The following is a 71377-nucleotide window of genomic DNA, read 5'->3' as shown; positions in this document are numbered from 1 at the left end:
GTATGCCATGTAAAGTGTCAGTGAAAATGTTATGATTTGCCAAGTATGATAATTTTGTTTCTATGTTTCTATCACCTTTGTATTGTGAGTTACAGATATGTAAGGTATATCTGTATTTCCAGACTTGTGCAGTTTTTTCTGGGTGACACCCCCAGACATATTGGCATCAACATTGCCTAGCATGTTTGATGGCCCATTGAGGGTCATCAGCTGTACAATGAACCTATGGACCAAGGGGATACACCTATTGAGTCAGCAAGACATGCCGGGGTTTGCCTGTGTAATGAAACCTCCAAAGCTTTTCCATGCCATGTGCTGTGAAGCTTGTGTTTGGGACACAGGAAGTACAAGCCACATGGCAAAAGGAATATAAAGCGCAGCTGCATCATCTCCATCTTGTCTTCAATCCCCCTTCCTACCTCTGGAGCAACTTCTCTACAAACTGAACCCTGGAACAAAGGACTGAATGACCATCCAAGCTGTGGATGCGTTCCAGACAGACTTTCAAGCCAGCAACTCACCAATACTGCTAAGAACCTGATATATCCATTTTGGAATGTATCTGACTGCTTTTCCATTTAAATTCTTTCTGTCTTTCTTTCTTTAAACCTTTAGTTTAGATGCTAAAGAATTGTCTGGAAGGATGGAATTTAACTTCATTCTTTCATTTGTTCTTTCTTCGTAAACATTTAGTTTTAACTGCTAAAGGATTGGCTGGCAGCATGGTATTTTGGATGAGATCCAAACCTGGGTAATGTGGCTAACCTTCTACCCACCCACTTCCTGGATCCAATTAGGATCACTCTCCTGCTGCCCTCTGGCCATGCTGTATCACAGTGAGCAGAGTTTTTAAATAACCTCTCACTGTACGGGATCTAGTTGCTGATTAGGAGTCAGAGAATTGTCATGCAATAAAGGGGGCCGTGTGATTTCTTTTTTCAGAGTCTCGTTAACCAGTGTGTGGGATCAGAAGCACAGTTTGTGACTGGTCAGTGAGTTTAACTTCAGTGTTAACCACCAGTATGGGGAGCATCTGCTCTCCCTTTTTCAGCCTGCTCTGACCTTGGCATTTTCAGTGAGGACTGCCCCAGGCACACTAGGTCACACTAAGCACTGAAGATAAATTAACAGAATGTTTTTGATGATCAAGTTGTATGAAATCAACTGAACTCCTTTGTTTTCTTTCATCTGAGCGGAATTTCTGGTTTTCCAACGTGATATGATCTCCCAGCTGGAACAAGGGGAAGAGCCATGGGTCCCAGAGCTCCAGGGTTCAGAGGAAAGAGAGATCCTGAGATCTCCCCGCACAGAAGAGGAAACATTAAACCAACTCAGAATCTGTAAATGCCTGAAGGAAACATCTAGGATGCCCTACAAATCTCTTGGGAAGTCTCTGAATTCATTATTGTCCATAGCAGGGGTCGCATCCGCAGGGTAAATATAGCTCAAGGCTTCCTATAGATGCTAGCAGACACCGGGCAGTAGCTTTCTCCCTTCCCCCTGTGAAGTTGGATGGGATGTGAAGGCTGAATTGATCCCCTCCTCTCTCCTGTTGGGGGGAGCTGAGTTCCTGATTTTTATTTGTCCTCTCTCCAGCACTTGTTTTGTTTTGGCCTTCCCCTTTCCATCCCTGTTTGAGGTTTCTGTCTCTATCACAGTAGGTGATGCAATGACGTGAGGTTCAGCACAGACCAGAAAAAGAGCAGGGAAACCAGCCAGGGGAGAAATGGATAAATTTATTTCCTGTCAGGGAACTCAGAAGGGCCTTAAGGAAACCAGAATACAGCAGGAAATCTGCAGGGAAAAGCAAAAAAAATACATGTGCTGTGTGTGGGAAAAACTTCACTTACAGATCAGGCATTTCTCAACATCAGAGAATCAACACAGGGGAGAGATCCTACGAATGCAGTGAGTGCGGGAAAACTTTCAGTTGCAGCTCACACCTTATTCGGCATCAGAGAATCCACACACAGGAGGGGTCCTATGAAAGCAGTGAGTCCGGGAAAACCTTCAATCGCAGCTCTCACCTTATTCAGCATCAGAGAATCCACACGAGCAAGAAGCCCCGCGAATGCCGTCAGCAGGCCTGCACAACTCGTAAAGTGGTGATGTAGAGAAATCTCCGTATTAACTATCTCTATAAATTTTTATAACGTTGCATTGTGTTATTTTGTATTAAGTATCTTTATCTTTATGACATTGCATCCGGCATGATGTTATTTTGTAATTCATATGACTTGGCATTGTGCCTCTCTATTTTCATACAACTTTGTATTAGATCTCTATATAGAAAATTGGTAGAAAACTTTGTATCAAATGTTATAGCCCCTAAGGATAGTATAGTTAAAGTAAAAGAAAACATGTGCCTTTTTGCTAGAAGTAGAATAAGATCTTCCCCCGCACTCTGTAATCAATTGCTCTATTGACTGAATGAGGTGTGAATGAGTGAGGCTTGGAAGACACCCACCTCCAGACAGCTACAACAGTTGAAGAGGGAATGGGAGCCAGAGCAAAGAACAATACAACTTGTCAAGTGGGCCCAATAAAGAGAAGCAGACATATTGATGGCCTCAGGGATTAGAAGCAAGCACCTTCTTTAGAAAACACCCTCTTTGAGCAGCATTGGGACAACACCCAGAGAAAAGCAGCACAAAGACCAACGGACGCAGACCCAGATTTTGAATCTGGTCTAGATTTGCATAAGAGGGAAGCTGCTATAAATGCGAGGTGTCTTGCAGAAGGACCCCGGATCTCGTCTTGTCACCATCGGACCATCGATTTGGATCGGTAGAAGCCTGGCTCCACCCCTCCCCCATCTAACTCACCTGGCCAGTGCAGTTAAGGGGAGCAACTAGTTGGTAACAACAGCAAGACAGAGTGTGTTTATGTCTGTGTGTGTGCGTGAATGCATGACTGTGATATATATCTCATGTGCATATCATAGAGTATTAATTGATATCTGTATTACGAATAAATGTGGCATTTTGCCTTAATCCCCCTGAAAAGTTCCTGTACAGTACTTTGAGTAAAACAGCGAGGGCCACAATACTCCAAAGAAAACAGCTGAGGACAGAAACCCCCCGGCCCTGCGGTAAAAACTCCCACTCAGGACCTCCCAGCCTGGCGGAAACACCCCGCCCAGCCCTGCAGAAACAAAACCTCCTTCCCCTGCGCCGCCCCACCAAAACAGCTGTGGGTCAAAAAGGAAGGTTGGTGGTGGGGAGGTGTTAACTGATGTTAAATCAACCAGGGACTCCCAGCCAAAAAGGTGGCTGGGAGCCCTCAGGGTCAAATTAAAGGGCCTGGGGCTCTGACGACTGGGGGAACCCGGAGCTTTTCAGGGCTGGGGCAGGGATTTAAAGGTCCCAGAGCTCCTGCTGCTGAGGGGAGCCTGAGCCCTTGAAATCCCAGCCTCACTCCATCCCCTGGAGCTGCCACCAGGATTCAAAGGGCTCTGTGCTGCCTGCAGCCACAGGGATCCCTGAGCCCTTTAAATCTCAGCTGCTGCCGGGATTCAAAGGGCTCTGGGTTGCTCGTGGTGGTGGGGAGCCCTGAGACCTTTAAACCTCAGCTGCGGCCGGGAATCTCTGCGAGCAGCCCAGAGCCCTTTGAATCCCGGCCATGGCAGGCAGGCCGGATTTAGGAAGTGCGGGACCCAATTTGAACATTTTTGGCGGGGCCCCGCAGGGATGATTGGGGAAAAAAAAGCCTTTCAGTTCTTAACAACCGGTTCCCTATAAAAAGTTCTGCCACAGTATGTATTTTTTGTACCAGTAGGGTTACCATACGTTCGTGTTTTCCTCCCAGATGGCGATTTAAGAACCAAAAAGCCTGACGTGTCCGGGAAAGTACAGATGTATGTGAACCCTACCTAAAAGTTCTTTTTTAAAAAGATGGGTCTGAACTAGAAATGAGCTCTGCCACTCCCTTAGGGTGTGCTAGGGTGCTCATGTGTGGGTCCCAGCTGCTCCCTGCCCATCTCATTGAAGCAGGTGTGCAGGGTTACTTCCCTCGGAACTGCAGGGCACCAGTGAACATGGGGCTGGCTGGAGGTGGGGGAGGGGGAGGATGCGAGAGGTAGGGTCTGGCTGCAGGCTGGGCAAGGGGTGTGGGGCAGGCTGGAGACAAGAGGTGTCGGGTGGGCTGGCTGGCTTCAGGCAGGGCCACAGGGAGGGTGCGGCATGGGTTGGCAGGGCTGGAGACAAAGGAGTGCGGGACTGGCTGGCTTCAGGCAGTGGGGTGTGGCAGGGGTTGGCTGGAGACGGGTTGGTGCAGGGCTGAAGGCAAGGCAGGGGGTACGGGGTTGGCTGGAGACAGGGCAGGGGGTGCAGGGCTGGTGCGGGCAGGGCAGGCAGTGTGGCAGGGACTGGCTGGAGACAGGGAAGGGGATGCAGGGCTGGCTGGAGACAGGGGTTGGTGCAGGGCTGAAGGCATGGCAGGGGGTGTGGGGCTGGCTGGAGATGGGCAGGCTGCAGGCAGGAACTGGTGCAAGCAGGGCAGGAGGTGCAGCAGGGGCTGGCAGGGGACGGGCTGGCTGCAGGCAGGGCAGGGGGTGCAGGTACAGGGGGTACAGCCCATCCTCTATGGTGAGTGCCTCCTTCTCCTCCTCCTCCTCCTCCTCCTCCTCCTCCTCTCCCCTCTCCCACTAGGGTAGCAGCAGCAGCCTGGGGCTTGGGGGCTATTTCAAGGGCCCGGGGCGCCCCTGCTTCCACTGCCCCAGCTCTGTAAATAGCCGCGGGAACCCTGGGGAAGCGGCGGGGCTCCAGTGGCAATTTAAGGGGCCGGGGTGGTAGAAGCAATGGGAGTCCTGGACTTTTTAAATAGCCCCCAGAGCCCCCCAGCCATACCCAAGGGCTCCAGCAGCAGGGCTCTAGTGGCAATTTAAAGGGCCTGGGGTTCCAGCCCCTGCTGGGAGCCCCAGGCCTTTTAAATTGCCCCCTGGGGAAACTGGGCCACCCTGGTACAGCACACAGGCTTTTGCTGGTACTGGGGCTTGGGTGCGGGGTCCTCTTAGGAGCGAGGCCGATTCAAGGGAATTGGTTAAATTGGCCTAAAGCCGGCCCTGGTGGCTGAGATTTAAAGAGCTCTGGGCTCCCTGCGGCTGCGGGCAGCTCAGAACCTTTTGAATCCCGGCCGCGGCTGAACTTTAAAGGGGACTGGATTCCCCGCGGCTACGGGCAGCCCAGAGCCCTTTGATTCCCGGCTGCGGGATGCACAGTGAGACTTCACGGGCCGCAAGTTGCCCGTGGGCCGTATGTTGTGCAGGCCAGGCATGGAGGGGCAAAATAGGTAAGAAATTTCCGTGGCTTGTCACTAGCAAATAGTAGCCACCATGGATCCTGCCAGAGGTGGCTACATCTTAGCACTGTGGGAAGCAACCCTTCACAGAGACCATTTGTCTTGTGGTTTGGGATACTTCTCAAGACATGCTGCACTCAGAGTGACCCCCTCATCCTGTGCCAGCTGGAGAAAAGAAAAGGGGCCAGCCAACTCTCCCACTACCAGCTGCGAACCACTGATCCCCAAACGGGGAGGCCTCTGGCTTTGATGTGTATTAAATATCAGGCTGGTCTCTTTCTTTGGCAAATATCTAACAGAGCTAAAAGAGGGAACAAATGATCCTCAAAGGAGAGGGGAAAGACAATCACTGGGAAATTTAATCCCCTGCAACATCCAGAATGGAGAGCGACTCAGGGCAACAGGTTCCCCCGAAGGAAGAAGTTTTTGGGATTTAGAAACATAAGGAACAGCACAAAACTTGAGAGGATTGTTAATTGACATTTGATAATGACACAGAGGGAAAACCTGAGCTTTCAGATCAGTGTTCAGAAATGAAAGACAAAGGGTGGAAATCAGAGATTTTGGATCCATTTTGCAAATTATAGAGAGAAAAGTGGAAAATCAGAAGGATTTTATATCAGTTGTTGACAGGAGGTAAAATCTGAGTGTTTCACATGAATACTTGATAAATGAATAAAGAGGAAATGGGCAACATTTGCAAACATTTTGTGTTCAATAATCTGAGAAAAGGTGTAAATCTGAGATTTTCTTATTATTTTATAATTAAATCTCAGGGCATATTCAATTAGAAATAGACAACTAGAGAGAAGTGGGGCAAATGTTTAGGTTATTTTATTTGAATCTTTGAGATTTGCAAAGAAATTGTGTCACAAACTGCATATTTGATAACATGACAGGAAAACACCAAGATCTGAGGAGAGAGAGTCACTTTCCTGTCAGGGCCCAGTGCTCCCTCCCCCTCCCCCTCCGGGGTCTCTCACTCACTGGGGGCTCCAGGCGGGGCTGGTGCGGTCAGAGCCTGGGGCTGCCTAGGGGGCAGGTCTCAGCTGGAGAAAGACCCCCTCCCCCCCCCGGCCAGGATAGGAATGTGCTACTGGTAGCAGCCTGAGGCTGGACCCTCTCTATGGGGGACACTTGCTCCCCCCTCCCCTTCTTGGCCCTTCCCACGCCCTGTTGCCAGCAGAGAGTGGCCCCCCCAGCCCAGCCCAGAGGTGTCCCTGTCTCAGGCCCCCCCCAGCCTCTGCCCAGTTCAGAAATCACTCGGGGGAACCATTTCCCACCTACACAAGGACTAATCACTGCAGGTGAAAATGGGGGGAAACACCCCAAACCTGAGATCTGAACTGGCCATTGGCAAAGGGGAGAGAAAATGGGGCACAATGGGGGGAGGGGAACAGGGAACTTCTCAGGGGTTTGAGGGAAGGGGGTGTCAGCCTGGATGTTGCTTGTTGCTCTCTAGAGAGAAAGGGAGTAGGACAGGAGAGGAGGGGGGTCTCCACGGAGGGGGCAGTGGTAATTCCGAGGGGATCTCAGCCCTCCCTTTTTCTCCCCGCTCCTCAGGGGTCACCTGCTTTTCTCCCCTCAACCCCTGGCCATGTCCCGGCTGCACAGACATTTTCCATCCATCCCTTTCCCAGGTCTCCCTAGGTGTAATGCATGTTCAGTAGGGATTTCTCCCCTACTAATGCTGGGGTGTCCTTCTCCTATAGGTTAGTCTACTAATGATCTCATCTTGGTGCCATGTGTGTCAGTTCATTGCCATGGCACTCGTGTGCTTAGACATCTGAGGATGCTCTATAGAAAAGCTCCTTGAGTGAGGTGATCCACAGGGAGTAGCTCAAAGCTCCAAAGTGCCTGGCCAGGGGCAGGACATTGGCACAGCAAGGGCGGGGTGTGGCAGTGACAATCACAAAGGCCTTTTGCAGGACCTCACACTATTGGTCAAAGACTATTGGTGAGCAGGTGGTGACCTCACAGAGAGATCCTGACATCAGTCAGGGCCAGGGGCTAGGGGAAACCTCAGAGACCCCTGTGGCTTTGCTTCAGCAAGTCTCCTTCTCCAGGTCCCTGTCTGAGGACTGAGAGAGTATCGGGTTCACGGACGTGAGCGCCAGGAGAAACCTCTTTCCAGTTTTCTCCTTCCCTTGTAGTGATTTTACTAGAAAACAGCCGTCCCTGTTTAGAAGGTAAGAGCCTCCTGGAGGTGTGAAACCTGTTCAGTCTGATCCATCTGGTGAGAGTTGAATTCTAGGCATGGAAACATGAGCTTAAGGAGGCAGAATTTTATTCCGCACCTGGGATTTTGTCCCTTAGAATCATGGGGACATTAGGGTTTGTCTTTTGTGTTTCACCTTTTCCTCCATCCACCTGTCCCTCCCTCCTTTCTCTTCATCTCTTCTTTTGTCCTTTCTCCTGTTCCCCTCCCAACACCAGGACGAGTGTGTGCGTGTGTGTTGCGGGGGAGTGCTCTGCAGCTCTCACTGTGGGAGTTCCACCCAAAAATGTGAGGCTGAAATAGTGCTCAGGCAGTCAGGGCTGGATTAACCTTTTGTTGGCCCTGGCACCAAACATATTTGTGGGCCCCAGTGTAGTCACTGTGGGCTCCGAGTGAGGGCCTGGTGGGGAAGTGCCATTGGTGCCTTCGTATACCCGGTACTGAACCTCAGAGACATTTTTCATTTTGATCACACACCTCTCCATTACTATATGCATTGCCATACACAGCTCCCTCAGCCCGCGGGTTTTCTTATTGAGCTGTACACCCATGTGGGTTTACCAGTGTCCACAGTGAGCAGAACTTTCATAGTGACCAAGGAAACTCCCCACAGATTTATCTCTTTCAACATTCAGACCTTCTCTAGCCATGTCTCCAGTATCCCCCCATGTCACCAGTCGCTGCATGTGGTCCTAGTCTCAGCTCAAAGTCCTAAAGCCAGCAGACACCTGATCAGTTCTGACAGAGCCCTCCCTCAGCCCCCATCCTGCCATGTGAGCAAGCCACCTGCAAACACCATTTCCCCAAAGTGAGGACTTAGCCCTTGGGAATCTGAAGACACCAGCGTCTCTCCCTCTGCTCCCATCTACATGCTAGTCTGCTACCTGGTCACCACCACCTCTCCCCATACTTGTTTCCTTTCTACTTTGGAGATGCTCCCAACCAGCTGGAAGCTCCCTCTGCAAGCCTGACCTGCTCCCGCCTTCCCTGCTCCCCCGACATTCCTTTCCTACTGGTGACCTCTGTTCCTTGAGGTTAACTCCAGTGTCTTTAGGTGCTCTAGCTTAATGGCCCCAGGAGTCATAGAGCCACTTGTAGTTTCTCTAGCTACAGCCATGGGGCAACTGCCAGAGGCCAGCCTTAGACAGCTGCAGCTACTAGCCGCAGGAGCGGAGGCAATGCCAAGGCTGAGCATGCTTGAACCTTGCAAGGGCAGCACTAGGGACTCTAAATCCTCAGCACTGGCCCTAGGCAGCTGCAGACTCTGGAGTTAGGCACTTTCCTCCTCTAGGTTCCTGCATGGTTACAGAACTGCAATAAAGTGGAACAATTATCAGCTTCTGTGATTGGACGATGTCTGGAACCATCTAATAAGACTGTCCTACATAAATGAGGAAAGTTGAGGTGCCTTTATTATTCTTTTGTTCCATTCTTTGTTTCTATGGGGAATTTGCCAGTGCAATATCACTATCTTCCTTTTAAACAAACAAAACTAAAAAAAAAAGTGTAATGGCTGTTGAAAATAGCAATTCCAGCCCTCGTTAGCACTGTGAAGACCCCAACGTTTGTTGCTCAATTTTCTCCTACTTTTTCTACAGTAAATGACAGTGGATCAGCATATTTGATTTGGGAGAAATGAAGTAACAGCTGCCCAAATTGAGCTTGAGCACTCCTGATTTTGAGGTGTTCAGATCTGGAAGGCAGGGGCTAGATTCCCTTTATGAATATTAGATACATCTGGAAAGGAAAAGTCAATTTCTATTTTCATGGCTCAGAAGTGGAAATGCTCCTGTCCTGTATCTGAAGCTGTCCAGGTCCAGTAGAGCCACCCTTCCTTACTTACCATTTTACCTTCTGGTGGGATCCACATACCTCCCTTGCCCAGCTTCAGATAGAGAGGGGCCCTGTCCAGTTAGTCCACCCAGTTCCATCTTTGGGAGCTGCCAGGCGAGGTCACACCAGCATCCCTAAGCCTGTCTGGGGAAGTCTTCTGAGGGTGCTACCTGGGCCAAAGCCTTCTACTCCTTGGTCACACCTCTTCCCTATTCACAGGTGGCACCCCCTTCTAGCAGCCAGCCCCCCAGCCACAGCAAGCTGCAGCCCATGGAATCTCACACCTTCCCCCTCCCTTTCCTGTGGATAGCAGCCAAGGGAATGCTGGGAAATGTTCCTTCTCTGCTCCAAGGCAGGGAGCTGGTTGAGGAACTACAGCTCCCAGGGCCCTATGGGGTCTCAGCTCCCCTACTGCATGCAGGCTGCTCTGAGGCTCCCTTTCTGCAGAGGGGAGGAAGTTACTGTTACAGGTCCCTTCAGAGCTTGGGCCTAGCACTATGGCACCAGGTCAAATCTGGTACTGCTCCCAACTCTATCCAGCTCTGCTGCTGGCAGGATCTCTTCCCATTCTTTTTGTTTCCTGTCTCCCCTCCAAGGAGAAGCTCTGCATTGTTCCTGTGTGGGGAATTGAATCCAGGCTGTCTGGGTGAAAGCCAAGAATCCTAACCACTAGACCACATGGGATTTCCCTGACACGTTTACATGTTCATATTCAATAACACAATTAAACGTAGCCATTCAAAGTAGCCATTTAAAAAAAGTCATTCAAAAAACTTCAAAAACAGACTTCAAAGAGAAATTGCAGAGTTACAACTGATCTGCAAACTTAACACCATTAATTTGAGCTTGAAGAGGGACTGGGGGTGACTGGCTCACTACAAAAGCAATTTTCCCTCTCTTGGTATTGACACCTCCCTGTCAATTACTTGGAGAGAGCCACATCCACCCTGACTGAATTAGCCTTCAACACTGGTTCTCCCCTTGTATGGTAACTCCCTTTACATCATGTTCCAATATATATTTATGCCTCTATCTGCAATTTTCACTCCATGCATCTGAAGAAGAGGGCTTTTTACCCAGGAATGCTTGTGTCCAAATAAATCTGTTAGTTCTTAAGGTGTCACCGGACTCCTCGTTGTTTTTGTGAAATAAAAGCAAAATGCACTCTAAGCTGATCTTAACCCTTTCAATGCCCTTACAAACTTAGATGCTTCTGACCACAGGCCGGCTGGTGACTTTTCAGCCAGGCTCTCCCCTTTCGTCAGCGCTTCAGTTGCTTGGTGTGGGGGTGTCTGTAGATGTAGGTGGACGAGAGAGACAAAGCATGGCAAATGTCTCTGCTTTTATCATGTCCTTTCTTCCCTCTTGGCTTTGCTCCCCCTTCAGAGTCAGGTGAGCATCACTGCGTCTCTCCAAGCAAGTTGAGTAATTCCTCTGGGGTGTCCTCTTGCAGGTAAGTGATTGCACTGTAGCTCCCTTGCTGAACAATGGCTGTTGATGGGTTGTTTGACACCCTGTCCGGGTGTTGGTTACTTTCCTTGCTGTTGTCACTGGGGAGCTAATATTTGGCTGACTCCCCCACCTTACAGCATAGTGATAACCACACTGCACAATTCTCATAACTTCATATGCATGAATGGTAAACATCTATGGGTAGAGAAATGACTTTCAGCAGATCATATCCTTTCCCCTGATACCTTTCAAGGCATGCTCTGTATATAAGATCACGATTATATGAAAATAAGGAATATGGGGGTTACAGCACACTCCCCCAAAGATACAGAATGTCACACTGAGATTCTATTTTCATTTGTTATGTAACAGCATTAAAGAGATCCCGTGACTGACCAATGGCATTTTCAAGTGCTGAAATAGCAAGCGCTGTTGGTCTCTCACTGGCCATCAGCGACTGAAGATACGGTTTAATGAGCCAGAGCTTCAAGGAGAGGGTGGCTCTGTCCACTGCCTTCCATTGCGCTGCTGGGCACCAAGTCCCTGGCGGTCAATATGTGAATCTGGGAGAAGAGAGTGGGGTGGCAAGCGGTGGTAGAACTTTTGCCACCAGGGTCTAGCTGTCTAACTTCCTCTTCGTAGTGCTGGGCCCCCGTTGCCTTCGGGTAACACAGGAACTAAGGCAGGAATAGGGTGAGGAAGCAAGTAAAGCCTAGCAAGGAAGGCAAAAGTTAATCTTATCTTCATGGGCAGCTCGCAATGACGTCCTTTTTCTGTGCCACAGCTGACAACAACATCCCAGACAGAAAAGTAACAGGCCGAAAAGAAACCTAGCAGCTGCTGAAACAGTTCAGTTGGGAGCGTGCTAGACTAACAGGCTCTTCTATTCTCCTTTATGCACGGGCGGGATGTTTTTTGAGAGTGCAGCAGTTCCTTTAACTGCCACGAGTTCCTCATTTCAGGCTATGCAGCAGGAAAAGACAGCATGGGCTTCTGCACCGAGTTGGCCCACCTGATCTTTCATTCTTCTCTTGCTCTTTGTCAGCAAGGAGAAGAAAAAGAAGCTCTCCCTCAAGCTGGAGTCACACAGGCGATTTAAGGACGACTTCCTGAGTGCTGGCTCCAGTCCTCTGCCCTGCCAGCTGACCTATCGAGGGGCTACCACCACATTCTCTAGATTTGTCCATCAGTTTGTGCAAGAGTGAGCAACAACCCAGTAGGTGGAGTTTCTGTAGTGTAGTGGTTATCACATTTGCCTAACACGCAAAAGGTTCCTGGTTCAGAAACATGCTGGCTTCTTTTTCCCAGATCCCCTTGTTATTCAGAAAGGGCACTCCTCCTATTGGCCTGTCCCTGGGATAACTCCAACCCCTGCATGACAGAGGACGCTGACAGCAGTGGAGAAAGCACCTTGGTGTCAGGCTGGAGAACCTAGAGTAGTTAGGCCAGTCACCATTTGGAGGCTTGTGGCTTGGCCACCTCTGCTGTTGAAGGTTGGCCTATAGAGGCTCTCACTTCCTGCTGGGCTCCTTTGCGTGACTGGCCAAAGGAGGAAGTGAGGCAGGAATGGGGCAATAGAGGAAAGTTGAGCTGAGGAAGGCAGGGAAGAAGCTGTGCGGCTAAGTGGGGTTAGTAGAGCACCACCCTTCATTCTGCAAAGCCTGGGGAGGTGTGGTTGGCTGCTGGGAGGTAGAATCCTGTGCCTGCCACTTGGCTTCCCAGGAGTGGCTACTTGCAGCCCAGGAGAAGAAGGAAGGTTCTGGGTGAAAGGAAAACAAGCAAAGCTGAGTCCAAGTGGAGAATGGCGGCTCCTTTATGGCCAACCTGGGGGCATGACTGATGGTTTTAGAGGTGGAGGCTGGGCTGGCTGTGAGCAACTGGGATCCAGGAAACCCCCACATGCCCCTCTGAGGGCTGAACCCATGGAGGTGCGGTTGGCTGCTGGGAGACAGACCCCTGTGGCTGCCTGTTGGCATCCCAGGGATGGCTACATGCAGCCCAGGAGAAGCGGGGTTCTGGGGGGGAGGAAAAGCAGCAATGGTGAGGCTGAGTGGGCTCCTTTCTGGCCGAGATGGTGGACTGTGGTGAGTCTGGGAGTTGCCTGTAAGCCATAAGTGGACGTAGTGCAGTGAAAACTGCTGCTCCATTCTGGCCGACCTGGGGGCGCCATGGATGACTTGGGAGTGGGGGCAGGGCTCTTGCTGTGAGCAAATGGGATCCAAGAAGCCCCAGCCTGCCCCTCCAGGGGCCGAGTCTTCTTCTCTCCTGCCATTGGGAGCCCGACCTTAAGCCTGCCCAGCATGTGCAGCAGCTCGAGCATTAAGCCTTCCTGTGTGCATAACTGAACTACGCCCTAGTGTAATAAGGTGTAAAGTTTAGATTGTGAATTTATCTTTAATTTCCATGGTAATTTACTTTGAGCTTTTATTCCTACCACTTATAATCCTTAAAACTCCATCTTTCTGTAGTTAATAAATCTGTTTTATGCTCTACTTAAACTGGTGTATTTTGCTTGAAGTTCTTGGGAAATCTCAGTTCCATTACAAGGCTGGTTCATGTACTATTCACAGTGAGGGAGGGGTGGACCCTGTGTAATAAACTCACACTGATCAGGCTTCTGATTAAGGCAAGATGGTATGATCCAGGAGTGCAAGGCTGCAGAACTGTAGGGGGGGCGACTTTCTATCATTAGTGTTATGAGTGGCTGCAGAAGCATTCATGTAATTCAGTTGGTTGTGTCCCTACCTACGGATGTCTGTGTAAGTGCAATATCTGCCAGAGATTCACAGCTTGTCTCAGCATCACATGTGTGAGAGGGAGCCCAGGTGGTGGGAAGAAGGGCTCAGGGGTCCCACTGTTCAGTTGCATCCCATAGATCCCATCACAGACTTTCAACAACCACAGCGGGTGCTCACTGAGACAGAGAGAGAGATGCCAAAATAGTGATCTCAAGTGCCAGCAGACATCAAACTATCAGAAATTCTTTGAACAGAGAAGACCCTGCTAATGGAAAATGCCTTTGAAAAAGGCCCTTCTGTCCCCAGCTGTGGTCGTACAGTGCTCAGTGCTCTGCGTTGTGGCCTCAAGAGTCATGGATGCAAGTTGAGTTACGATGACCTTTTCCTTGTCTCCACATTTCTTAGGTGCCTCTTCCAACACTTGTCAGAAAAAATGATAGGTTTCTTTTGGAAGAATTTGCACTGCAAGGCAGAGGCAGTCTTCTCTGCTTCTTCAAAAGATTGACCAAAAAGTGGGAGGAGTGGACAGATTTGGCAACGCACCACTGGGTGCTGCATCTCTAACCTCTACTTTACCTGGCAAGTGCCTCTGGGACTTTTCTCCCAGCTGCTCCATTTTTCATCAGTGACAATCAAAAGGAAGATGACATGACATCTGTGTGTGGACATCCCCAGCGAATCACAAGGACGTGTGGTGCAGGCCTTTGTGTTGCAGCAATTGCAGTGCTAATGCCAATGCCAGTCACAGCAGCCTTTTCATCAACTCCAGGCTTGTGATTTGATTCTTTCCAATGTTTCTCTCCAAAGAAGCCTTTTCCTTAGCAAGCAATGACTTGGATACCAAGGGAGATCTCTTCTGTTTCCTAGAAAGACACAGGAAAATGTGAGCAGAGGAGACAAAACCCATAGAACAAGGTACTACTGGGAGTTGAACCCAGGATCTCCTGTTTACTAGACAGGTGCTTTAGCCCCCGAAGCCATGGTGCCTGCCTTGAGAAAATACTTGCAACTGTTCCCTTTGATGGTCCAGGACAACACCTGCAAATTCCAAACTACAGACATTCCCCATTTCCCTCAAGACTTGCATGGAAGAACTGGCAGGCCAAGCCAGGATCTTCTGATTACTAGGAAGACACTTCAGCCAGCTCTTCCCAAAGATCACTATCTAAAGACCTTTAAACAGCCTCTGTAGAAGTTCACTGACAAAGAGATGCCAAAATAGAGTTCTCCACTGCCTGCAGCCATCACACTACCAGGAGTTCTGCGCACAGAGAGGCCCCTGCTGGTGGAAAAGGCTTTGGTAGAGACTCTTCTGACACCAGCCTGTGCTCATATACTGTTTAGCACTTTCTGTTATGACTTCAGCATCCACAGAGGCCAGTTGAGTTGGGGGACTTTTTTCCTGTCTCCACATTTGTCTAATGGCTCCTTTCAACACTTGCCACCAAAAAGACTTGTTTCTTTTGCAAGCAATGTGCAGCTAGGCAAAGGCAGTCTTCTCCATTTCCTCAGAAGATCACCAAGCTGTGGGGAGAGAAGACACATTCAGCCAAGCTGGATGCTGAATCTCCTCTTTGTTCAGCAGGTGTCTGAGAAGGACATAAATCTCCACCATGTAGAGGGCAAGAATAGGAGTTTATTACACACAGAAGTGGCAGAGTGTCACCTTGCTTATTAGGCTCAGAGACACTGTTAATTGATTACAATAGAATATATAGATTTTTCCATGGGTGGGGGAAAGAGACGGGGTAGGGAGTTCCAAACTCTGGGATAGGTTTTGCAGCAAGACATGATAAGCACAGTAGCCAAAGGTTAACAGGTTACATAATGTCTCCACCCATGGTCTCAAGTTAGCAAGTTAACATTTCATGAATACTTTGATAAAATGTTATTAGTATAAAATATCTATGCTGAATTCTGATTTGAGGTCCATAGGAAAGGAGCAACTCCTTTGATTGTCTTCCAGGTACATTCCTAGGGTTTAAAGCAAAGAAACAGTGAAAGTATATGGCAATAAAGATTGTTTTCTGTGTGTCTTAAGGCAAGGCATTGGTCCCTGGGAAGGGAGGTGGAAGGATGCCATATCTTATATTGACATCTGCCAACTTTTCATAAACTCAAGGTTGGATCTCTGGGAAGAACGTCTCCCTACAGAAGAGACTTACACAACAGGAACAGGGATTCTTTGTTCAATCTGCAACTCTGAATAAGATACAATTCTTTAGTTCTTAGCTCCAACACCTGGCAATTTGCTGACCAAGCCTATCTTAGCAAGCAAGGCTTTCTGTTTACCCAGCTTTCTTTTAGCTGGTCACTATTTGCTAGGCTTCTGGTCCCTTGATTATACTCTGGACTTTGGGTCTGGAAAAGAGCTGGCACAATCCATAGACCAGGTTGTTATATAATATGCACATGAATTTTAACCCTTCACATACAGTAATGGCAAAGTTCTTGGTTCAGGCTTGTAGCAGTGATGGAATAAACTGCAGGTTCAAATCAAGTCTCTGGAGTCCATCCACAGCTGGGATGGGTCATTCAGTCCCTTGTACAGAGCTTCAGTTTGTAGCAAAGTCCCTTCAGAGGTATGAAGCAGGACTGAAGACAAGATGGAGACGAGGCATCAGCCTTTTACAGTCTCTTGCCATGTGGTCTTTGTTTTCTTTGTCCCAAGGACACTCTATCCAGCACGTGGCATAGAAAAACCTTTGACCTTTGTCCATAGGCAGGTCCCTGCATACCTTGCTGAGCCACAAGGCATATCTACCTTCTCTCAATGGGTTGATTGTAGAGCTGATGGTCCTTAATGGGCCATCAAGCAGGCTAGGCAGAACTGACACCAACTTGTCTGGCTGAGGTGTTCCTCGGAAGCATAGCACAAGTTTGAATACAGACAGCATAGAGCCAATATTCATAAAGTCAACTACAAAAATGATACACATCTAGAGATAGCATCATTATAATCAGCCAATCAGAACCTCTCCATAGACCCCTTTCACAACAACCTTTCTATCATATTGGCTGCAAATATAGAACAGTGGTCACAATGGTGATCTATAAAGTTACAGATTATGTCAATAACATCACAGGAGGTGACACGACATCAGTGAGACTGATATTGGAATACTATCTCCAGTTTTGGTGTCCTCATTTGAAAAAGATACTGTGAAATTGGAGCTGGGGCAACAAAAAGCCACCAAAATGTTCTGAGGGCTGGAGAAAAATGCCTTCTAGTGAGTTATTGAAAGAGCTCCATCTGTTTAGGTTATCAAAAGAAGATTGAAAGGTGACTTCACTGAAGTGTTGAAGTGCCTTAATGGAGAGAAAAGATTGGGTATTAAAGGGCTCTTGAATGGAGCAGAGAAAGACATAACAAGACCCAATGATTGGAAGGTGAAAAGAGACAAATTCATATTACAAGTAAGCCCCAAATAGTCAACGGCGAGGATGATTCACCACAGGAACAAGCTACCAAGGAAAGTGGTGGAATCTCCATCCCCTGAAGTCATTCAATGAAAACTAGATGCCTTTCCCCCAGAAGTAGCTATTGTGTCATGCAGGAGGCCTGTGATATGCAGGGGGTCAGATTAGATGCTGCAATGGTCTCTTCTGGCCAGAATTTAGACTAATTTTACAGATACTAGTTTTCGGAAAAACTGAGTGTAGCATTGGGAGCAGCATCTGAAGTTTTACTGTCTAGCCAGCTTACTGCCTAGAACGAACGCTCCTTGAGTGAGGTGACCACAGGGAGTAGCTCAAACCTCCAAAGAACCTAGCCAGGGAAATTGATGCTAGCCTTGGTACATGGATGCACACCGCCGAATTAATGTGCTTAGTATGGGCCTGTGTCCTCGACTTTATACAATTTCCAGAGCGTTGCACTGTGGGTAACTGTCCCATAGTTCCCGCAGTCTCCCCTGCCCATTGGAATTCTGGGTTGAGATCTCAATGCCTAATGGGGCAAAAATAGTGTCATGAGTGAGTCTGGGTAAATGTCATCACTCAATCCTCACTCCATGAAAACAACAGCAGACAATCATTTTGCGCCCTTTTCCCTGGATTGACTGAGCAGACGCCATAGCACAGCAACCATGGAGCCCGTTCAGCCTTTTTTCACTGCCACCGTATGTCTTCTTTATAGTGCTGACAGACGTGGTACTGCAGTGCTACACAGCAGCATCCCCTTGCTTTTTGCAAGTTAGCAAAGATGGTTACCAGCCCTACTGTACCGTCTGCTACTTTGCAAGTTGACAATGACAGTTACCAGTTATACTGCACCATCTGCTGCTGTCATGGGTGCTCCTGGCTGGCCTCGATGGGGTCGGCCACGGGCTTATGGACAAAAATAGGAATGACTCCCCGGGTCATTCTCCTCTTTAAGTTTTGTCTAATGGAGAGTCAGTTCTACCTAGATTATCAGGCAAGCCTACTAAAGAACCAGAGGGGCAAACGGGCGCCCCGGGTCAGAGCCCTAGAGATCCCGGAGAAATGATGCGCTGCATGCCATTCTAGTGGGTGCCCCTGCAACAACCCTACCCATTGCTTCCCTCCTCCCCTACCCCTCCTTTCCTACCATGGCAGTTATCCTCCCATTTGTGTGATGAAGTAATAAAGAATGCAGGAATTAGAAACAACACTGACTTTATTGCTTCTGCAAGCAGGGATCAAAGGGGGGAGGGGAGCGCAGCCTCCAGCTGCTATGAATGAACCTGGGAGTCATTCCCATCTTTGTCCAGGCACCCCCGGCCGACCTCACCGAGGCCAGTCAGGAGCACTCACGGGACGACGATGATGGATACCTGTACTACTGTACCGTCTGCCGTCCGCAAGGAAAGGGAAGGAGATGCTGCTGTGTAGTGCTCCAGCACCACATCTGCCAGCAGCATCTAGTAGACATACAGTGACACTGAAAAAAGGTGAGAGTGGATTTTTTTCCCTTTGCTTTCATGGGGGCAGGAGGCGGGGGAACGACATATACTCTGAACAACCCGCGACAATGTTTTTGACCCTTCAGGCTTTGGGAACTCAGCCAAGAATTCAAATGGTTTTTGGAGAGTGCGGGAACTGTGGGATAGCTACAATCCTCAGTCGCCCCTCCCTCCATGAGCGTCCATTTCATTCTTTGACTTTCTGGTACGCTTGTCTCAGTTCCTTAAGTTTCAGCACTGCTTTGAGTCTCTATTGTGGCCTCTGTCCATCATAGCCTTGGAGATTTTTTCAAATGTTTTGGTATTTCGTCTTTGGAACGGAGTTCTGATAAAACAGATTCATCTCCCCATACAGAGATCAGCTTCAGTATCTCCCGAACAGTCCATGCTGGAGCTCTTCTTTGATTCTGGGACTGCATAGTCACTTCTGCTGATCAGCGCTCCACGCTGGGCAAACAGGAAATGAAATTCAAAAGTTCACGGGGCTTTTCTTGTCTACCTGGCCAGTGCATCCGAGTTCAGATTGCTGTCCAGAGCAGTCACAATGGTGCACTGTGGGATAGCGCCCAGAGACCAATAGCTTCAAATTGCAGCCACACTAACCCTAATCTGACATGGCAATACTGATTTCAGCACTACTCGTCATCAAGGAGGAGTACAGATACCGGTATTAAGAGCCCTTTATATCAATATAAAGGGCTTCTTTGTGTGGACGGATGCAGGGTTAATGTGACATAAACTCGTAGTGTTGACCAGGCCAGAGAGAGCAGCAGGTTTCCCCTTTTGTTTCCTGCTTTCGTTTCCTTGACTAGATTCTCCTCTGCACCAACTTGCTGTATTTGTTTGTGAGTCTGACTAGCTCAGTTGGTAAAAGTATCAGACTTTTAATCTGAGGGTTCAAGTCCCTGGTCAGGTAATAAACTACTCATTATATCTTAAAAATCTGTCTTTCTGGAGTCTTCTTTGATGTTTTTTCTCTTCAGGGTTTTGCCTTTTCTAAGAAGGGCCTTTGTGTGTTGGGGATTGAAGGGGCAACTTCCTGACAGCCCCTCTGTCCTTGCAGGCTGGAGGAATAAAGGCCTCTGGGCATATAGCATGTTCCTCCCCTGCACGCACACACACAAAATATCCCTATGGAATTAGAATCACCTGCTGCCTTCCCCTGTTCTGCTGGATCCCCAAATGAGGATACTCTTCAGCCTAAACCCATGTCCCCTCTTTGCCCAGTGCCCCTCAGTCCCAACCCTCAGTCCCTCCTATGCTCACTGCTCCTCACTCCCAACCAGAGCCAGCTCCTCTTCACCCTTCTCCTCTGTCCCAACCCACAGCCCCCTCCTATTCCCAGTGCCCCTCAATCTCAACCCACAGCTCCTTCCTTCCCCCCAGCAGCAGGTGCTTCAGACCCCCTCAGGAAGATTTTCTTGCAAGGTTTCGTGTATGAGTCTTCATGTGGATTTTACAGTATGTTGGGAATATGTTGGGTTGCTAGCCAAAATGATCACTTTTGGCTGGTGTTGGATTCCCAGTCTCCTTGTTATTGGGACAGGAGAAATAAAGGGTTGTTGTCCTTGTTGTGTGAATCAAGGGCAGCAGAACTGTGCTTGGTAGACCCAGATGGAGGGACTCACCCTCTATTCAATAGCACTTGCTAGGCAGGGGACATTGGTTCCAAAGCCAAGTGGGCTGGGGCCTGAGTCCTCATGCTAAAATTTATGTGTTAGACCATCTTTAGGACAGGGTTGCTGTGGAGGGGTAAGTGAGTCCGTAGACAACATAGTGAGTACGGTGCCTTCTTATTTTCCCCCTTTCCCACCCAGGATGGCAGATGAACTCTACAGAGGCACCTCTGGGCTTGCACTGACTGAGGACAACAGCTGTGAGTGGGGTGCAGAGAGGAGATGCTCTCGTTAAATGACTTTTGGCTGCTGGACTTACGAAACTTAGGGAGAAGGACACTGCCCAGCTTCTTTGTGGGTGAGTCTTTTCCTCATAGTTTAGGTTTATGTGTTGGGGCTGCTGACATGACTTTTGCTAACCCTGGGCTTGCATTGCAATGTAGACGTACCCTGAGAGTGCAGCTGTACTGAGATAAAATCCCTGTGGCCAGGCTGGCCTGGATGATCTGATTTGGGCTCCTGGGGCTCAGGTTGTGAGGCTAAAAACTGCAGTGTAGACATTTGGGCTCAGACTGGAGCCCAGGCTCGGAGACCCTCACCCCTTGTGGAGTCTCAGAGGCTGGGCTCAAGCCCAAGTGTCTACACTGTAATTTTATTACCCTGTCGCACAAGCCCCACAAGTCTGAATCAGCTGACCCAGGGTTTGAGAATAGTGACTTGGGTGTGCTAATGGCAGTGTAGACATAATGCTAGGCTATGTCCACACTGCAATGAAACATCCAGGGCTGCCCCATGCCAGCTCCGGCTCCTGGGGCTTGGGCCGTGGGGTGGTAAATTTGCAGTGTAGACATCTCAGCTCAGGCTCAATACCGGGGTCTGGGACCCCACAAGGTTGGGAGGGAGTTTAGCAAGCAAAAAAGGTAAAATGGCAGTGGAGTATTACCGTGGAGTCAGTGGCATTTCTCCATTGGTCTGTCTGCTTTGGGGCAGGGACAATAACACGTCCTGCTGCTTTTGTTGTTTCAAAGGGCGGTTTAGGATTTTCATTCTCAGACACTGGGCACAAAGCAGGACTCAACCCTCAATGCAAATTTAATGAGCTGCCCACAGATTCTGGCAGCCACAATGAGCATTTGGTGCGAGAGCTCAGACCTGCCCCTGTCTCAGAGGGAGGGGGTCAGCTGCGAGGGGACTGGACCACTGTCCTATCAGCTCTTATCTCCCAAACTTTCAATAATTCTATTATCAGTGGCTCTGAGCATAATTTAAACCATAAGAAAAACCACACTGGGCTAGGCCGAAGGCCCATCTAGCTCTGCATCTTGTCTTCTGACAGTAGCCAATACCATGTACCCCAAAAGCCACTCCCCTAGGGACCTGAACCCAGGATCTCCTGCTTACAAGCAAGTGCTTTAGCCAGCTAAACCATGGTGCTTGCATCTGGTTAAAACACAGTGTCTGACCACCTTCGGTCGGCAGCTCGTGGCTGGTGTACACACTGCAATGCCACATCTGGTGACAAAACTGCCCTGTTTTGGTGACAAAATAAAACCACTTCGATGAGAGGCCTAGAGCTTTTTGCAGCAAACTTAAAGGGACAGAGTGCCAGTGTAGATGCTGCCGTTCATTATATAATCATAACTGGCCTCCTCCAGTATCCCATAATGCCTGCCGTGAACTCGCCTGCCCTGCATTCTGCTACAGAGCCATGGGACCCTCCCCTTTCATAGCTCCAGGAATTTCTGACAGATAAGCCTGCTGCTCTGCTCCGGTAGCCAGGAGGAAATATCTGCCGTGGATGCTGCTCTCTCCCGCCCTGCAAACACAGAGCAGGTGGCAGGAGCTTCCTTACAGTGGGGGCGGTGGGGCATTGGCATCTGAACTCTGACAACCCCATGATACCCCTTCCTTCGAGGAGGCTCTTACCTTCTAAACAGGGACACTGTTTTCTAGTAAAATCACTACAAGGGAAGGAGAAAACTCAAAAGAGGTTCCTCCTGGCGCTCACGTCCGTGAACCCAAATACTCTCTTAGTCCTCAAAGAGAGACCTGGAGAAGGAGACTTGCTGAAGCAAAGCTCCAAGGGTCTCTGAGGTTTCCCTGGCCCCTCACCCCTGTCCTGCCTGGCTGATGTCAGCATCTCTCTGTGAGGTTACCACCTCCCCACCACCTTGGACCAATAGTATGAGGTCCTGCAAAAGGCCTTTGTGATGTCACTGTCACACCCCTCCCTTGCTGTGCCAATGTCCTGCCCCTGGCCTGGACCTTTGGAGGTTTGAGCTACTCCCTGTGGATCACCCCACTCAAGGAGTGTTCGTTCTAGGCAGCAAGCCAGCAAGACAGGAAAACATCAGACGCTGCTCCCAATGCTACACTCTGTTTTTCAGAAATTAGTCAACTTTATGGCCGGAAGAGACCATTAGAGCCTAATCTGACCCCCTGCATATCACAGGCCTCCTGTATGACACAAGAGCTACTTTGGGGGCAACAACATTCCAGAAAGGCATCTAGTCTTCATTAAATGACATCAGGAGATGGCGAATCCACCACTTTCCTTGGTAGCTTGTTCCTGTGGTGAATCATCCTCACTGCTGAATTTTTGAGCCCTATTCGTAATATGAATTTCTCTTTTCCCTTTTCGGCCATTGGGTCTTGTTATGCCTTTCTCTGCTCGATTAAAGAGCCCTTTAATACCCAGTCTTTTCTCTCCCTGAAGGCACTTCAACACTTCAGTGAAGTCACCTTTCAATCTTCTTTTGATAAGCTAAACAGGTTGAGCTCTTTCACTACTCACTAGAAGGCATTTTTCTCCAGCCCTCAGAACGTTTGGTGGCTCTTTGTTGCCCCAGCAGAGGAGTTTGCAGGGACCACTGGAGTGGTTCATGGAATGGCTGGTGGAGTGGAGCTGCTCAGACTCCCTGCTTGCAAGAGGGGAAGTATTGCCTCCTAGAGGCACCCAGGGGGGTGATCTGTAATTGTCCCAGGTAACTGGGTGGGGGCTAGAGCCAGTTTTGTATTGTTTTATTGAAGCAGAACCCCTAGATACTGAACCCAGCCCTTGTTTCTGCCAACTCAGAGGGGCAGAAGAGTTACAGGAATTTATCACACTACCTTCCCTGTTCCCATGGGGAGAATCTAGGGAAGGGGGAGTCATTCCTCACCTGTGCTCCCAGAAGAACTGCTAGGACTCCTTCCTGCCAGCTACTCACTCCTGGATTCACCCTCAGCTCCTGGGATCTTTCTGCTCCAAAGGCTCCAGAGGCCTGGGGTTGGGAGGGCGTCACTGCACAGTCTGAAACACAAGGGAGGATTCTGGAATTGAAGGAAGGAGCAAAAAATGGAGAGGAAAGAAACAGAGAGAAAGCGCCTCATCTCTCTCCCCTCCCCGTCCCAGCAAGAAATGTTACCAAGGATCAGCGTTAGGGGAAATGGTGCCCTGGGTAAAACTTAGACTTTGGCACTTCCCCATCGCCCCTAGACAATCCCCCTCTCCCTTTACCCCCTAGCTCCGGCACTCCCTACCCTTGTGCCTCCTTCACCCCAACTCCTGCCCCCTCCTGTGCCCTAACCCTACACTGTGTCCCCTTTGCCCTTAACTCCCATACTCCCCTCTTGTGCCACCAACCACTGCCCCCTCCTGAATTCCCTTCGTCCCTAACCCCTGCACCCCCTCCTGTGCCACCAGCCACTGCCCCTCTCCTGCACCCCCTTCACCCTTATCCTACACCCCCTCCTGTGCCACCAGCCACTGCCATCTCCTGCACCCCCTTCACCCCTAACCCTTGCACCCCTTCCTGTGCCACCAGCCACTGCCCCCTCCTGAACTCTCTTCACCCCTAACCCCTACGCCCCCTCCTGTGCCACCAGCCACTGACCCTCTCCTGCACCCCCTTCACCCCTAACCCCTGCTCCTCAACCCCTGCCCCTCTCCTGCACCCCTTCACCCCTAACCCCTGCACCCCCTCCTGTGCCACCAGCCACTGCCATCTCCTGCACCCCCTTCACCTCTAACCCCTCCACCCCCTCCTGTGCCAACAGCCATTGCCCCTCGCCTGAACCCCCTTCACCCCTAACCCCTGCACCCCCTCCTGTGCCACCAGCCACTGCCCCTCGCCTGAACCCCCTTCACCCCTAACCCCTGCACCCCCTCCTGTGCCACCAACCACTGACCCTCTCCTGCACCCCCTTCACCCCTAACCCCTCCGCCCCAACCCCTGCCCCTCTTCTGCACTCCCTTCACCCTAATCCCTCCACCCCCTCCTCTGCCACCAGCCACTGACCTCTCCTGCACCCCTTTCACCCCTAACCCCTGCACCCCCGCCTGTGCCACCAGCCACTGCCATCTCCTGCACCCCCTTCACCCCTAACCCCTGCACCCCTTCCTGTGCCACCAGCCACTGCCCCCTACTGAATTCCCTTCACCCCTAACCCCTGCACCCCCTCCTGTGCCACCAGCCACTGCCATCTCCTGCACCCCCTTCACCCCAACCCCTTCCCCCGCTCTTTTGTCCCCAACCCCTGCGCCCCCTCCTGCACCCACGTGCGGACAGTGATCTGTGTGCATGGAGCAGCTTGCATTGCTCCTCCCTGGGATGCTGCTCCTCCGGGTACTCCTGGGTTCTGTGGGGGTGGGGAGATGAGAAGTGACGTCATCCGAGCTCCTTGCATCCAGGTCACTTTCCTCAGCTGGGCTGCATAAGGGGAGGGCAGAGAGCAGCAGCTTCTGATGCTCCCCTCACAGCACAGCCCAGGTGGGGAAAGTGACCAGGACGCATGGAGCACATAGTGTTGCTCCTTACTCCCCGCAACCCTCTATGGGCCCATGGAGGAGCATTGAGGCAGGGGAGAGCAGTGAGCACCTTTGCACTGCCATACTGTGCCTTTTGGCCCCCGGGAGCCTTGGGTGGCTGCTGGGGGCCACACCCCTAGTGCCGGCCAGGCTCCCCAGCACAAGCAGCAGAAAACACAGGGAGACTGGCCCCACACTGAGCAGCGGTAGCCTAGGTGGCACGTAATGAAGGTCGGGGGGGCTCAGTCTCCCCAAACCTTGCATCACCAAGGGGACAGTGGGGCCCATGACTGGGACCCCGGACAAATTAGGCCACCCTGCAAAAGTCTCTCCTATGTCAGCCCCAGGGCTGGAGGAGCTCCCACTCCCTGCTATGGCCCAGGGGCTGCAGCAGGGGTACGGAGCTTCTCTGGTCTCAGGGCCACATCGGGGCAGGGGTAAAGGAGTGACAGGGTGGAGCTGGTGGGGGAAGGGGTGGAACAGAGCTGATAGTGGATTGGGCTATGGGTGGAAGGGGGCAGAGCCACAGACAGAAGGGGGTGCATGGTTCTGGTGCTGGGGCCCCCACACTTGTTCTCCCTTTCCCTGGGCTTTGGCATCACTAGCCCCTGCTTAGCGAGTAGAGTTCAGTGGTCCCCATAATGTGGGGTATGACTCCTAGGGAGACACAAAGGAACATTCATGGCGGCACCTCAGGGCCTGAGTCAGCCCCCATGGAGGGCAGGGAGGAAGCACCACTCAGCCCCACTCTGTCCCAGCTCTTCCCCAACCCCACCCTCAGTCTGGACCTCTGGCTCCCAGCCCAGCGATGACCCCCTTGCCCCTGTCCGCATCCCTCTCCCCAGAAGCAACAGCCCCACTCCCAGCCCTGCTTCTCGACCGTGGCTTCCGAGGGGCAACAGCCATGGCTAAGAGGGCACAATGTGAAATATTTGGGGACCACTGTTTTAGTGTGATGTCCTCAATCCTTCTCTGCAGTCCAATAAAAGCTATTCCTCACCCATCTATCCCTCCATCAGGATGGACTAGGTCTGTTCTGCTGCCCTTCACTCGCACAGGAAGGAGAATAACATTTTATTCCACTCAATCCTAAAGTGATTTGTAACCCAAGACCATCCCAAACTGGTCATTTTGGGGAAGCGGCCCCATCATGCTGCATAGCTAGGCAGAGTAGGTGTGTCTATGCAAACACGGTCTGTTCCTGAAGTCTTTCCCCAGCTCCTCACTAGATGTGAGGGGGGAGCTCATTCAGACCCTGCTTACGCTTAGTATTTAAAACTCCTTCGTGTCCCTATCTCTGTCGGCCTTAGATTTCTCCTCCTGTCCCTTTTGCTGTAGCTCAGATGAGGTGGCCCAGTGGTTAAGGTGATGGACTGTTAATCCATTGTGCTTTGCATGCATGGGTTCAAATCCCACCCTCACTGGATGCATTTAGTCTTGACTCTTCCTTTGTAGACAACCATCTCCCCACTTGGTACAATAACAGACACAACAATGTTGCTTCTTGCAAACAAAAACCTTCTCAGAAACTCCAACACCCCCCCCTCCCTGGCTTTAAATAAAATGTCTAAATCCCAGATTTCGAAAAAATGTCTCTAGTTCTGTATTTCGTAGTTTTTATCTTAAAAGCTAATGTTTCCTCAAGCTGAATAAGGCAACGCTTCAAAGGAAAATGTTAGAAATGGTAGGGGAGAAATAGGAAAGGAAAAAGCCCGTTTTCTCAGGAGATACAAACTCGACTCCCTCCTGTCTCTATCACCAGTGGATTTTGCCTCCCTCCTTCTGAGGTGTAAATAAAATAAAGAGGAGACGAGGTGGTTTGGCACAAACAAAGGAATGTGTAGTCAGGGTAAAGGTACAGAAAGCTGGGGGAACAGGAGAAAATGCAAACTTAATGAATACAATGAAACAGTGACTGGGTTTGGGAGCTTAACGCTCAGGCCCATAAACCCTCCCTTGGAAACTAGAAAACACTAAACAATGCCCCAACACAGAAACCTTTCCCCACTGTTCAGGTGCAGTGGATCCCAGGTGCCGGCGCGATGCCCAGGACCTTCCACTCTCCCACTGATTTAGAACCGTTGAGGAGGAGCACTGGGGAGTCCAGACGACGGTTGAGTTTCGTTGCTGGCACGGAGGCCCTCTGGAATACTGGACACCAGGAATGCAGGATGGCAGGAATGGAGTGACAGGCCTCCTGTTCCTCAGTCTCACGGTGGGACCGAGGGGGTTCTTCACTCTCCAGCTTGGGAGCACTGTGAAGACACGACCGTGGACGGGTGACTCAGAGATTCCCTCCTTCCTCATCACTGCACAACTGTTATCTTTTGTCTGAGCCAGGCAGAGTTTATCTTCATCACGTTCTATCCATCCACTTCTCAAAGTGTCATGTGATGAAGCATTCTCCGTTGTCTGTGCTTGGAGATGATGCTTTGACTTCTTTAATCCTCTATCAGAGTCGCTATGAGTGGAGATGAAAGTGTCAAAGACCTGGGAGAGGAAGTCAAATGGATCCCAAACACAGTGCGATCATTGGGAGTTTAAATCCCAGGTTCCATCTATTGGCAAAGCCACTTCTAACAAGGTAGCTGTTTTGTCCCCCATTATGGCACAAGTTTGAAATATGGGCAGCATAGAGCCAATATTCATAACATCAAATACAAAAATGATACACATTTAGAGACAGCATCATTCTAATCAGCCAATCAGAACCTCTCCATAGACCACTTACAAAACAACCTTTCTACAATATTGACTGCAAATATAGCACAGTGGTAGCAACGGTGATCTATACAGTTACAGATTATGTCAATAACGTCACAGGAGGTGACATGGCATCAGTGAGACTGATATTGGAATAGCTTTCAGTTTTGGTGTCCTCATTTGAAAAAGATGTTGTGAAATTGGAGCTAGGCCAGCAAAGAGCTACCAAATGTTCTGAGGGCTGGAGAAAAATACCTTCTAGTGAGCTATTGAAAGAGCTCAACCTGTTTAGCTTATGAAAAGAAGATTGAAAGGTGACTTCGCTGAAGTGTTGAAGTGCCTTAATGGAGAGAAAAGATTGGTTATTAAAGGGCTCTTGAATCTAGCAGAGAAAGGCATAACAAGACCCAATGATTGGAAGGTGAAAAGAGACAAATTCCTATTACAACTAAGGCACAAATAGTCAACAGCGAGGATGATTCACCACAGGAACAAGCTACCAAGGAAAGTGGTGGATTCTTCATCTCCTGATGTCATTTAATGAAGACTAGATGCCTTTCTGGAATGTGTTTGCCCCCAGAGTAGCTCTTGTGTCATACAGGAGGCCTGTGACATGCAGGGGGTCAGATTAGATGATCTAATGGTCTCTTCTGGCCAGAAAGTCGACTAATTTCTGAAAAACTGAGTGTAGCATTGGGAGCAGCGTCTGATGTTTTCCTGTCTAGCCGGCTTGCTGACTAGAATGAACGCTCCTTGAGTGGGGTGATCCACAGGGAGTAGCTCAAACCTCCAAAGGTCCAGGCCAGGGGCAGGACATTGGCACAGCAAAGGAAGGATGTGGCAGTGACATCACAAAGGCCTTTTGCAGGACCTAAGACTTATTGGTCCAAGGTGGTTGGGAGGTGGTGACCTCACAGAGAGATGCTGACATCAGCAAGGCAGGACAAGGGTGAGGGGCCAGGGAAACCTCAGAGACCCCTGTGGCTTTGCTTCAGCAAGTCTCCTTCTCCAGGTCTCTCTTTGAGGACTGAGAGTGTATTCGGGTTCACGGACGTGAGCACCAGGAGGAACCTCTTTCGAGGTTTCTCCTTCCCTTTTAGTGATTTTACTAGAAAACAGCCGTCCCTGTTTAGAAGGTAAGAGCCTCCTGGAGGTTTGAAAGCTGTTCAGTCTGATCCATCTGGTGACAGGTGAATTCGAGGCATGGAAAACACGAGCTTAAGGAGGCAGAATTTTATTCTGCACCTGGGATTTTGTCCCTTAGAATCACTGGGGACATTAGGGTTTGTCCTTTTTGTTTCACCTCTTCCTCCATCGCTCCCTCCCTCCTTTCTCTTCTCTTTCTTCCTTTGTGCTTTTACCTTTTCCCCTCCCAACACCAGGAGGGAGGGGGAGAGAGAGAGTGCGTGTGTGTTTTTTTTAGTTTTTTGCAGGGCAGCGCTCTGCAGTTCTCACTGTGGGAGGTCTACCCAAAAATGTGAGGCTGAACTATTGCTCGGGAAGTGATCCCCACTGGTGACCTGGGCCATCCTTTGGTCTCTCTGGTGAGATCCCTCAGCCTCCCATCCTCAGTCTCTACCCTGATTGGCAGAGCCGGAGGTTACTGACAGGGAAGAGACTCAGGTCCTTGTTTTTCTCTTTATAAGTCAAAACCAGTTCTATGTTTGATGAATTTTGCCGCTTCTCTGCATTACTTGTCTCTGAGCAGTTCATGATTCTCTCTAACATTGCAGTTCTCCTCAAATACTTGCTGAATAGTTACTGTCACTGTTGTTGGTCTGGAGCTCATCTGAGAGCACTTTATTCAGGTCATTCAGTGTCTGAAATTCAAGATCCAATGCGTAGTTTGAAAATCAGGGCTCTTGGGTCCTATTCCCAACTCTGCCTCTGACTGGCTGTGTGACCTAAAACAAGTCAATTCTCCTTTCTCAGCCTTAGCTTCTCCCTCTTTCAAGTAAAAATAATCATGATCCGCTCTTACCTACCTGACGGTGGGTGGAGGATGGGGATCTATTGGAGAGTGTCACTAGGAGTAGGGCATAATATGAGGTGTCCTATCACGTTTACTCAGAGCAGATTAACACGTAATAGAATAGCTGAAATAGTCTATTTTATTGGCATTTTTTTATTTTGAAATTGTTAAGAGCAGCAATGACTTAGCTCAGACTGAAGCATCTTATCTAATGTTTGAGATCTAAGTGTCTCCTCTTTGTGTGCGAGGAGACAATTTAACACACTCTGACAAACAGGAGATGCTTTTGTTTTGCAATACAATATTTTTGCAAAGAACTTTCATCCCACTTGTTATGATTTTGAGAAACAAACCGGATTAGCCTGAATGGGATTTTCTGACAGAAATGGATTCAATGAAATTTCCCCACCATCTCGATTCCTGAGCTCTATCCCTGCCTCTGGGGGGGTTATTGTCTGTTAGAACAGGAATCAGGACTGGTGGCTTCTCTTTCTGGCTCTGCCACCACCTTACTGTGTAGGCGCTTGGGTAGGTCACTTCCCTTCTCTGCACCTCAGGCTCCTCCCATCAGTCCAATGGGAACAGGGACAGTTCTCAAACTCCGGGCAGTTGTGAGCCTGAGTGAGATAAGGGGCGTTAAAGCCCTCTGTGAAGGAGAAAGGGGAGTTTCACAGTGTTTAGCACCAAGGAATTCTAAAGTTTGCTAAAATGTCTAGTCTATGGAAACAAGAAATGGTCGGGTCTAATCTTTAACCAGTGCCTTTTTAAAAGCCCATTCAGGGATGTGAGTCCCTGTCTTTCAGGTACCTGGGGTTCTTTGCCAGCAGGAGAGAAGAGGTTCCTGCCTCCTTTTTTGTGGCTTTGACAAACCAGGTGCTGTGCCCCAGTTCTCGTCTGAGATCCCTGAAAAAGAACATCTTCCCATCCATGAACAAGACAGGACCTTTCTCTAAAAGGGGAATAAAGAGACCCCTGAGACTTACAGACTAGCTAGCCTCACTGCCATTGCTGGAGAGATCCTGCAATACATTCTTAAGCACTCAGTTTGTCAGCAGCACCTACAGAATAGTTTGGTTCTTAGGACTAGTGAGCATGGATTTGTCAAGAACAAATCATTCCAAACCAATCCTCTTTCCTTCTTTGGCAGGGTTTTGGGCCTGGTGGAGGTGGGTAAACAGTAGATGGGATCTAGCTTGGGGTTGCTAAGGCTTTTCACACAGTCCCGTAGCACATTCTCACAAGCAAACGAGGGAAATGCAGTCCAGCTGTAATCAGTGTAATGTTGGTGCAGAGCTGGTTGAAAGCCCAGACTCCAGGAGCCCTTCTCCATGTTTGGCTGTCCAACGGAGAGGGTGTACCTAGTGGGTCCGGCAGGGATCAGTCCGCGGTCCGATACTATTCAATATTTTCATGAATGATTTGGAAAATGCAGTGGAGAGCATGCTTCTAAATTTGCAACTGACACCAAGCACTTAGGAGCACAGGGTTGAAATTCAAAACGCCCTTAACAAATTGGACACTTGGTCTTCTTGAGCCAAACTCCATGGTTGGGCCCCTCTCTCTAGACTGGGCTGAAGTGAAACCCCAGAGCCAAACACTCCTCCCAGGTACCGAGCTCTGACCTTGAATGGTCAGATGCTGCTTAGCACTGTCAGAGCAGCTTTTGCTGGGGGATTCTCCCAGCACTTTCCAATAGCGGGAAAGTATGAAATCCCCATTTGACTGCTGGGGACAGAGCCCTAGAGTGTGGAGCAACTTGCCGAAAGTCCCCCCAGGAAAAGGAAAACAACCTGCAGAGGAACCAATAGGAAACCCAGCAATGGAACTCAGGAGTCCTGGGGGTGTGCTAAGGTGTCCTGATGTCCCGATTTTATAGGGACAGTCCAAATTTTGGGGTCTTTTTCTTATCTAGGATTCTATTACCCCCACCCCAGTCCCGATTTTTCACATTTGCTGTCTGGTCACCCAAGAGTGTGCACATGTGTGGGTCCCAGCTGCCTGCCCCCTTCATTGAAGCAGATGTGCATGGTTACTGCCCTGGGAACTGCAGGGCACCAGTGGACATGGAGTTGGCTGAAGGTAGGGTCTGGCTGCAGGCAGGGCAAGGGATGCGGGGCTGGCTGGCTTCAGGCTGAGGGGTGCATCAGGGGTTGGCTGGAGACAGGGTAGAGGGTGCGGGGCTGGCTGCAGACAGGGGGTGCAGGGCTGGTGCAGGCTGGGGGTGTGTGGGGGTTGGCTGGCTTTGGGCAGGGCCACAGGGGGGAGCGGCAGGAGTTGGCTGGAGACAGGGCAGGGGGTGTGTCAGGGGCTGGCTGTGGGGCTGGCTGCAGGTAGGGCAGGGAGGATGCGGCTGGTGCAGGCAGGGCAGAAGGTGCAGGGCTGGATGGCTGCGGGCAGGGCAGGGCAGGGGGTGCAGGGCTGGCTGCAGGCAGGGCGTGGGGCAGGGCCCGTGCAAGGATGTTTCATGCCGTAGGCGAAACTTCCACCTTGCGCCCTCCTCCCCCGCGCCCCCGCCCTAAGGCGCCCCACCCGTGGCAGCTCCCACCTCCACCCTGAGGCGCCCCTCTTGTGGCAACTCCCCCGCTCTGCCCTGCAGCACCCCCCCCTCGCCCCAGCTCACCCCTGCTCCGAGCACGAGCACCCCAAGCACACCGTGACCGCTTCACTTCTCCTGCCTCCCAGGTTTGCGGCACCTAAGCCTGCCAGGTAGTCAAGCACCCTCCTCTGAGCCACAGCAGCCCTGACAGTTGACAATAGAGGCACCGTAACCCCTGAGTTCCTTCAATGTGTCCCCTTCCGGGGTCCAGCTCTGATCACCAGATACTCGGGGTATGTCTATACCACCTGCCGAATCGGTGGGCAGCGATCGATCCAGCGGGGTCGATATATCGCGTCTAGTGTAGATGCAACACATCGAGTGCTCTCCCCTTGACTGCTGTACTCCAGCTTGGTGAGAGATGCAGGCAGAGTCTACGGGGAGCTGCAGCAGTCGACTCACCACCACTGTGACATTATAAGTATAATCTAATATCTCATTGAAAGGTGACAGGGCCAGAAAGAGTTAATTAACTCACCTCACCGACTGACCTGACCCATGGGTGAACCTTAAGAACTGCTTAGCAAGATATGTAAATGAACAGAGCTTTGAAATGCAAGTCTGCATTCTTAGAAGTAGAAGGGGAAATTTTTGCTCAGGTCTTGTGATGTAAGCAAACAAGTCTTGTCTGTTGCTATAATTTTAATTCAAAGAGCAAAAAAGGAATATTAACATTTATGATGGTACTTGAGTGAAATAGTATTATTGTCTATGTGTCTCTTTGAAGGTTGTGGTAACCTCTATTTGAACTGTTTAATGAATAAATTACCCTGTACTAATTGTCAGGATGTTTGGAAGGAGAGCTAAGCCTATTGTTTTCTCAGGCGGAAAGGCTGCTGGAAATGTATAAGAAGCCTGGGACACGATCCTTCTTCATCTCAGATCTGCTTTGGGTTTCAAGAGGGGGAAACCTTAAGCCACAAGGATTGTGATCCCCAGTCACTGACTGGAGCCACCCTGAATATGGAAATTGGATTATAACCTATGGACTAGCATTTGGGATTTGTCTGCCCTGTTTTGTTTGCAGTTCACCCTGATTAAGTGACCTCAGCTGGCTCCCACAGGGAGCACCGTCACACCTACATCCAGGCTGTAGGGGTCCGAGGGATCTTAGGGGCCCTGAGGTGCACAGATAACTACGTCCAGGCCGTAGGGGTCCCTGGGGGGCTTAGAGAGTTTTTGGGGGGACACAGATACCAATCTCCAGGATCTAGGGGTCCCAGTGGGGTTTAGGAGGTTCATGGGGGGCATAGATACCTACGTCCAGGCTGGAGGCATCCTGGGAGTCTTAGGGGATTTTTGGAGACCCAGGATACCTGTGCCCCGGCTGTAGGGGTACCAGGGGGTCTTAGGGGTTCGAGTGGGCACAGATTCGTATGTCCAGGCTGTATTGGTCCCAGAGGCGATTAGAGGTTTTGTGAGGGGCACAGATATATACATCCAGATTGTAGATGTCCCGGCGGGGGGATAGGGGAGTTGTGGGGGTACAAATACCTACATCCAGGCTGTAGGGTTTCCTGGGCGGTTAGGGGGTTTCTGAGGGGCACATATACCTACGTGCACATTGGAGTGTCCTGGGGGGCTTATGGAGTCTATATGGGGCACAGATAACAATGTTCTGGCTGTATAGGTCCCTGGGGGGCTTAGGGGGCTTGTGAGGGGGCACAGATACCTAAGCTCAGGATGGAGGGGTCTACAGGGGTCTTAGGTGTTTGGTGGGGGGGCACAGATACCTACGTCCAGGCTACAGGGGTCCCGGAAGGGCTGAGGGTCTGTCACGGAGTGTGGGGGAGTCCGGTCCTGCACCTCTCTTCCTGGGACACAAGGTGACTCTCAGCCAGCCAGTAAAACAGAAGGTTTATTGGACAGCAGGAGTGAAGGATACAGCAGAGTTTGGAGGCACAAGCAGGACCCCTCAATCGAGTCCTTCTGGAGGTTCAGGAAACTTAACTCCCAGTTTCGGATTCCCTGAATTCCAACCACCTAGACCAAAACCGAAACTGAACTAACTCCCTCCAGCCGGCCCCTTCCTGTGTCCAGCTTCCCTGGCAAAGGTGCTGACCCCCTCCCCCCTGGCTAGCTCACGTTACAGGCTGAGCACGTGTCCGGTCCTAAAGTCACCCCCTGCTCTCCCATCCCCCACACAGACAGTCCCTACTCTATCACAGTAATGCCCAGAGCATTTCCCTCATGGAGCAACAGTGACACCGTGTGGCCATGCAGGTTAATGCCCAGAACATTTCCCACATGGAGCAACAGTGACACTGTGTGGCCACGCAGGGTAATGCACACAGCATTTCTCTCATAGAGGAACAGTGACACCCTGTGGCCACGCAGGGTAATGCACAGAGTATCACACTTACGTAGAGGCTGTAGAGATCCCTGCTGGGGCTTAGGGGTAGTGAGGGGCACAGATAGCTACGTCTAGGCTGGAGGGATTCCGGTGGGGATTAGGGAATTCATAGGGGACACAAATATCTACATCCGGGCTGGAGAGGTCCCTGGATGGCTTAGGGGGTTGTGGTGAGCACAGACACATACGTCCAAGCTGTAGTGGTCCCTGGGGGTTTAGGGAGTTGGTGAGGGGCACAGAAATCTATGCATGGTCTGGAGGGATCCCTGGGGGACTTAAAGAGTTGTGGTTGTGCAGATACCTATCTCCTGGTTGGAGGGGGCCCTGGGGAGCTTAGGGGTTTGTGTGGCATACACATAGCTACAACCAGGCTGGTGGGGGACCTATGGGTCTTAGAGGGCTTGTGGGAGGCAGAGATACCTATGTCCAGGCTGGAGAAGCCCTGGTGAGGGCTTAGGGGGTTCCTGGAGGTCACAAACATCTACTTCCAGGCTGGAGGGGTTGTGGGGGTATTTGAGAGTTGTGGGGGGGCACAGATACCTATTTCGAGGCTGTAGGGGTTCCAGGGTTTCCTTGGGGGATTTTGGGGTACAGATACCTATGTCCATGCTTTAGGGTCGCTGGGAGGATCAGTGGGTTTGTGAGGGTGCACAGATACCTACTTCCAGGCTATAGGGATGTTGGGGGGGCTTAGGGGTTTGTGTGGGGCACAGATACCTTCATCCAGGCAAGAGGGGTCCTGGGGGCCTTAGGGGGGGTGGCGGGAGATCAGATAACTATGTCGAGGCTGGAGGGGTCCCATCGTGGCCTAGGGAGTTTGTGAGGGGCACAGATACCTGCGTCTAGGCTGAAGGGGTTTCGGAGGTCTTAGGAGGGTTGTGGGGTCCAAGATACCTATGTCTAGGCTGGAGGGGTCTCGGGGAGGATTAGGTGTTTTGGAGGGAACAGATACCTACATTCCGATTGTAGGGGTCCCTGTGTAGCTTAGGCGCTTTGTGGGGGTCACAGATACAAACATCCATGCTGTAGGGGTCCTGAGGGTCTTTGTGTGGCTCTGTGGGTCACAGATACCTACCTACAGGCTGGAGGGGTCCTGTGGGTATTAGAGGGTTTGTGGGACGTACAGATGCCTACATCTGGGCTTGCGGGTTCCCTGGAGGGCTTAGAGGTTTGTGGGGAGCACAGATACCTTTATCCAGGCTAGATGGGTCCCGGTGGGATTAGGGGGTTGTGGGGAGCACAGATACCTATGTAAGCAGAAGCAGGATGAACTCTACCTTGACATCTGGTGGTGAATTATGGAGAGTGTAGAAAAGTATTTCAGGGACTGATCGTGTTTGCATAGTCACACCCACCTCTCCTGACATGGCAACGACAGCCTGGGATGGCTGCTTTGGCAGCTGTGGTATCCCCAGTTTATTTGTTGTTGGGGCATGAGATGTGGAGTGTTGTCACCCTGATTGTGTGGATGAGGAACTGTGAAACTGCTTTGAGACAGGGATTCTCACCATCACTTGAGTGGCACTCGCTAGACAAGGGAGTGAGCTCCTTGGGTGAACCAAAAACAGGAATTGCTCTTTTTTTCCTTTTAGCAGTTGAAGAGTAAAGCTGAAATTTGGTTCTTTTAACAATTGAAGTTCTAGGTTTTTTAACTGAAATCACTAAAGAGTTTTGTTAGCTGGTAAGAGAGTCTGAAGTTATATTGTTGAGCAGCGCAGCTGACAGAGAAAAATAGTTTGTGGGATGGTTGAAATAGCCCACGGAGTGAGGTGAGCTGAGTAGTTTTTTAGGACAGCTAGAGCAGATCACCGGTCGGCTGGCAGAACAGAGTAGCTGGTGGACCGAGCTGAGCAGTTCATGGGGAAGGCAGAAGCAGAATCCCACAGAGAGGCAGGGCAGTCAGCAGTGGACCACGTAAAGTGCTCCTTTCTACCCAGGCTGGCAGGGGGAAAAACCCTGAAGATAAACTCTTGAACTCTGGGGTTGCGCAACTGTGCGTGATTTTGGGGTTGCTGGACTCTTGAAACATTTGAGGTATTGGACTTTGGAGTCTTGGGGTGATTTGGGGATTGCTAGACTCAAGAGCCCAGGGAAAAGGACACGGCCTAATTGAGGTGTTTTCCAAATTTAATGCTATGTTTTGTATCTCACGTTATTAAACATTTTCTGCTACACCTAGACTCTGTGCTTGCGAGAGGGGAAGTATCGCCTCTTTGAGGCACCTATGGGTGTGTATGTAAAATTTTCCCATGTCACTGGGTGGGGGCTCGAGCTGGTTTGCATTACGTAGTAGGGAAGGGACCCCTATGTATTGAACCCAGTCCTTCCTGCTATCAATTCAGCCTGGCAGAAGGGTTCCACCTACATGCAGGCTGAAGGGGTCCCTGGGAGGCTTAGGGGGTTCGTGGGGGGCACAGATACCTACGTCCAGGCTGCAGGGGTCCCAGAGGGGCTTAGGGGGTTAGTGGGGGGCACAGATATTTATGTCACGGAGTGTGGGGGAATCCGGTCCTGCACCCCTCTTCCTGGGACACACAGTGACTCAGTCGGCCAGTAAAACAAAAGGTTTTTTTGGCCAACAGGAACGAAGGATACAGCAGAGCTTTTGGGCACAACCAGGACCTCTCGATCGAGTCCTTCTGGGGGTTCAGAAAGCTTAGTTCCCAGTTTGGGAATCCCTGAATTCCAATAACCCAGCTCCAAACCAAAACTGAACTAACTCCCTCCAGCCGGCCCCTTCCTGTGTCCAGCTTCCCAGGCAAAGGTGCTGACCCCTCCCCTCTGCCTAGCTGGAGTTACAGGCTTAGGTCCTGTCCCTCACCTTACGTCACCCCCTGCTCTCCCATCTCCCACACAGATAGTCCCTACTCCACCAGGGTCCCTACCCGTGGGGCCCCTAACCCTGGCTCCAGGGGCCCTACCCCTGTGCCCCTTACTCTAGCTCCAGTTGCCATACCCATGGGCCCCTAACCCAAGCTCCAGAGGCTCCATCCCTGGGGCCCCGAACAATAGCTCCAGGTGCCCAACCTGTTGGCCCATAGACCTTGTTTCAGGGACCCTACGAGTGGGCCCCTAATCCTAGCTCCAGAGGCCTTAAGCGTGAGATCTCTAACCCTAGCTCCCGGGGCCCCACCCTTGGGACAACTAACCTTTGCTCCATGGGCCACATCCCTGGGGCACCTAACCCTAGCTATAAGGACACTGCCCAAGGGGTCCCAAACCATAGCTCCAGAGGCCCTACACGTGGGACCCCTAACCCTAGCTCCAGGTACACTACACCTGGGGCCCCTAACGCTAGCTCCAGGGGCCATACCCATGGGGTCCCTAATCCTAAATCCAGGGGTCCCATTCGTGGAGCCCCTAACAGTAACTCCAAGTGCCCCATAGCTGGGGCCACTAACCCTAGCTCCAGGGGCCCTACCCATGGGACCCGTAAACCTAGCTCCAGGGGCCTTACATGTGAAGCCCCTAACCGTAGCTCCAGAGGCCCTAACTGTGCGGCCCCTAACCCTAACTCCAGGGGCCTTACCCGTAGGGCCCCTATCCCTAAGTTCAGGGGCCCTTCAACCTGGGGCCCCTATCTTTAGCTGCAGGGGCCCTAGCAGTCAGGCCACTAACGCTATCTCTAGAGGCCCTTCATGTGGGACCCCTAACCCAAACTTCAGGGGTCCTGCCGCTTAGGGCCCTAACGCTAGCTGCAGGGGTCATACCCATGGTGCCCCTAAACTTAGCTCCAGGTGCCCCATCCCTGGGGCCCCTAACCCTAGCTTTAGGGACCCTGCTCGTAGGGCCCCAAACTATAGCTCCAGGGGCCTTACCCATTGGGATCCTAATCCTAGCTCCAGAGACCTTACCCTTTCCTGGCTGGACATGTGCGAAGGATAAAACATACATCCTAAATGAAACAGCCTGACTTTTTATTATGGAGAAAAAACAAGTTTTAAAACGTTTATATGTTGGAGGACTTGGCCGTACAGTATCTGAGGCTGAACTGCAGGAAAGATTCAGCAAGTTTGGAAATGTTACAGATACGGAAATTGTTATCAGGAAAGATGACCAGGGGAACACTATGGAGACTCTTGCTTATATCAACATTAGCATTTCTGAAGCAGATCTTAAAAGATGTATGTCTACTTTAAATAAACCTCTCAACCCAGCTATAGGGCTCTACCCCTGGGGCCCCTAACCCTAGCTACCGGGACCCTACCCATTGGGCTGCTAACCCTAACTCCTTAGACCCTACCTGTGAGGCCCCTAACCCTAGCTCCAGGGGCCCTAACCATAAGGTCTCTAACAATTGCTCCGGGGGCCCTACCACTGGGGCCCCTAACCCTAGCTCCAGGGACTCCTTCCCTGGGGCCCCTAACTCTAGCTCCAGGGGCCCAACCCGTGGGGCCCCTAACCCTCGCTGCAGGGGCCCTACCAGTGGGACCCCTAACCCTAACTGCAGGGCCTCCACCTGTGGGCCCCTAACCCTAGTTCCAGAGGCCTTACCCGTGAGACTCCTAACCCTAGCTCCAGGGGCCCTACCAGTGGGTCCCCTAACCTTAACTGCAGGGCTCCTACCTGTGAGCCCCTAACCCTAGTTCCAGAGGCCTTACCCGTGAGACCCCTAACCCTAGCTCCAGGGGCCCTACCACTGAGGCTCATATCCCCAGCTCCAGAGGATCTACTCCTAGGGCTCCTAACCCAAGCTCCAAGGATCCTACCCATGGGACCCCTAATGGAAATTCCAGGGGCTCTAACTCTTGAGGTCCTAACCCTACCTCCAGGGGCCCCATCCCTGGTTTCCCTAACCCAGCTCTAGGGGCCCTACTCGTGGGGCTTCTTCCCCTAGCTCCAGGGGCCCTACCCATGGTTCCCCTAACCCTAGCTCCAAGGGCTCTACCCGTGGGACCTTACCCTAGCTCCAGGGGCCGTCCTCGTGGTGCCCCTAACACTAGGTCCAGAGGCCCCACACCTGGGAACACTAACCCTAGCTCCAGGGACCCTACATGTGGGAATCATAATCCAAGCTCCAATGGCCCTACCTATGGGACCCTAACCTTAACTTCCGGAGCCCTAGCCCTTGGGTCCGTTACCAAAGATCCAGTGGCCCTACCCCTTGCGCCACTACCCCTATCTACAGGGGTCCTCTCCGTGGAGCCCCTAACCCAAGCTCCAGGGACCCGACCCCTGCATCCCCTAACCCTAGCTTCAGGGGCCCCATACCTCGGGCTCCTAACCCTAGTTCCAAGGGCCTTACCCATGGGGTCCCTAACACTTGCTCCAGGCACCCAGCCCATAGGGCCCTTACCTTAGCAAAAGAGGCCCTACCCGTGGGGTCCTTAGCCCTAGCTCCAGAGACCTCAACCCCTGGAAACCCAAACACTAGCTCCAGGGGCCCCACCGACGCGAAAACTAGCCCTAGCTCAAGGGTCAAGTCCCTGGGGCCCCAAATCCTATCTCCAAGGGCCTTAGTCATGCGCCCGCTAACGCTAGCTACAGAGGCTCTACGCGTGGAACCACTAACCCAATTTCCAGGAGACCTACCAATGGGGCCTCTGTCCCTAGATCCAGTGTCCCAACCCATGGGACCCCTAACCCTAGGTCCATGGGCTCTACCCCTTGGGCCCCTAACCGTAGCTCCAGGCACCCCACCACTAGGACTCCTATCCCTAGGTCCAGGGCCCACCCCTAGGACCCCTAACCCTAGCACCATGAGCCCCAGCCCTTGGGTCCCTAACCCAAACTCTAGGGTCCCTTCCTGTGGTGCCCTTAACCCTAGCTCCAGAGGCCCTACCCATGCGACCACTAACCCTAGCTATAAGGGCCTTACCCCTGTGTCCCCTAACCCTAGCTCCAGATGCCATATGCGTGGGCCCCTAACCCTAGCTCCAGGGGCCTGACCCCCATTACCCCTAACCCTAGCTCCAAGGGCTCCATCCCTATGGCTTCTAACCCGAGCTCCAGGGGCCGAACCCATGGGGATCTAACCCTAGCTACAGAGTCCTTACCCGTGGGACCCCCAAACCTAGCTCCAGGGGCCCTACCCGTGTGGCCCATAACCCTAGCTGCAGGTGCGCTACCCATGGGGCCCCTAACCCAAGATCCAGAGGCACTACCCATGGGACCCCTAAACTTAGATCCAGGTGACCTAACCGTAGGGCGCCTCACCCTAGCTCCAGGCTCCCCACCAATAAGATCGCTAACCCTAGCTCCAGGGGCCCAACCCTAGGACCCCTAACCCTAGCACCATGAGCCCCACCCCTGGGGCCCCTCACCCAGAGTCCAGGGTCCCTACCTGTGGGTCCCCTAACCCTAGCTCCAGATGCCATACGCGTGGGCCCCTAACCCTAGCTCCAGGGACCCGACCCCTGGTACCCCTAACCCTAACTCCACGGGCCCCATCCCTGCAGCCTCTAACCGTAGCTTCATGGGCCCAGGCCATGGGACCCCTAACCCTAGCTACAGAGTTCATACCCATGGCACCCCGAAACCTAGCTCCAGGGGCCCTACCCATGGGGCCTCTATCTCTAACTCCAGGGTCTTTACCCTTGGGAAACCTCACCCTAGCTCCAGGTGCCCCATCCCTGGGGCCCCTAACCCTAGCTTTAGGGACCCTGCTCGTAGGGCCCCAAACTATAGCTCCAGGGGCCCTACCCATTGGGATCCTAACCCTAGCTCCCGGGGCCCTACCCATTGGGCCGCTAACCCTAACTCATTAGACCCTACCCGTGAGGCCCCTAACCCTAGCTCCAGGGGCCTTAACCGTAAGGTCTCTAACACTTGCTCTGGGGGCCCTACCACTGGGGCCCCTAACTCAAGCTCCAGGGGCCCAACCCGTGGGGCCCCTAACCCTAACTGCAGGGCTCCTACCTGTGGGCCCCTAACCCTACTTCCAGAGGCCTTACCCGTGAGACCCCTAACCCTAGCTCCAGGGGCTCTACCACTGAGGCTCATATCCCCAGCTCCAGAGGATCTACTCCTAGGGCTCCTAACCCTAGCTCCAGGGATCCTACCCATGGGACCCCTAATGGAAACTCCAGGAGCTCTAACCTTTGGGGCCCTAACCCTACCTCCAGGGGCCCCATCCCTGGTTTCCCTAACTCAGCTCTAGGGGCCCTACTCGTGGGGCTTCTTCCCCTAGCTCCAGGGGACCTACCCGTGGTTCCCCTAACCCTAGCTCCAAGGGATCTACCCGTGGGACCTTACCCTAGCTACAGGGGCCGTCCTCGTTGTGCCCCTAACACTAGGTCCAGAGGCCCCACCCCTGGGAACCCTAACCCTAGCTCCAGGGGCCCTACGTGTGGGAATCATAATTCTAGTTCCAATGGCCCTACCTATGGGACCCCTAACCTCAGCTTCCGGGGCCCTACCCCTTGGGTCCGTTACCAAAGATCCAGGGGCCCTACCCCTTGCGCCACTACCCCTATCTACAGGGGCCCTCTCCGTGGGGCCCCTAACCCAAGCTCCAGGGACCCCACCCCTGCATCCCCTAACCCTAGCTCCAGGGGCCCCATACCTGGGGCTCCTAACCCTAATTCGAAGGGCCCAACCCGTGGGCCCCCTAACTCTTGCTCCAGGCACCCTGCCCATAGGGCCCTTACCTTAGCTAAAGAAGCCTTACCCATGGGGTCCTTAGCCCTAGCTCCATAGACCCCACCCCCTTGGAAACCCAAACACTAGTTCCAGGGGCCCCACCCACGCGAACACTAACCCTAGCTCAAGGGCCAAGTCCCTGGGGCCCCAAATCCTAACTCCAAGGGCCTTAGCCATGCGTCCACTAACGCTAGCTACAGGGGCTCTACGCATGGAACCACTAACCCAATTTTCAGAGGCCCTACCCATGGGGCCCCTGTCCCTAGCTCCAGTGTCCCAACCCGTGGGACCCCTAAGCCTAGGTCCATGGACTCTACCCCTGGGGCCCCTAACCGTAGCTCCAGGCACCCCACCACTAGGACCCCATTCCTAGGTCCAGGGCCCACCCCTAGAACCCCTAACCCTAGCACCATGAGCCCCAGCCCTGGGGCCCCAAACCCAAACTCTAGGGTCCCTTCCTGTGGGGCCCCTAAACCTAGCTCCAGAGGCCCTACCCATGCGACCACTAACCCTAGCTATAAGGGCCTTACCCCTGTGTCCCCTAACCCTAGCTCCAGGTGCCTGACCCCTAGTACCCCTAACCCTAGCTCCAAGGGCTCCATCCCTATGGCTTCTAACCCGAGCTCCAGGGGCCGAACCCATGGGGATCTAACCCTAGCTACAGAGTCCTTACCAGTGGGACCCCCAAACCTAGCTCCAGGGGCCCTACCCGTGGGGCGCATAACCCTAGCTGCAGGTGCGCTACAAATGGGGCCCCTAACCCTAGATCCAAAGGCACTACCCATTGGACCCCTAAACTTAGATCCAGGTGACCTAACCGTAGGGCACCTCACCCTAGCTCCAGGCTCCCCACCAATAAGATTGCTAACCCTAGCTCCAGGGGCCCAACCCTAGGACCCCTAACCCTAACACCATGAGCCCAACCCCTGGGGCCCCTCACCCAGAGTCCAGGGTCCCTACCTGTGGGGCCCCTAACCCTAGCTCTAGATGCCATACGCGTGGGCCCCTAACCCTAGCTCCAGGGACCCGACCCCTGGTACCCCTAACCCTGACTCCACGGGCCCCATCCCTGCAGCCTCTAACCGTAGCTTCATGGGCCCAGGCCATGGGACCCCTAACCCTAGCTACAGAGTCGTTACCCGTGGGACCCCGAAACCTAGTTCCATGGGCCCTATCATTGGGTCCCTAACCCTAGCTCCAGGGACTATACCCGTGGGGCCCCTAAACCTAGCTCTAGGGGCCCTACCCATGGGGTCCCTAACCGTAGCTCCAGGGACTCTACCCATGGGGCCCCTATCTCTAACTCCAGGGGCCTTACCCTTGAGAAACCTCCTCCTAGCTCCAGGGGCCCTATTCCTGGAGCCCATAACCCTAGCTTCAGGGGCCATACCCGTGGGGCCCCTAAACCTAGCTCCAGGTACCCCATCCCTGGGGCCCCTAACCCTAGCTTTTGGGACCCTGCTCGTAGGGCCCCAAACTACAGCTCCAGGGGCCCTACCCATTGGGATCCTAACCCTAGCTCCCGGGGCCCCACCCATTGGGCAGCTAACCCTAACTCCTTAGACCCTACCCGCGAGGCCCCTAACCCTAACTCCAGGGGCCCTAACCGTAAGGTCTCTAACACTTGCTCCGGGGGCCCTACCACTGGGGCCCCTAACTCTAGCTCCAGGGGCCCAACCCGTGTGGCCCCTAACCCTCGCTCCAGGGGCCCTACCAGTGGGACCCCTAACCCTAACTGCAGGGCTCCTAACTGTGGGCCCCTAACCCTAGTTCCTGAGGCCTTAACTGTGAGACCCCTAACCCTAGCTCCAGGGGCCCTACCACTGAGGCTCATATCCCCAGCTCCAGAGGATCTACTCCTAGGGCTCCTAACCCTAGCTCCAGGGATCCTACCCATGGGACCCCTAATGGAAACTCAAGGGGCTCTAACCCTTGGCGCCCTAACCCAACCTCCAGGGGCCCCATCCCTGGTTTCCCTAACCCAGCTCTAGGGGCCCTACTCGTGGGCTTCTTCCCCTAGCTCCAGGCGTCCTACCCGTGGTTCCCCTAACCCTAGCTCCAAGGGCTCTACCAGTGGGACCTCACCCTAGCTCCAGGGGCCGTCCTCGTTGTGCCCCTAACACTAGGTCCAGAGGCCCCACCCCTGGGAACCCTAACCCTAGCTCCAGGGGCCCTACATGTGGGAATCATAATCCTAGCTCCAATGGCCCTACCTATGGGACCCCTAACCTTAGCTTCCGGAGCCCTACCCCTTGGGTCCGTTACCAAAGATCCAGGGGCCCTACCCCTTGCGCCACTACCCCTATCTACAGGGGCCCTCTCCGTGGGGCCCCTAACCCAAGCTCCAGGGACCCAACCCCTGCATCCCCTAACCCTAGCTCCAGGGGCCCCATACCTGGGGCTCCTAACCCTAATTCCAAGGGCCCTACCCGTGGGCCCCCTAATGCTTGCTCCAGGCACCCTGCCCAAAGGGCCCTTACCTTAGATAAAGAGGCCTTACCCATGGGGTCCTTAGCCCTAGCTCCATAGACCCCACCCCCCTGGAAACCCAAACACTAGCTCCAGTGGCCCCACCCACGTGAACACTAATTCTAGCTCAAGGGCCACGTCCCTGGGGCCCCAAATCCTATCTCCAAGGGCCTTAGCCATGTGCCCGCTAACGCTAGCTACAGGGGCTCTACGCATGGAACCACTAACCCAATTTCCAGGGGCCCTACCCATGGGGCCCCTGTCCCTAGCTCCAGTGTCCCAACCCGTGGGACCCCTAACCCTAGGTCCATGGGCTCTATCCCTGGGGCCCCTAACCGTAGCTCCAGGCACCCCACCACTAGGATCCCTATCCCTAGGTCCTGGGCCCACCCCTAGGAACCCTAACCCTAGCACCATGAGCCCCAGCCCTGGGGCCCCTATCCCAAACTTTAGGGTCCCTTCCTGTGGGGCCCCTAACCCTAGCTCCAGAGGCCCTACCCATGCGACCACTAACCCTAGCTATAGGGGCCTTACCCCTGTTTCCCCTAACCCTAGCTTCAGATGCCATATGCGTTGGCCCCTAACCCTAGCACCAGGGGCCTGACCTCCAGTACCCCTAACCCTGGTTCCAAGGGCCCCATCCCTATGGATTCTAACCCTAGCTCCAGGGGCCCAACCCATGGGGATTTAACCCTAACTACATAGTCCTTACCCGTGGGACCCCCAAACCTAGCTCCAGGGGCCCTACCATTGGGGCTCCTAACCCTAGCTGCAGGGGCCATACCCGTCGGGCCCCTAAACCTATCTCCAGGCGCCCCACCCCTGGGACCCTTTACCCTAGCTTCTGGGACCCCATCCCTGGGGCCCTTACTCTAGTTCAAGGGGCCCTACCCATGGGGCTCCTATCCCTAGCTTCAGGGACCCCACCCTTTGGGCCCCTAACCCTAGCTCCAAAGGCCCTACTTTTGTGACCCCTATCCCTAGCTCCAGGGGGCATACCCCTTGGGCCCCCAGTCCTAGCTCCAGGAACCATACTCGTGGGGCCCCTATCCCTAGTGTTAGGCCTGAATAAAGATATTGCAGACAAAACCAGGTAGGCCAACCTGACCAAAGTCAGGCTAACAGAGGTTTTTGGGTAATTCTTGAGTGGAAAACACTAAGAAGCAGCAGCATGTCTCACAAGCGCTGGGAAAAAGTGAGATAAGCGAGAAGCTGCATTCCTGGCATAGTACCAGATGTGCTGTGTTAGGGCAGCTCCTTCGAACAACTGATAAGAGCCCTAGTTTCCCAGCCTCCTTGTTTTCACTCCCTGGTTTTGTTCGTTGTTTGTTTTTAACTCGCCTACATTTCTAACTTTAGGTATGTATGTATACTAAAGGTGTCTAGTTTCTAGTTGTTAAAAGAAGGGAGTGGGTTGCTCCAGTGAATAATTTATGACGCGACAGAACTGTCTATATAGGCTTATACTAAGATTTAAAGAGCGGGCTGGTTCTCTCGGGAGACGAGCTGCTCTATATTGATGCGTGCACTTGTCAATAAAGAGCTTTTGATCGGACCTTGCTGGTGTTGCCTGTCTCTCTCGCAGTCAGACAACTAACTTTGCCATCTGGGGGTTAGAGTCCCTGACACTAGCTCCAGGGCCTCTATACCTGGGGCCCCTGACCCTATCTCCAGGGGCCCTACCCGTGGGGACCCTAATCCTAGCTCTATGGGACCTCCCCATGGGGCCCCTAGCCTTAGCTCCATGGGCCCTACCCGTGGGGACCTTAACCCTAGCTCCAGGAGCCCCATCCTTGGGGCCCCTAAATCTAGCTCCTGGGCTCTTGCCTGTGAGGCACCTAACCCTAGCTCCAGAGGCCCTTCCCTTAGGATCCCTAACCCAAGCTCCAGGGGCCCTATCCGTGGGGCCCCTAACCCTAGCTCCTGAGGTCCTACCTGTGGGAGCTCTAACCTTAGCTCCTGGCTTCGTGCCCATTTGACCCATAATCCTAGCTCCAGGGGACCTACCCGTGGGACCCCTAATCTTAGCTCCAGGGGCCTTACCGCTGGGGTGCCTAACCCTACCTTCAGGGGCCCTACCCGTGGGGCCACTAACCCATGTTCCAGGGGCCCCACTCCTGGAACCCCTATCCCTAGCTCCATGGGCCCCATCTCTGGGGCTCCAAACCCTAGCTGCATGGGCCCTACCCCTAGGTCCCCTAACTCTAGCTTTAGGGGCCCTACCAGTGGGACCCCTAACCCTAGTTCCATGGGTCCCACCCCTTGGACCCCTAACCCTTGCTCCAGAGGCCCCATTGCTGGGGATCCAAACCCTTGCTCAAGGTGCCCTGCCCATGGGATCGCTAACCCTAGCTCCAGGGGCCCCACCCCTAGACACCCGAACACTAGCTCCAGGCACCCCACCCCTGGGACCCCCAACCCTTGCTCCTGTGGCCCCGTCCCTGGGGCTCCTAGCCCTAGCTCCAGGGTCCCTACATGTGGGAACCCTAACCCTAGCTCCAACGGCCCTTCCCGTGGGGCCCCTAACCCTAGCTCCAAGGTCCCTTCTCGTGGGACCTTTAACCCTATCTGCAGGCCCTGTACCCCTGGGTCCCCTAACCCTAGCTTCAGAGGCCCTACCCATGGGGCCCTTTACCCTAGGTCAAGGGGCCCTATGCATGGGTCCTCCAACCCTAGCTCAAGGGGCCCTATCTCTGGGGCCCCTAAACCTAGCTCCAGGGGCCCTGCCCGTTGGACCCCTTTGCCTAGCTCCAGGGTCCCTTGAAAAACTTGGGAAAATGTGTTTGACTGTTCAGGCATTGGGAGCTCAGCTAAGAATGCAAATGCTTTTCAAAGACAGCGGGGACTGTGGGATCGCTGGAGTCCTCAGTCTCCCCTCCCTCCGTCCATGAACGTCCATTTGATTTTTTGGCTTTCCGTTACGCTTGTCACGCAGCACTGTGCTGAGTCCCGGCTGTGGACTCTGTCTATCATAGCCTGGAGATTTTTTCAAATGCTTTGTCATTTCGTCTTCTGTAACGGAGCTCTGATAGAACAGATTTGTCTCTCCATACAGCGATCAGATCCAGTACCTCCCAGACGGTCCACGCTGGAGCTCGTTTTGGGTTTGGGACTGCATCGCCACCTGTGCTGATCAGAGCTCCATGCTGGGCAAACAGGAAATGAAATTCAAAATTCACGGGGCTTTTCCTGTTTACCTGGCCAGTGCATCCGAGTTCAGATTGCTTTCCAGAGCGGTCACAAGGGTGCACTGTGGGATACCGCCCGGAGGCCAATACTATTGAATTGCAGCCACACTAACCCTAATCCAACATGGCAATACCGATTTCCGCGCTACTCCCCTCGTCGGGCAGGAGTACAGATATCGGTATTAAGAACTTTTTATAAATGAACCCTAGATATAAAGGGCTTCATTGTGTGGACGGGTGCAGGGTTAATTCGTTTTAATGCTGCTAAATTCGGTTTAAATGCGTAGTGTAGACGAGGCCTAAGAAAGCGGTTGTTTGACCTACAAACAACGACAAAGTAAAACCTGCAAGAGCAGCCTTTCAGTTCAGAGGCCTGATAATAAGATGTTACTAATAACTGATGAAAGAGTTACAGACGACTCAAAACCATACTCAGAACAAACCAAATGGGAACACAGACAACACCATTTTTCTTCGCTGCTCTTCAACCACGATATTCTCCCCATAGGGAGGTCCATCGCTCCTGGGGGTTCAGTGCCACAGTAACAGGGTGATGTGTTCAAGGGATGTAGGAAGCTGTTATTCCATCTCCCTAGTCCAAAAATCAGTTTAATAGCTAGTCCTGAGATAGAGGAAGTATCAGTTATTAAAGTCATAAGAACTAATTTAACATTGTGATTCCAGCCAATTTTAAAATGATCTAACATTCAGGTTAATAGAAACATTTCTAGTCCTCTGCATAGAACGCTCAAATGATGCAAAAATAGCAAGTTTGCTTTAAAAAGTCATAAAAGGGGTGTCATCCAGAATCTGACACTTGGTGAAACGTAAGTCTAGAACACACAACCAGTTTGGGGATTGTGCTCTGCTTCTTAACAATCTGCCCTGAGGTTGCCACTCACAGTCACAAGCTACTCCAGATGGCTGGGGCCCTCTCATGGATCAGTAACTGGTTAGCAGCTTGGAAAGAAAGAGTAGGACTAAATAGTCGTTTTTGCAGTGGAAAGGGGTAAATAAAAGGCTTCCAAAGTATGAGACGAGGCTACAGACATTAGGGCTGGTCAGTTTAGACAAGACCGTAGAGCACCAGTTCTCAACCAGGTGTCTGCCAAAAGAAACCAGGCTTGACCCACATCCCCAAGCCACCAAGCCTACCTGCCTGCATTGAAGGGGGAGAGAAAGGGCACAACAAAAAATTGCAGCATCAATGCAGAAGAGAGAACTCTTCCCCTGCCATTATCAGTAAGGGTTGCCTCACAGCCACTGACTCCCTGAACAGAAATAGCAAAAGTCCAACCACAATTCTACTTCCTTTCAACTACAAGAGATAATGGGTGGGAGCTGCTCTCTTGAGACTGTCCTGCTGCTGCCCAGGCACATGGCAGACAGAGCTTGGCCTGCAAGCTGAGGGTTTTGATCGCTTGAAGGCCCAGAGGGAAAAGAGACAAGTGCTCGTGTATCAGAGAATGGATTTGATCCATTGACCTCTGGGTTATGGGCCCAGCACGCATCCGCTGCACCACTCTGCTGGCTCTTTACTCCCCCTGCCACCCAGCCACCTCTATCTGGATTAGTGCCTTACGAGCTCTCAGGCTGGCAGGCATACGCGCCGGCTGCTAGGCACCTGCCCTGATCACAGGCTTTTACAGCTTCTACAGGGTAAAAAGGATCTATTTGGGGTTTGGACCCCATTGGGAGCTGAGTAGCTGAGTGCCAGAGACGGGAGTACTGCTTAAACTGTTTTCAATTAAGCCTTCAGCTCGTGGGGGATGAGGTTCAGCCTTTGATCCGTGTCTGCAGCAGGCAAGCGCCTCTGGCTCAATCGTCCCCCACCCTGCCCCCGCTGTATTAGCAGACTAAAACCTGGAGCAAAGGTACACGCCTTGCAAGGGAACAGGAGCCAGGATCTCGAACAAATGTCAACATTTTAGTAAGATGACGTTCAAAGAAGAAAAAGGTGTACGGTACAGCATTTAGGTGTAGAAGTTTCTGGTGATCAGGGAACAATGTACAGATTACCCAGGGGGTGCGAAGTTCGGTTTAAGATCGGGTGGCGTAAGGAATACAGAATCTGCAATAGCCCTGACTGGGGGTAAAAGGTTAACGTACAGACACTGAGTTAGGAGGGTATGTTGTCCATGTGAGGGCTACGTTCAGGTGTGGAGTTTAAGAAGCGGGTATGACAATGAAAATGGATTCACCCATGTTTGGTGAGTTTTAACATTCAGTGTTTTTTAATCTTTGCCACAATCTAGTTTAAGCAGGGTCGGTATGAACTCTACCCTGCCATCTGTTGGTGATCTGTTGTAAAGGCCTTTTGGGGCTGATGTCATTTGCATGGTTACACCCACCCCAGATTGCATGAGGGGAGTGCTTGTCCAAATGGTCATTTCAGCTGCTGTGGGATCCCCCATCTCTTTGTTATTGGGGCAGGAGTAATCAAGTGTATTTTCCTGTTTAGTTTGGATCAAGGAGAGAGTAACTGTACCTGGCATTTGAGGCCTAAGAGCTTGCTCCTCGCCTGGAAAGGACTCATCATTAAGGGGTATGGGTTCCAAACCCCTCCCCCCCAAGTGTGTGGGAAGTAGAAATAGATGTTTGTTCTTGGTCTGATTGGTTTTGTGTATGGTGTCTAAAAACAGAGATATTTTTGAATATTTTCAGAATTGTTGTTAGTACTGAAGTTTCTCATCTTAAAGTTATGTTATTAGATTTCTTCTACAGTATATTTTGGTGCTGAAAGGTAAAAGGTTGCTCTGTGTGTGCTGTTATGGAGTGAAGTAACAAAGGTTGGTTGCAGAGAGGGTGCATGTGCCACAAAGTTATGCCTGTCCCACCCCAGCTGTGGTCCCAGAGTCCAGAATTTGCATAAACTCACCCCCTTACCTGTGACTAACAAGCTTGCCCTGCTAACTCTTCCAGCAAAACAGGCCAAAGAAAGTGTATGCAAGCCCTGTACTGCAGCCCCAGTACTATTTTCGGTTCCTTCCCACAGATCTTTCACTGTGCACCAGTCCAGTTCCTTGCTGTTGCTTGTCCAACCACTGCATGCATGTGCTAGACCGGACCCTGAGCTGATTCCTGACTGTTGTGCTCCATATAGTCTGGCCTGTCTGTGTCTCTGTGGTGCAATGGGTCAGCACGTTTGGCTCTTAACTGAAAGGATGGTGGTTCAAGCCCACCCAGGGACAGTAATAAGCCTGTGCTACTTCCTTGCTTTCCTGCGGGCAGGGCCGGCTTTAGGCCAATTCAACCAATTCCCCTGAATCGGGCCCCGCACCCAAGCCCTGCTGGTGCACTGTACTAGGGTGGCCCAGCTTCCCCAAGGGGCAATTTAAAGGGCCTGGGGCTCCCAGCAGGGACTGGAGCCTCAGGCTGTTAAAATTGCCACCAGAGCCCCACTGCTGGAGACTTGGGGGCTATTTATAAAGTCTGGGGCTCCCCTTGCTTCTACTGCCCCGGCCCTTTAAACAGCCCCCGGAGCCCTGGGCTGCTGCTGCTACCTTGGTGGAGGAGGGGGCACTTACCGTACAGGGTAGGCTGTACCCCCTGTACCCACACCCCTGCCCACAGCCAGCCCCTGCTGCACCCCCTGCCCTGCCTGCACCAGCCCCGCACCCCGTGCTCTGTCTCCAGTCAACCCTTGCCGCACTCCCCTGCCTTAAGCCAGCCAGTCCCACACTCTTCTGTCTCCAGGCCTGCCAACCCCTGCGCACTCCCCTGAGGCCCTGCCTGAAGCCAACCAGCCCACTCCACCCCACATCCCCCTGCCTGCTGCCAGCCCCTGTCAGCATCCAGTCCCACACACCCTGCCCTGCCTGAAGCCAGCCCATTTGCAGCCAGTCCTGCACCCCCTGTCCTGTCTGCAGCCAGCCCCGCACACCTTGCCCTGCTTGCAGCCAGACCCTACCTCCAGTCAGCCCCTGCCCTGCCTCCAGCCAGCCCCATGTCCACTGGTGCCCTGCAGTTCCCAGGGCAGTAACCCTGCACACATGCTGCAATGAGAGGGGCAGTGAACAGCTGTGACCCACACATGTGCACACCTTAGGGTGACCAGACAGCAAGTGTGAAAAATTGGAACAGGGTGGGGGGTAATAGGATCCTATATAAGCAAAAGACCCCCCAAATCAGGACTGTCTCTATAAAATCGGGACATCTGGTCACCCTAGCACACCCCCAGGGAGTGGCGGGGACCCACACATGTGAAACGGAGCTCATTTCTAGTTCAGGCCCATCTTTTTAAAAAAGAATTTTAGGTAGGGTTAACATACATCCGTATTTTCCTGGACATGTCCAGCTTTTTGGTTCTTAAATAGACCATCTGGGAGAAAATTTTAAAAATATGGATGTATGGTAACCCTATTGGTACAAAAAATACATACTGTGGCACATCCCTTAAATCAGAACTTTTTACAGGGAACCGGCTGCTAAGAAATGAAAGGCTTTTATTTACATGATTTTTTTTTTAGTCATCCCTGCCGGGGCCCCGCCGAATATGTTCGAATTGGGCCCCGCACTTCCTAAAGCTGGCCCTGCCTGTGGGGAGCCTCAAAGGTCCCATTTTGCTGCCTCTTGGCCTCAGTGCGTTCAGCTAGTGGCCCGAAGACCGGGCTGGATGTCATTCAGAAACCCATCTCCGAGCAGCTGTTCCAGAGGCTCAGGTTTAATCCTCAAGGCCGAGCACAAAAACTTTCAGCCAGGAACATTTCGCTCTCTCCCCGCCTCCGCCCAAGTGGCAAAGAAGAAGCAGACGAGACACGCCGGCTCAAAGACGACTCCCTCCCACTTCCCTGTAGGCTGTGCAAAGCTCTTGGCCTGCCTCACGCCTTGTCAGGAAAGCGCGGCCATGCTACTCACGCCTGAGTCACCTCCGCAGCCTGGCCTGCCCTGGCTGATGGTGTGCAGAGCCATGCCAGTCAATGGCAATTTGAGTCAGGAGCCTAGGCTCTTTCCCCTGACAGCCACACACACAGCACTGTCTGGTGTCCCGAGAGTCTCCTTCCTGTTCTCCCGCAGCACACGCTGCCTGCCAGTGTGGGTGGGAAAAGGGGACCAGGAAGTACTGCAGCCTCATTCCAGGACAGGAGGCCCTCGCCATACCCAGGCCTGCCTCTTGCCTTCAGTCCAGGTAGCCTCATGGCCTAGGCTCTTGGTGCTCTGCTGGTCAGTGCCTTGCTGGAAGGCCCTGAGGGAAAAGAAGCAAGCACACATGTAGCAGAGGATGGCTTTGATCCATTAATCTCTGGGTTATGGGCTCAGCACACTTTTGCTGCACCATTCTGCTGGTTTTTTATGACCGCTGCCACTCAGCCACCACTATCTGGATTAGCACCTTATGCGCTCTCACACTGGCAGGCAGATGCGCAGTCTGCTAGGCAGCTGTCCTGGTCACAGCATATTACAGCTTCTACAGGGTAAAAGGGATCTATTTGGGGTTTGGACCCCATTGGGAGCTGGATAGCTGAGTGCCAGAGACAGGAGCACTTCTTAAACTGTTTTCAGTTAAGCCTTCAGCTTCACCCTCACCTGAAAAGTACTCACCATTAAGGGGTATGGGTTCCAAATGCCAAAAGCATGTGGGAGGTAAGAATGGGTGTTTAGTTGTCTGTGGTTGTTTTAGTTGACTTTCTTTTTGCTGTTCCTGGTGTGTAAAGGCAGAGACATTTTTGAATCTCTTAAAATTGTTGTTAGTGCTACAGTCCCTCACCTTAAGCTTATGCTATTAGATCTCTTCTGTGATATATTCTGGTTCTGAAAGGTAAAAGGTCGCTCTGTGTGTGGCACTATGGAGTGAGGTAGCAAATGTTGGTTGCAGAAATGGGGCATGTGCCACAACAATCCTGCCCCCCAGCTTCATTCCCTGAGTCCAACCTGCAAAATTTCCATGCAGTCAGAGGGGAAAACAGCATTTTACCTAACTGTGAAGTTGCTTACAACTTTCAGTGTGTAAGTGAGATCAGAACCCCCCACTCTAAGTATATCTAAAATTTATACTTAACTATTAGTGATCTTAGATGTGTAGCATAGAACTGAATTTGTACTACAAGTACAAAAAGCTTTATTGTTAAACTAGAAAAGAAAAAAGCCAAAAAAACTGCAACTAGAAACTTCAAAAAAAGACTAATAGTACTAAATTTAAATATCCATTTTCAAACTTTTATATTTCACTATGCTTTGGAACCCATGTCCCTTGCCTAATGAGATATATGTAGTTTCGGGTGACTCCCACAAGCATGACCTGCTAAGGACCGTTCTACTGTCCTTGATTCATATCACCAGGATAACTACACTTTATAACTCCTGCCCTAATAAGAAAGAGATCGGGGATCTCACAGCAGCCGAAATGACCATTTGGGCAAGCACTCCCATCATGCAATGCGGGGTGGGTGTGACCATGCACATCAGCAACAAAAGACTTTTACAACACATCAACAACAGATGTCAGGGTAGAGTTCATTCTGACCCTGCTTACAACCTCCCCACAACCAAGAATTCTTGCTCCTGGTAAATCACACTCCCTATTATACCAAATCATTGGTATTGAATGCTGAAGTCACAGCCAGCAAAAGTAGCCACCCATCTCTGCCCTGCAGCATCCAGCTTAGCCCTTGTTAACACATAAGTCAGTGGATTGTTCTCTGTCCATACCTGAAACTGAGCACCACACAAGTAGTCTCCAAAGTTCTCCGTGATGGCCCATTTCAAGCCCAAGAACTGCAGCTGGTGGATGGAATAGCGAGTTTCACTATCAGACAGTCCTCAGCTGGCAAAGGCTACAGATTTACATTTGCCTTCCACTTCCTGGTACAAGACTGCTCCCAAACCCTCCAAACTGGCATCAGCATGCAGGATAAATGGCTTGTTTGGGTAAGCAGAGACTAGGACTGGCACATGAATCAGGCAAATAATGATTTCCCGTAAAGCTCTGTCACATCTCTCATCCCACCATGTCCCAAATGGAGAGGAGAGGAGCCCCTTCCCTGTCCCAGCCCAAGAACACCCGATCTGTGGAGGTAAGATGTTGGTAGCCCAAACCAGCTGGAGTTGCTGGGGAGAGGAGTTGTCCCCTCAGTCCAGGCCCACTGGAGTTGCTATTGCAGTGGGGGAGAAATGTTTTTCATCTAGTTCTTAGATGCCCTGATGAGAGGGGGGTTGAGTTTTTTCTTCCCACCTACAGCTCAAACTTATTTTTCCCCTACCATTTTCTGCTCTAGCCTGATCTTCCTCTTTCACCTCACTTATTTTTTTCCTGGTCTTGTTCCAGAGCCCTGACAGCCCAATTCTCTGCCCTAACCCTGTGCCCTCTACTGCACCCTGAACCTCTCATTCTAACCCCACCCTAGAGTCTACACTCCCAGGGCCAGTGCCCTCATCCACCTGCACTCCAACTCTCTGTCCCATGTACCCTGATTTAGGGTGTACTAATAATATTAATTTGGATAATATGATGAAAATTTAATTTATTAGCTTACATTTTATTTAATTTAATTGAGTTATAAAGTTACAGTTGCTTTACTGCTATTCAATAGATACATAGGGCATTATATGCAACAAAGTTTTGGTTAATGTCTCTTACCACACTTCCTTGATAACCTGGTGGTAAGAGACACAGAACCAGCCTTGCAGTTCAGGTTTCTCAATTCTTGAGTGAAAAAATGCAGTGCTTAGAAAAAGCTACTGTTACTTAGGGTTTACTTGACTAAGTTAAACTTAAAATCAAAACCTAATAAACAAAGAATAAAAACTTACGGAAATGGAGCTTAGCCTAGTTCCCTTGAAACTTAAAGTTTCAGAACAAGTACAGCCTACTGCTAGTACATAGAGAGAGAGTGGAGGAAGTAAGTCAGAATGATAGAGTGAAGTGCTCTAGTGAGGTGGGTTACCTCTTTTATAGGGCACAAGCACCGGAAATCCTTCCTCCTATGTCCAAATTTCATTCCTCACCCACAAAACGTTAGGGTACGCTTACTTCACAGGCTAGTATCTTTGTGCATGTTGATGACACGTACATATGCACATAAGTTGTACCTGTTAAGTGTGTGGGTAGAATACTTAAAAAAAAACCCTATGCCATTCTCCATTGTCGATTGGTCTAAGTAAAGGTCTTAGACAGGCATGAGTACTTATCTATTTAAGTAAAAAGATACAGGTCAACTTTGCTTTCTTAGTAAAAGGTCACAATATAGATATGCTAACCTTGCCTTAGCTTAACATACAGGATATGGCCTATAGGGTCTCGTAAGTCATGTGCCCCAGCCTCCTAATCATTTCTATTGCCCGCCGCTGGACCCTCTCCAAATTGTCCACATTCCTTCTCATGTGGGACCCAACCCCAAAAGTACCCACATTTCACCCCAATGGCCCCCAAATGCAAGATTTTAATATGTACATAGGGTGCTCCCATGGTCATGTCACTCCCGAGCTCTCCAGTGGAGCCTGCTGGTGGAGAACAAGGTCAAAATCAGCCAGGACGTCGCTCAGTCAATTCCCTGTGCTCCCAGCAGGTGGTATCGGAAAGCTCCAAGATGGCTCACTTCCCTTTCTCTCATCAGCTTCAGGCCCCAGGGTTACAAATGCCCAAACTAGTTGGGATTCTCCCCTGGGCTCAGGGTGTGGGGCTGCTCTGAGGGGATGGACTTGCACACTTGGGATATTAGTGCAAAGATACAATTTCAATTTCTCTTAGAGAAATTTGAGGGCAATTTATATTTGGTAAAAATCTTATTTCGTGAAAGGAAAGCTGCAGTGATAGCCTGGTTACTGGGGTGCAAAACACTTTCCTCCTGCAAGAAACAAGAAGTTAGAATTAGACATTTACATCATTTGTTCCAATGTTGGCACAGGTTGAATTTTGCTTCTGTGCAGGTTTGTTTCAGGCAGTGACTGTTTTGGTTTATTGGGTTGTTTTGGTTTTTTAAGTTGGAATGGAGATTTTAATTGACATTTGCTGGATTCGAATGGCTGACCTGCAACACCAGTTTTGACATACTTCTGCATATTTTATACAGATTTGGCCAGTATTCAAGGATTCAATTCCTTTATAGGAGGTTTTAGAGTTCAGGCTTATTTATTTGATATTATTTTATCATAATGCTGTAGCACACCTTTTTGATAAAACCTTGAAATTATTAATTTATGGCATTTGTTAGTTTTTATTTTTAAAAACAAAGTTTTTCTTAATGTTTGGGTTTTAAATTAAGCATTGTTTTTGGTTTCAAATTTTCATTTAGGTTTTGGTTGTTGATAGGATCTTTAAGAACTTTGGATTTAATACTAAAATTTGGACAGATTTAGCTTATTGAAAGTAAACTGTTCACTATTTTATTTTAATAAAGGTTGTATTACTGTAAACCCTGGCCAGTGGGAGAGGAGATGAGCCTGGCCTTTAACTGAGAAGGAGCAGAGGCATGGGAGAGACCAGGTGATGGGGGGGCACAGCCCTCCAATTTTTTTGTCTACCCACCTCAGTTTCCCACCAAACGAGAAGAGTCTGATGCCACTCCTGCTGGTCACTGGGTGTCACTGCTGCTCCATGGGAAACATGCTCTGTGCATTACGCAGCTTGGTGAGAAATACACTCTGTGCCTTACCGTGACTGGTCCGTGGGTGTCACTGCTCCTAGAAGGCAGACACACGCTGTGCATTACACAACCTGACCGCTGGGTGTCATTGCTGTATCAATGGAAACACTTTCTGTGCATTACCCTGAATGACCACGAGGTGTCACTGCTGCTCCAAGGGAAACATGCTCTGTGTGTTACCCTGATTGACCATTGGGTATCACTGCTGCGCCAAGGAAAACACCTTCTGTGCATTACTCTGACTGCCCACTGGGTGTCACTGCTGCGCCAAGGGAGACGTAAGAACGGCCAGACTGGTTCAGACGCAAAGTCCATCTAGCCCAGTATCCTCCTGTCTTCTGACAGTGGCCAGTGCCAGGTGCCCCAGAGGGAATGAACAGAGCAGGGAATCATCAAGTGATCCATCCCCTGCCGCCTATTCCCAGCTTCTGGCAAACAGGCTACAGGCACCATCCCTGCCCACCCTGGCTAATAGCCCTTGATGGACCTATCCACCATAATCTTATCTAGTTCTTTTTTGAACGCTGTTATAGTCTTGGCCTTCACAACATCCTCTGGCAAGGAGTTCCACAGGTTAACTGTGCAACTGCCCTGAGCTTACCCCCTTCCCCTCGCCAGGTTGTATATGGAAAAGAGGATGAGGATGAGGAGAGCCATGATGTGTCTGTCACTGGCTGATGCCTCAGTTTCCTCTAGGCAGCAGTGCTGCAGGCTCCTTTGGTCAGTTCCCATGCAACTGTGTCTGGGGAAGGGGGAGTAGATACTCATGCTCCCCAGCCCCATTCCCATTCACCAGCAGCTGGGAAATCCAGGCCAAATTTAACCCTGGTAGCTGGGCCGGGATTAGCCTGGGCCGGGGTTGGGCTGGGAAGGAATTGCGGTGGGGAAACAGACGCACCTGCTGTGAGGGAAGATCCTTCCATTCCCTACCAACCTCCCTCACTCCTTGCAGCATGGCACCCCCTACAACTTCCTTCTCTGTCATGGAGGCTGTCTGCTGCCTGCTTCTCCCTTAGCATCATCTCTCCACACCCTGGGGAACTGGCGTCGCCCATCCTGTGCAAAAAGGCAGGTCCCTGGTCTGCCCTGTGGTGCTGCCCTGCAATTTGGGGAGGCAGCTATTGGATGGAATCATATCGAAATATGGAGGTGGGCAAGGCTGGGGATCAAGACTCTTGGGTTCTCCCCCCAACTCTGGGAGGAAAGTGGACGTTAGGGGGTAGAGTCGGAGAGGGGCAGGGCTGGGATCCAGGGCTCCTGCTTTTTCTCCACTTCCTGCAGCTGCTTCGGCCTTTCAGTGCGTTTCCTGTTGCAAATTCGTTTGCTGACTTGTGCAACCCACCCCAGAGGTGGCTGCATCTCAATGTTGGGTGAGGCATCCTTGGCTTCATCACCCCCTAACCGTGTCTCTCTAACCACTGCAGGTGACCCTGCAGCACTTGGCAAACATCCGCAAGATCGTGGGGGGTGCTTTGAGCATTTGGCAGGCAGGGGCCAGGTGCCCAGCCCGCCTCCCCCCCAAGAATGGGACCCAGCACCCCCTACCTTTTACAGGGATTAACAAGGGGCAAAGGGGAGCAAGTCAGAGAAGAGGGTGGCCAGGGTCTGAGCAGGGGGTGGAAATGGGTTGGTTGGGGGGGGTTAAGCAGCTGGAGGCAGAGTTAGGAGAGGGGCTGAAGGGCAAAATCAGGGACGAGGGAAGGAGCCGGAGTTAAGCCCAGGGAGAGATGCTTCCAGAGGGTCAAACCCCGGCACAGGCAGGTGCAGAGAGGTAACAGTTACCCCGGGGGGCTGAGACTCCAGTGTTTGCAAACATGGGGCAGGGAGCAGAGGGACTTTTTTATTTCCCCTCCCACAGCCAGCACCTCTCAGCATGGGCTTCCCAGGGCTGGGCTCTTAAAGGCACAGGCATCCCACTGCCTAGACCCTGCAGCTCCTCTCTGATGTAACCTACTGAGGTGCTGCAGTAGGAGACTCAATTCAGTGAAACTGGGCATTCCCTATACGCCCCACAGCCAGGGAGCTGTGCACCCCCTCCCTCGAATTTCCCCAACACCCCGCCCCCCAGTTGTCAGCTAGTTACATGCAGCTCTGCCAATGTTGTCATTGGTTGCAAATTTGAATGGAAATTGAAACGTTAACACACACTTTAAAAGCAGGTACAACGTATGAAAAATACTTGTACTTGAGAAAGTTAAATAGGTTTGGAAAGTCTGGACAAAGCCAGGTTTCCTCACGCAGCTGTTGTGTTTGCTGACAATGTCGGGGAATTGGCTTCAGCAATGTTGACCAACCTAAGGGCTGGTCTACACTACGGGGGAAAATCAATCTCAGATACGCAACTTCAGCTACGTGAATAACGTAGCTGAAGTTGAAGTATCTAAGATCGAATTACTCACCGTCCTCACGGCGCAGGATCGATGTCCATGGCTCCCCCTGTCGATTCCGCAACTCCATTCGGGTTGGTGGAGTTATGGAATCGATATAAGAGTTTTTGGGGACCGATATATCGCGTCTAGATGGGACGCGATATATCGATCCCTGAGCAATCGATTGCTACCCGCCGATACGGCGGGTAGTGAAGATGTACCCTTAAAATTTCAAATGATGATTTGTAAGCGAGGTGTGAATGAGCTCTCCCCTGACAGCTAGTGATGAGCAGGGTTGGAGGAGGCTTTGGGACCAGACTGTATTTCCATGAACTCACCTACTCTGCCGAGGTATCCAGTAGACAGAGCTGGGCTGCCTATGCTCTAGGTGCCCGGAGGAGGGAAGGTGTGTGGGGCTCCAGCCTGGGGCTCTTCCTCCCTCCTACCAAGCCCTGACTATTAATCCCAGCCCTGGCACTCCTTTCTTCAAGCGCCATGTGGGCCAGAGGAAAAGTGTGACAGGAAGCACAGGGGCCAAACTTGTGGGCACCAGCTGAAGCAGCGAGAATCCCAACCACCATGTCAAACTGCAGGAATCAGCAACTAGGCTGGCAAGTTTTAGAGCCCCAACCCATTGTGGCCATCACGACCAAAGACCTGGCTCCCGTGGGTGAGTCACCCAGCAGGAGGGAAAAGACTCATTCTTGTACAACTAGAGAAAGGGAAGTTGAGGACTGTGAGCTCCAGGGCTTCACCACAAGCCAACACCAGGTCCCACTGAGAGTTGAACTCAGATTGCAGGATTCAGTGTCCCAAGTGTTGCCCATTACACCATGGAAACAGCTTGTGCTGCCTTCTCTGGCCATCAGTGACCCTCACGGGGCTGGCTTGTGTAAGGGACTGTTGACCCTTTACTAAAACATAGTGTGTGTGGTGGTGGGGGGGGCTGGGGAGGTCGGTTGGCTAGTTCCTAGCACCAATAGAGGTGGAAAGGGTCAATGGGAAATCAGGCCCCTGAGACTGACAGTCCCCAGGGGCAATGGGGAGAGGCCAAAGCTCCAAGTTAGCTGGACTGACAGGCTTGGCAGTATAATGAGGGAGTCACCAGGCCAGGGGGTCCCATCCAGTGCCAGCTTTAGGTCAATTCCCCCGATTCCCCCAAACTGGACCCCGCACCTAAGAGGGCCCCATGCCTGCACCTATAAGGGCCCCAAGCCTTAAAGAAGAGAGCCTACTTTTTAATTTTTACTCATCTGGCGGCAGCTTGAGTCTTCAGTGGCACTTCAGCTGTGGGTCCTTCACTCACTCCAGGTCTTCAGTGGCATTTCGGTGGCGGGTCCTTCAGTGCCATGGAAGACTTGGAGCAAGTGAAGGACCCACTGCCGAAGTGCCGCTGAAGACCTGGACCACTGCCAGGTATTCGAATTGGATCCTGCAGTTCCTATAGCTGGCCGTGGTCCCATCCTCCATGGGAGCGGGAACTGCCTGGGCCAGAGCGTGGTTGAGCTAAGCAGAGAGCAGGAGCCTGAGAAGAGCGGGGAGCAGAGTTGTGCAGGTGTAGTGCCAGAAACTGCTCCCTGTGGGATTTTGTTACCGATACCTGAGGTTGTTCTTATTTGCTGATTTTTCCTAATTTGCTAAAACTTGACGGTGGTTTCTCTAGCAAAGGCCAGTCCCTGGCCCCTTTATCCAGACATCCTCATTCACATCAGGCTTCAAATTGAGAATCATTTCCCATTCCCGCTCTGTGGGAGGAGAGACTTTTAAACGCCCTCTCTGTGCGACTGCACATGGCTAAGCAAGGAGAACAAACCCCCAATCCCCCCTGTGCTTTGGGGGCCAGGTTTGCTGTGGTCTGTAGTTCAGATGCCTTCACGTCTGGGCACTGGGATTATTTACCAGTTTCTGTGACATTGGGGCATAACTGTGCTCACAGCCAAATTAATGTGCTTAGTGTGGCCGTGTGCCCTCAACTTTACACAATCTGTTTCCAAAAATTGGTTTCTGTAAAATCGGAATAATCCCCTAGTGTAGACATACTGTATGTGCCTGAGCATCCACAGTGCAAACTGGAGCCAGATCTAGTTTCACTCTGTCTACACTTCAAACATTGCTGTGGCACTGCTATAGCACTCTGGAGTAGACAGTGACTGGAGAGGTTTTCCCATCCCTGTAATAGCTACATGGACAGAACAATTCTTCCTTTTATGTAGCAGTATCTAATCAGGGCTTAGGTCACCTTAACTCTATGGGTTTGGGGGGTGGGGTTCACACCCTGAGAAATGTCGCTCTTCCAGTTCAGTGCCCAGCGTACAGCAGCCCTTAGATTCCTCTTGCTATTTCAATGCAGGCACTGACCTGTGAGAGGAAAACATCAGCTCACAAACACTGAGACTGAATTCCCCACATTTAATCTCTCTGCACTTTCCAGAAAGTCACAAAATTCAATTCATTCTTGCTAGGACAGAGAAAAAAATAAGTGACACTAAGTTTTTGGCTTGATTATGTAACCCTTCTGACTCTCTGAGTTGGCAGCAACAAGGGCCGGGTTCAGTATCCAGGGGTTCCGTTTCATAACACAATGCATAACTGGCTCGAGCCCCCACCCAATGACCTGGGACACTCACATACCACACCCCCCTGGGCGCCTCTAGGAGGCAATACTTCCCCTCTCGCAAGCACGGAGTCTGAGTGTAGCAAAATCTTTTTAATAAAGGAAGGAATCAATGCGGCATCCCATTGGAGAAACACCACAAACAGGGTTATAACACAAACCATAAACAAAAACCCACCTCCAAGTACATTTGGCACTGTCCTTTTTCGCCTTAGGGGTTTAAGTCCAATCACCCCAAAGTCTAACAACCCAAAAATCTCTTGTCAATGCCACCCCAGAGTTCGAGAGTTTATCTGTAGAGGTCTCTCCCCCCAGCCTGGGTAGAAAGGGGCACCTTACGTGGTCCGGGGCCAACTGCCCTGCCTCTCCGTGGGTTCTGCTTCCGCCTTCTCCATGAACTGCTCCGCTTTAACAGCTGCTCCACTCTGCTCCTCCAGCCGTCCTCAGAAACTGCTCCGCTCCACCAACTGCTCTGCTCCATGAGCTGCTCTAGTTCTCCCTGCAAAGTGCTCGGCTCCGTTCGCTCTCTGGGCCGCTCCACCCATCCCACAGCTACTCCACTCTGCCAGCCACTCCGCTGCCACCAGCTGTCCCATGATCTGCTCCAGCCGTCCCCACAACTGCTCCACTTCACCAGCTGCTCGGTTCCAAAATATAGCTTCAGGCTCCCCTACTAGCTAGCACAGTACTCAGTGCTCTCAGCTCAGTAATTGTAGCTCTTTAGTGATTTCAACTCTCAGTGATCTCAGCTTTTAGTAGGGGAACCTCAGTGCTAGTGCACCATTAGCCAAAAGTGAGTTCAGCTCCATAATCGGTATTTAGGTTCTTGAGGGAATAAAAAAATCAATTCTGACATTCCACAGTGAAGAGAGTGGAAATGGTACTCACACACACACACACACACACACACACACACACACACACACACACACACACACACACACACACACACACACACACACACACACACACACACACACACACACACACACACACACACACACACACACACACACACACACACACACACACACACACACACACACACACACACACACACACACACACACACACACACACACACACACCACAGCTTTTTCTCAATTCACTGGGTTTTGGAACCCATGTCCCTTGTCTAGCAAGTACCACCCAACTGAGGGTGAGTCATTTGTCACCAAGTAGTCCCACAGCTCGGTAGTCTGGGATAGGGTAGGCGTGCCTATGCAAATACACTCTCTGAAATTCTTTCCACCAGATGTCAGGGTAGAGCTTATCCTGACTCTGTTTACAATTAAATAAAATTAAGTGTTTAATTAATATAGTAAAAATATATCCTGACTCCTCTAAATAACACCACAACGTGAAATAAGAACAGAGAAAAATCTTGTCAGTGAAGACAAGTGAAGTTTCGCAAATGATCTTCCCATTATTAATTTCCGTGCTGCCCCCATTGGAGGTCTGGACACCTCCACTGTCACTGCTCTGCATTCACCTTCCCCTAGAATTGTTCTTGGACATTCCCAAATATGAAAAATAGTGCACTTCAGAATGCGAATAGTGACCCCGTCTCCTTCCTGCACCTGCTCTACATTGCTCCACAGCCGCTTCTTCCCCTGCAGAGTCACCCCAGCACGGCAGTGCAGCCGCCCAGGGGTCAGCAGGGGCCCCTGGCAAGGACAGTGGGTGCAGCTAACAGCCCAGTCTGCCTGGCAGTGAGTCAGCTGTAAAAAAGCAAAACCCCCTCCCAGAAGTACAGAGACTGAATTCCCCAACTTTAACATCATGACCCCCTCTAGAAAGCCACACGTGTCAGTTGTATTTTCACAGGGAGATACAAAAATCAGGTGACACAAATTTTTAAGCTGAGTAAATAAAGTTGAGGAGATAGATATTAACCTCACAGAAATATACTAAAGATCCCTCAACATAACACCTGAAGGGGAAATATGAACAGAGACAAACCTTGTCAGCAAAGGCTCATTTCCCAAACAAGCCTCAAAATGTTATGAATTCCCACCCCTCCTCCACAGGAGCTCTATGCAGTGTCACTGTTCTGTAGGCAGCTTCCCATTCAATGCTGTTGTGGGCCTTTCCCAGGCCTGGAAAGGTATCAACGACAGAATTTGAAGAGCAAACCTGGCTCCCCACACCAGGTGGGATTTGAGTGTTTGGCCCCTGTCACTTAGTCTTTGTCAATAGTACAGACGCCAGGGGAGGGATCTTGGCACAGGGGCTGGTAGGGGAGAAATGATTGTAGATTCTGACCTGTGCTCTGGAGAGAAGGTAATAGTTGAGGGGGCATTTTTGTCTCCTCCCCTGCCTCAGTGTCCCCTGGGCCGGATTCTACATTCCACAGGACAAATGAGGGGGTGACATCACTTGGTGAATAAAAGCTAGTGCTCCATGGGAGGTTTGAATTCACAACCTCAGTATAGCTCCTCTCAGCACTGCCCTATAAGTACTGTGCACTAGCCAGTTGTGCCACTGGAACACCTGTTAGCTGTTATTCTCCAAGACCCCTAGGTTGATAAGGGCGAGGAGTGACCCCAAAACATTCTCAGTGGAGCTGAGAGCCGGTAGCGACAAGTGTTGTACTCGGTGAGGTGGATTCTTCTTAAGGGCTCCAGGCCCCATTTGACCCTTTTGTTCTTCCCTGTGTAATAACAGAGCTGGTTAAGACTCACTGTAGAGTTTTGCTGCAGACCAACAGATCTGAAATCACTGATCACCAGGTCTAAGCATTAGTCCTGCTTTGGGACAGCGTCTCTCATCCAACAAACTGCCCAGTCTGCACTAGCAGTGAGGCTCCCTCACTAACAGCTGAAATCAGGGAGAGCTGTGTGAAGTGCAGGGCCCCAGGGGTGCTTGAACAGGGGTGAACAACACCCCAGGACTTTTCAAAATGGGAGGGCTCTGCCTTGCCCCTTTGTAATGAACGTAAGGCGAGTGAGCGTGGGAAGGGAGCGGAGAACAGTGAGCGGGAGGCGGGGCCTTGGGGCGAAGAGGCAGCATAGCAGCGGGACCTTGGGGAGAAGGGGGGGCAGGGGCGTGGCCTCGAGTGGCAGGGAGGGGGCTACTGTTTGGGCTCTGGTGACTGCTACTTTTAGGCAGGGCTGCCCAAAGGGGGACAAGTGGGGCAATTTGCCCCAGGCCCTGGGCCCTGCAGGCGCCCCACAAGCCCTGGCCGAGAATCCCTTCCCTGGCTAGAGGCTCCTTTTTACATTTTACTGGCCCAGCAGCAGCCTGGGTCTTCGGCGGCACTTTGGCAGCGGGCCCTTCACTCACTCTGGGTCTTCGGATGCACTTCGGTGGCGGGTCCTTCAGCGCTGCCCAAGACGCAGTGTGAGTGAAGGACCCGCTGCCACTGAAGACTCAAAGCGCCTCCCAGTAAGTACAAGCGCCGCAGTCGGTGGCACCTTTTTTATGTCTTCTCCTCCGCTTTCCCCCATCAGGCCCCCGAATCCTCTGGGCGGCCCTGCTTTTAGGGAGCCTGTTCCACTCCTGGTGGGACCACAAGATATCCCAGAGCAGAGAGGGGCTAGCAGAGCGGTGCCAGGGTGGAATGGCAAGTGGCCGGCAATGTGGCCAGACAGCGGAGGGAGAAAGGGGCTTTCCCCCCGGGAGGTGAGAGGTGAACTCTGGGTTTTCACTGACCCAGGACAGCAGCTGTGGGTGAGGTGCAGTGAAGGGAGGGACACATCCAAAGAGCTTTTGGTGTCTGGATTTAAGAGCCCGAGGCAAAAGACCACTGCCCAGCGCACTGTGGGTGGGTGTTTTGCTCATAGTGTTGTGTTATGAATCCTGATTGTGGTGTTTTCCCAAGTTAATACAAGGTGATTTTCCTCCTTTTTCTTAGTTTTTTTTCTATACTCAGTGGTTGTGAGTGGGGAGAGTATCACCTCTTCGAGGCACCCAGTGGCCAGGGTTAGTTCCCCCCGATTGCTGGGTGGGGGCTTAAGCAGATTGTGCACCCAAACAGGGAATTGTAACTTCAACCTTCATAGTAAGAGCCAGAGGTGCAACCTGACTCTGCTTGGGGCGGAAAAATACATAACGCCGCCCCTGGTCAGGGAATTGCCCACATTGAGCACAAGGTGAGAGCTGTGTGATCTGAACTGTCCATTGGCACCACCGTGCACTGGGCTGTCGACGTGCTCTCCTTCACATAAATCCAGTCAATGCGACTCCTGGCCTGTCCCTGCAGAAAGATGTACCCCCCCTGCGGCTCTAAGCTGACCTCACTACAGACCCGTGCCATGTAATGCTCATTGTAAAAATGTTTCCTCTGACAGTTGGGAAAACACCAACAACAAACAGTCCAGAGGAAGGGAACCAGTTCCTTCCATTTCTTAATTGGGGACCATACACACTAATATAGCCCTAACCAGTGCCACAGAGCACAAAGCCCACCAGTAACGTCCTCCCTGGTCAGAGCTCCAGCACCTTCTGTACTTGCACTGCGAATGTGAAGAAGAAGACTCCAACCCCATCATTCTTCCCTGGCCTGGAAGACCAAAGAGACAGGCCCTTCTTCCAATCACCCTCTGCCTATCAATCTACCCTAAACTCATGAATGTGTATTTCCTGAACACCCACCATGCCCAAGTCCAACTGCTCCAAGGCACTGAACATCAAATACCTCTTCCTGGGCCCCCAAATCCCTGCCATCTTCCACATGGCCACTTATACAGATGCCCCTTCCCTGGTACTACCCTTGCTCAGCAGCCCAGTGGCACCATTCCTGAGGGTCACCCTACCTCACTGGCTTCCTGCCATGTTGGGAAAGACAGCTCTCATCCTAAAAGTTCAGGTGGGCCAACCAGATGCAGAAGCACACATTATCTTTTCCTACTGCAGAGCTCAAGGTCAGAGATTCACCCTGGGTGCAGAAACTATTGTGCACCCAGAGAGCAAGCCATCACTGCGCAAAGAGGGATGAAAGGGCCTACCGAAGCCTGAGATTGAACGAGGAACCTTTAGATTTTCAATCTAATGCTCTCCCAACTAAGCTACTTTACAAGCTGTTTAGCAGTGTTTTGGCCTGCTGCTTCTCTGTCTGGATGGTTTTGCAGCAGTTGCATGCAAAAAGAAAGTCATTGGGAGTGGCCCCTGAAGACACTTTTGCCTGCCTTGCTCAGCTTGACTTACTTTCTCATTCCGTTCCTGCCTGAGTTCCCGGGTTGACCTGGTGGCAGAAGGCGACTGGGAGCCAGTGGCGCGGGGAGAAAATGAGCTGGAGCCTGAGCTAGACTAGACCCTGGCAGTGAGAGTCTGGTCACCATTTGCCGGCCCACCCTGTTGTCCTGGATTCCCCTACTGGGTGTCATTTAAGGAGGGAAGTGGGGCTTCTGCTTCCCCTCCCTGATTTTCACACGGCAAAGGAGTGCAAACAGGAAAATGAACGGCTGCTCCATACCCCCACTGGAGGAACCCGACGCCCTTAGCTGTGGTGAGTAAGAAGTGACTGTTGGCTGACAGAGCCTGTCCCCGAGGAGCTGGAACAGCAGCTGCCGCCTCCCCCTCAGCTCCAGGCTGTGGGAAATGCTCATTGCCTGGCTGCACGGGCGGATGCTGCTCCGTGCTCTGGAGAGCGTCTGTATTGATCTGTCAACCCCCGGTCTTCACTGAGCCAGTCTGGTAAGGTCCCAAGTGCCCCCTTCGGCCTTCGGCTTTAATTTGCACCTGGATGCATTTAACCATAAGTTGCCATGGTGGTATTCCAACGATGTTTTTTTTTTCCAGTCATGTCTCCACATGTGGACTGCAGAGGGCGGGTAGTGTAGAACCATTGTGGCAGCTCTGCACTGCATGGGAAATTCCACAGTAGACAAATACATTATCTGAGCTGCAGAAGAGGATGGCAACAAAGGAAAATCGGACCCAGAATTGTTACACTGGTGTTAAAGAAGAGTAAGTGAGAAGAAGAACAGTTTTCCTCAAACAGTTCAGAATGGAATGACTGTGTCTTTTGGCTAAATTATCTACAGGATGCTAATGAGTATCAGCTTGTGTGGGGTGTAGAGGAGCCTTGTTAGCCATTACAAACGTATTTAAAGTGACAAAGAGTCCTGCAGCACTTTATAGACTAACAGAAGTATTGGAGCATAAGCTTTCGTGGGTGAATATCCACTTCGTCAGATGCATGGGAGTCTAATGTAATATAATCGCTACTGTAATATAGAAAGTTTTCCTCCATTTATAGTGTATATATTCCCAATAAGCATATGATGATGGTTATAAAAATCCCCTTCTGTCTCTGGCCTTTAATCTTTTTTCTCCGGATGTGGTAAAGTTTAAGGGTGAGACTTTCAAAAGCATTTGATATTGGCCTAACTGCTCCCACAAAATTGTATGGGAGTTGTACCAATAACGTCAGTGGGAGCAGCGTTCAGCCAATACTGAGCAGTTTTGAAAATCCCACCCTAAACTATTAACACTAAAATTTGGATTAAACTATTAATAAATAAAACAAAACCCTAGACTCCAGTTGATGAGAGTTAGTTTCTGACTAAAGCCTTTCAAGTAGTAGTTTTATTTGGAAAAGGTAAATAACCACTTAAAATCATATTTAGGGCCTGCATGTCCTTCCAATAAGCAGTGAAGTTTAAAACTTCAATGATTGCATTCTTTGAAGGAACGTGTGGTATAATTTTTGCCATTTGTATCAACCTGTCTTGTAAAACATTAGGGACAGTAAAAAAGGGGTAGTATCTGAATCCAGTTTAGTTTTAAGGCTGCTGTTTGATTTGACTTCTAGTTAGGCCCATGGTTGAAAGTCACTGGCACTGAAATCTTGCAAGCTGTTTTCACAAGTTTTTAGGACAAAATGATGCAAGGATGGAGTCACTGATTTTCTGAGACTTCTACCATCTTTAACTATTGTGATCAGCTGTTCTTGAGAGAGAGGGTCCTTATTGTTTGAGATCCATATCCGTACCTAAACTGTAGGGGTGGGGCTTCAAGGAATTGGATTTGAGGTTCTGGTTATGGCCTGCCTCTCTAAAATATTTAACTTCTAAGCAATATCTTACTTTGTCTCCAATACTAGGCACCAATATGATATAATCTCTACTGTAATATAGAAAGTTTCCCTCCATTTAAAATGTGTTGCTACTTACAGTGATAAAAGATGAGCCTTAGTTTTACTATATATATACATATATATATATATAGAAAGAAAAATCAAACTGAAGTGCTCATACAACATTAGTTTATTCCACTTTGTTATATATGCAAATATAATAATTGTTATAGCTGTAATAATTATGCTTTTCCAGTTAGTTGAGGCCTTTATTGCTTTACTTGGGATGAATTTGGGAGCTGTGAATGTTACCCTGATTTGGTCCATATATAGCCAGCCTCAGGGATATTTCTGTTTTAACCTTATTCTAACACCTAACACTTAACTTGGATTAGATGGGAAGTGTGTTGTGTAGTTTTAGGAAGCAAGACACGGTAATTTATGACAAGAGTTCCAGAGCAGTTTGTTGGAACCAGCTCTTCAGTATCACATACTGAGGACCTGATTCTTTGCTATCTTATATCAGTGTTGGCTCCATTGGCTTCAGTTCAGCAAGAGGAGAACTGGGTCCTGGAACTTTAAGCATTCTCTTATACTTGGCGGCTGTGGTCACAGAAATGTACTTTATAACAGTTTTTACTTGAGAATATGTTACTGAGAGATGAAAACCCAGATCCTCTGCTATGGAATGGTGCAGCTCTTGTGGAGCAGGGACAAGTGAGGATGTGCAAAGATCTGCTCCCTCAATGCTGGTCTGGCTGTATGGTGGTCTGGCCCCTTGGTGTAGCTTAAGTCAGCCTCGAAGGATCAGCTAGGTGTAGAGAAGCCTCAGCCAAACCTGTATCCCAACAGCAGGGAGGGGAAGGAGAGTGAAGGAGCCACTCCCTTGGCTCTACACCAGCAGAGAGTTCCCATATACAAGGCTGTACCTCTCTTGGTCAGCTCTGCTAGACTTAGGGCCAAAATCTGCCTGCGGTGAAGTGAATATTGCACATTGGAGGATCTGATACAAATAGTCCTGTAGAAAAACATAGACCATTTCAGCCCAAATGCTGCTGAGTTCTTTACTTCAGAAATACAAAGGGAGGAAGCATCCCCAAAGTCTGAAGAAAGTGATATGTCACACTAGATTGATCAGCCTTTCCCATTTCAAGAGCCACTGTCTACGTGCCAGAATAAACACATTCCTCTCTTGGAACATGGTTCTAGAGGAAAGACAAATGTAACACGTTGTGAACCAAATCGTACTCTGCCCCAATGAACACATTAGTTTAACTAGAAAAATCATTAGTGACTAAGGGGATGAGATGCGACTGTCTGTGCTGCTGCCTGACTGACTGGCTCCTTATATAGGACCCCTAATCAGGTAAGCCCCGCCCCCTAATCAGGGCTCCGCTGCTCTCCCAGCACACTGCCCCTAGCAGCCTACACACACACACACTACACAATACAATCCACAAACTACACACTACTAAAACCTGCTCCTCCAACAGAACTCCCACTGAAACTCCCCTGTTGACAGCTGTTTGCTGGTTCCTGTGCTGCTGCAGATCAAGTAGAGTTCAACATGGAGGAGCTTTGGTTCACTAAGGCTTAGATTTATGCCTAGTGACACCAACACTGGGGAGCGGCCGTTCCTGCGGGGGTGGGGCGCTGCCTTCCCTCTCCAACTCTGCGAGGGGAATGGGGAGCGGCTGTTTCTGCAGGGGCGGGGCGCTGGGTTCCCTTCCCAGCTCTGCGAGGGGAATGGGGAGTGGCCGTTCCAGAGGGGGCGGGGCGCTACCCTTCCTCCCCAGGTCTGCGAGGAGAGTGGGGAGTGGCCGTTCTTGCGGGGGTGGGGGGCTGCCTTCCCTCCCCAGCTCTGTGAGGGTACTGGGGAGCGGCTGTTCCTGCGGGGGCGGGGCGCTGCCTTCCCTCCCCAGTTCTGCGAGGGGACTGGGGAGCGGCCGTTCCTGCGGGGGCGGGGCGCTGCCTTCCCTCCCCAGTTCTGCAAGGGGACTGGGGATCGGCCGTTCCTGCGGGGGCGGGGCGCTGCCTTCCTTCCCCAGCTCTGCGATGGGA

General features: G+C 51.3%; 2 non-coding genes across 2 annotated transcripts; both read left to right on the top strand.

Annotated features, from left to right (window-relative positions):
• The first annotated feature begins 26211 nt into the window (after positions 1-26211).
• On the top strand, positions 26212-26299 carry TRNAN-GUU (transfer RNA asparagine (anticodon GUU)). Its single transcript has one exon. It is a non-coding gene; the product is annotated as a tRNA-Asn (tRNA).
• Positions 26300-50848: 24549 nt separating this feature from the next.
• Positions 50849-50922, top strand: TRNAK-CUU (transfer RNA lysine (anticodon CUU)). The gene has a single exon. It is a non-coding gene; the product is annotated as a tRNA-Lys (tRNA).
• The last annotated feature ends 20455 nt before the right edge of the window (positions 50923-71377 follow it).

Source organism: Gopherus flavomarginatus, chromosome 5, assembly GCF_025201925.1.
Source record: "Gopherus flavomarginatus isolate rGopFla2 chromosome 5, rGopFla2.mat.asm, whole genome shotgun sequence".
Taxonomy (NCBI): Eukaryota; Metazoa; Chordata; order Testudines; family Testudinidae; genus Gopherus; species Gopherus flavomarginatus.
This window is presented reverse-complemented; position numbering and strand designations above follow the sequence as displayed.